At 38.1% G+C, this 64,373-nt stretch overlaps 2 protein-coding genes across 2 annotated transcripts; both read right to left on the reverse strand.

Moving 5' to 3' along the window:
* Nucleotides 1–7,721: 7,721 nt before the first annotated feature.
* On the reverse strand, nucleotides 7,722–17,043 carry plekha3 (pleckstrin homology domain containing, family A (phosphoinositide binding specific) member 3). Its single transcript, XM_061911379.1, is given in 8 exon segments — nucleotides 7,722–8,453; nucleotides 8,529–8,623; nucleotides 10,227–10,302; nucleotides 10,305–10,452; nucleotides 10,515–10,630; nucleotides 10,697–10,846; nucleotides 10,908–11,024; nucleotides 16,722–17,043. Coding segments are annotated over 8 exon segments (852 nt in total). The 5' UTR covers nucleotides 16,762–17,043; the 3' UTR covers nucleotides 7,722–8,343.
* Nucleotides 17,044–28,497: 11,454 nt separating this feature from the next.
* On the reverse strand, nucleotides 28,498–60,654 carry pdxkb (pyridoxal (pyridoxine, vitamin B6) kinase b). Its single transcript, XM_061911380.1, has 11 exons — nucleotides 60,429–60,654; nucleotides 48,672–48,726; nucleotides 43,452–43,556; nucleotides 43,298–43,381; nucleotides 43,178–43,212; nucleotides 42,963–43,048; nucleotides 40,662–40,707; nucleotides 38,752–38,863; nucleotides 38,544–38,680; nucleotides 34,795–34,861; nucleotides 28,498–34,707 (listed from the first exon to the last, which is right to left on the reverse strand). Exons 1-11 carry the CDS (start codon nucleotides 60,507–60,509, stop codon nucleotides 34,592–34,594), a joined length of 924 nt encoding a protein of 307 aa, XP_061767364.1. The 5' UTR covers nucleotides 60,510–60,654; the 3' UTR covers nucleotides 28,498–34,591.
* Between the last annotated feature and the right edge of the window lie 3,719 nt (nucleotides 60,655–64,373).

A 64,373-nucleotide genomic window follows, 5' to 3' on the forward strand; every position in this document is an offset into this window, starting at 1 on the left:
TGCATCCCCTGTCATCCTAGTACCCCCCGCCTCCCCGCCCCCGAGAGGAGTTGTACAGTCTAATGGCGTGTGGGACAAAGGAGTTTTTGAGTCTATTAGTCCTGCACTTGGGATGAAGCAGTCTAGAACTGAACAGGCTCCTCTGGCTACTGATACACACTTACTCTATGAATGTATACATGTGTATAGATACACATCAAATTATATATATATATATATATATATATATATATATATATATATATATATATATATATATATATATATATATATATATATATATATATATATATATATATATGTATGTATGTATGTATGTATGTATGTATGTATGTATGTATGTATATATATATATATATATATATATATATATATATATATATATATATATATATATATATATAAATAAATCAAATATACCCACCTTTTCACCAACACAAAGGTTTATTTTTGCCACGAATTGAAAAGTCTAACATGAACTATGATGAAAGTGATATTGTTGTTGTCTGGCCATGGCGGTCCAATCACGTCCGAGTACAGCAGGAGTGCACGTGGTGACCTTCCACCCCGAGGTTGCCATGGCAACGTACAGTCGGCGGCCAATGCGAAGTTTGCTCTTCGTCAGTCTCCAGCACCCCCTTTTAATCGTATAACCTACAGGAGGTTGGAGGTCAAAGGTGAGAGTCCTGCCTTGATCTGTGATATTTACTGGTCGTCACCTTGTCGGCCCGCCTACACATCCGCCGCCCGGCGTTCGTCTGGAGGCGGGTCCTCTTTTTCGTGCGCCGGGTCCGCTTCTTCCTGCGTGAAGCTGTCGCTGCTGGACGACGAGTCGGAGTCGCAGTTGGAGTCGGCGTGGGAATCCGAGTCGTCTGCCGAGGAGCCGCTGCCGTGTCGAGGCATGGAGTGTTTGTGGCGATTGTAACATCCTGCACAGCGAGACAAGCCCAGGAACTCTGGACCTGACCTGGACTGGACCAGAAGAAACAAACTGAGATGTTAGCACTGCTGATCATTTACTTTTAGTTAGTTAGCTGGCTAGTAAGTTAGCTGGTTAGATGCATTGGCATCAATGAATGTTTCATTGCTAACCGATCGTTTGAAAAGTGCAACATCTAAGGTGCAACATTCTTACTATTGTCAAATGTATTTTAAATGTGGTAAAAAATGTCTAGCCACAAAAAAATTGGAACAAAAACTGATTATTGTAAACCTAAAAATATTTTTAACTATAAAAAAATAATTTCCAACAAACATGTTTTACAAAAACATTTTTTTTTAATTAAAAAAAGAATTATTTGTAACCCCCCAAAAAATATTGCAACAAAAACATTTGGTTAAAAAAACTAATTATTTAAACCAAAAAACCGACTTGCAACAACAACAAAAAAATGCTAACAAAAAAGATTCGGAAAAAAATAAAATAAAAAAAATTAATCTGACCAAATCTAACTGTTTTTGACCCCAAAAAGATGGATGACAAAAAAGTTTTGTAACCAAATAAAATGTTTTTTACCCAACCCCCACCAAAAAAAGGTTTGCAAAATAAAACAATGTACCAAAAAAAAGGTTTCAAGGCAAAAAAAGATTTGTGATCAAAATAAATAAGTTTTGACCCCAAAAAATAATAATTTGACAAAAAAAATTGTTACAAATCTATTTTTTTAACAATAAAACGTTTTGTGACAAAAATATTTTTGTAACTAAATAAATGATTTTCAACAACAAAAAAAGATTTATAAACATAAAATATTTTCATTGAAAAATAGTTTTATGACACCCCAAAAAATTGAAAAAAAAAAAGATTTGCAACAAAAACAAATTGGAACAACAATATATTTATTTTTAATTTAACCAAAATAGTTTTGCGACCAAAACTAATCATTGTTATTCAACCCCCCAAATATGGGGGGGAAATTACATTTCATTACCAAAAACATTTTTTTTTTTTTTTTTTTTACCAAAAAAGGATTTGTAACCACAAAAAATATGGGTGACAAAAAAGTTTGGGAACCAAATACAATTATGTTTTACCCAACCCCCACCAAAAAAAGGTCTGCAAAAAAAAAAAACAATGTACCAAAAAAAGGTTCAAAGCAAAAAAGATTTCTGATCAAAACGACTAATTTTTGACCAAAAAAAAGATTTGACAAAAAAGTTTTGTAACCAAACCTTTTTTTTTTTTTTACAGTAAAACGTTTTGTGACAAAAATATTCTAGTAACTAAATTAAATGATTTTCAACAACAACAAAAAAATTTATGAACATAAAATATTTTCAGCGAAAAATAGTTTTATGACCCCCCAAAAAATTTAAAAAATAAAAAGATTTGCAACAAAAACAAATTGGAACAATAATTTAACCAATATAGATTTGTGACAAAAATTGTAATTTAACCCCTCCAAATATGTGAAAAAAAACTATATTTCTACCAAAAACAAATATTTTTAGTTCTTGTTTTGTTTACCAAAAAGAGGATCTTTAACCACAAAAAAGATTTTTAAAAAAATTAAAAGAAAAACATTTGTGTAAAAAACACTTTGTAACCAAAACATTTATTTTTTGTTACTCAAGATTGATTTATTACCAAAATATTTAAAAAAAAAGATTTGCAATCAAAAGTTTTTCTTTAAAAATAAAATGTATTGCACTTTATTGAATATATTTCTTGGTCGCAAATTCATTATTTTTCTTTGCAAAAATGTTTATGGGTTGCAAATCCATTTTTTGTTAGGTTGCATGAAATAAAACAAATATCTCTCCATACGTTAATGCATATTACCGCTGACCTTGATGCAGTTGTACCTTTTAATGGAATAACACAGTACAACCTGGTTGTAAATAAGATGTTATCCTGTTTGTCTTCGCTAATAAAGAATCGATGCAGTCAAACTATTGTATATTGTGGAATATTCACATAAATGGATAAAAAGTATCGATAATGCTGTTCAATGACGTCACATCCTACGCGTGACTTCTTTTTTGATTGATTGAAACTTTTATCAGTAGATTTCACAGTATAGTACATATTCCATACAATTGACCACTAAATGGTAACACCCGAATAAGTTTTCAACTTGTTTAAGTCGGGGTTCACGTTAATCAATCAATTCTTGTTGTCAAATTCTTGTATTCATCCGGAAATATGCTCTGAATTAACTTTCTACGTTGAATATAAATGGATTAATTTTGCATTGGACATGTTAAAAAACAAACATCATTGATATGAAAAAAACAATAGTTTAAATACAACGTAGACCTGGATTGACTTTGTACAAGACCAGACGGACAGGGTCGCCCTCTGCTGGTAATTTTGTAACATTGCAGCCACATGTTACACGTTGGGTATATTTGCAACAATTTGGTTTGGGAAAATGTGAGTAATTCTAAAAATATGTCCAGGGATAATAGCTACTAGTGATGGGTTGATGAGGCGTCATGAAGCGTTTGGACACATTGCAAAACTGTATTGATACCATGTCCCTAAATACTGACATCTGCTGGACATTAAAAATCCCTACTGGGAACCTATGGAGCGACTCAACTGACACTGATTTTATGACCTAGTATATACAATAATATAAACCAAGTCATTGTATTTCATTTAGGATTATTTCATATCTTTATTTAAATAAAAATATATTTTTATCTTTTTTAGATGCAGTCAATAAATAATGTGAACATGTATCATAACATGGAAATCTAAGAGAACTTATGGACTGGGATTTTTTTTAAAACATTTTCTGCACATTTCTATAGAAAAAAAAAACAGTCTTAAATTTTAGACAATTTCTCTTCTTAGTTATTATTTCTCCGGCTGTAGAAAAGGAAATGAAAGCAAATAATTTTTTTTCCGATACATAATCAAAATATTGTCACAAGGTGGAAATCTTTCTTTTTGCCTGAGGCTGCTCCATGATCTCTGACGACGATAAAGTACAAATGACCGACGACAGAAGTGCAGCGAATCTGTTGGCAGCACCATATCGTTGACAGATTCGCTTCCTTATAAACAGTTTGGCATGCAGGCGTCAGTTCCACACAGTTTGCGTATTGGTCACGTGACCAAAACAGCTCATGATCGGTCACATGACTTTCTGAAAGCGGTACGCGCACCGACACAGGGATTGGCTGTATGACAGGGGTTGGCAACCGGTGGCTCCGGAGCCGCATGCGGCTCTTTGTTCACTCTGGTGTGGCTCAGCTGTAAACTTGTCGACCTTCCCGAATTTACCGGAAGATTTCTGACCCCATTTCCCTAAAATTGTCTGAGGTATGCATACTGCGATTTTAACTCGGAGAGCAACATTGAGGGCGGGCTGTGATGGCAATACCCATTACATTTTCTTATACATGTAGTTGTGGCCGCTGTTACACAACACTAGGTGCATGCCGGCCGGTCACATATTGTGTGAAACCTCTATTACACTGTAACACAACATAAATACAACAAAACAAAATACCCAGAATCCCAAGCAACCCTGACTTTTCCAGGCTACATTATTCACCCCCTCCCCCCAACCCTGACCACCTCAACCAACACAGGAGGGGGCGTGGTGGTGGTAGCAGGGTGTATAATGTAGCCTGGAATAGTCAGGGTTGCATGGGATTCTGGGTATTTGTTATGTTGTGTTTAAGTTGTGTTACAGTGCGGATGTTTTCCCGAAAAGTGTTTGTCATTCTTGTTTGGTGTGGGTTCACTGTGTGGCGCATACTAGTAAGAGTGTTAAAGTTGTTTAAACTGGCACCCTCAGTGTGACCTGTATGGCTATTGAATGTGTGCGTCTGCAGAAGCCACATACAACACGTGACCTGACTGGTAAGCTGTTTGAACAAATTGTGGAGGGCACTAAAGACGGTGCCATCGTAGTACTCCCTTTATTTTTGTTGATTGAGTTTTACTCAGCAGACGTCCGAGGGAATAGTCACTCTGTAACGCCATGAGACTCCCGGGCAAATCGGGAGGAATTGTATACGTGATGCTAATAAGGGGCATTCATATAAAACTCACCGACCGCACTAACATCAAATCTTCATATTTAATTGCGGCCCGCGTGTCTGAAACCCCTGGTTTATACATAGCACAAGGCAAAAAAAACTGTATACAGTGATATTTCATTATAAATTTCCCATTATTTTCTTTATTTTGTGAAACGGGTCCAAATGGCTCTTTGAGTGGTAAAGGTTGCCGACCCCTGCTCTATGAGCTTGACGCATGCGCCGACGCATCGATGTTGCCGGACCCATCACTAATAGCTACTGTTAATGTGACCCAAAGCAGCAAAAAAATGTAACTTTTAGCATGTTTTTTTGTGACTCCACCACAGTGCAGTGATTGCAAAGCTAACACATGTGATCACGCAAGAAATAAGGGCATTTAAGCACAATATAGCAGCAATAAGTCAACACCAGTCCGTCAAGCTGCTTCACTTCTTCTGCAGTTTTATGACGGCCATGGTGTGACCCTGCACCACGACTTACATACAAATGGAAGGATGGGGTCACTAGGATACATTTTGCACGTTAAAGGTGCTGACAAGGCAACATGTAACAATACGTTTTCTTCTTTAAAAATGGCCCCCCGGGCGGGACTTTGGACTATGAATGTGACCCATCAAAGATGGATAATGGTCAGGGGTCAGTTTCAGGATAGATGTTATGATATGCTGCTGCGACGTCTCACCTTGAGCTGATGCGGACCTTCTGGCCGTGGATCCTCGGCGGCGTCCGGCGGGTCCATCAGTCCTACAGTTGGACGCACACACAGAAGCGGAGATTTGAAGATGTTGAGATGGAGATGGGACGTCCACAGAAGAAGAAAAAAAGTCCAAACTGACCACTGTGTTGTCGGTGTTGTCCGCTCACGGCTGCGTCCATCTCAGAGGCGAGAGGGCCGGCGCCGCCTCGCCAACACGCTCTTTAAACAAGCAGCCGTCATCGTGTTTGCGTAGATCAACACTGCTCAACACTTGGGACTATTTGTACTAGAAGTCTGCTAAACTAACATATATGTGCGTGTGCATGTGCAGGATGCACACGTGAACACATCCTGCACCAAGTGCATTGTGGGTACCTGCTTGGTCAAACAGAAAACAATGCAATTCTATTCACAAATACACACACCTTGTGCAAACACACACACACACACACACACACACATACACACACACACACACACACACACACCTTCATGCTTGACTTGTGCGTGTATTTACTAGGGATGGGAATCTTTGGAAACCGAACGATTCCATCTGATTCCTGGGGTGACGATTCCATTCAAAATCGATTCTCGATTCAAACCAATTCTCACATTGGATTATTTGGTTGCATGTAGGTGAACTAAAAAGTATTTTCTAGAATGGATTCTTTTATAAAAACTTTTTTTTATATACATTTTTGAAAAATTAGGGAATCAATTTAGATTTAGGTTGAATAAGATTTGCCATTCTGATTGCATGAAGATGGCCTAAAAACGTTTTTAAAATGTGATTATTCCAAAAAAAAAAAAAAAAAGAAAGATAAAAAATGCACATTTTTCAATGTTGATTCTTGGAAAAAAATGTAATCAATTTATAATATTATGAATCGATTTAGATTCAGAATGAGTAAGAATCGCTATTCATTTTGCATTGAGACGGCCTAAAAGTGCCTTTAAATAAAAACAATTTTTTTTTCCCTTTATTTAGTTTTTGAATATTATGAATCGATTTAGAATCATGATGAATAAGAATCGCGATTCTAGTTGCATGTACATGGCCTAAAAACCTCTTTAAAATTTCCATCCATCCATTTTCTACCACTTGTCTTTTATTTAAAAAAAAAAAAAAACATTCTAAAAGAGGTCACAGGTTAGAAAAGCTTCTTTTGTTTGCATGGAGGTGGCATAAAAGCGTCTTTTTAAAAATTGATTCTGAAAAAAAAAAACTGTATATATATATATATATATATATATATATATATATATATATATATATATATATATATTTGTTTGTTTATTTACTTTTTTTTTTATTTGTAAATTTGTAATACATTTTTAAATATGAATCAATTTAGAATCGTGATGAATAAGAATCGTGATTCTGTTTACATGGAGATGGCCTTAAAGCATCTTTTTAAAAACTGATACATATTAATAAAACAAAATGACTTGGTCTTCCCTTTTAAATCTATTTTTGAAAAATATGGATGATTTAGATGCGGGATAAATAAGAATGGGAAGTCTGGTTGCATGAAGGTGGCCTTCAAACATCGTTTTGAAAATTGATTCTTATAAATAAAAGAAAAAGTATTAAGGTATGGGATGAATCACAATTCTAGTTGCATTAAAAAAAATCTAAAATAACTTTTGCAGGTTAGAACATTTTCTTCTGGTTGCATAGAGATGGCCTAAAAATAGCATTTAAAAAATGAATTCTTATAAAAAAAAATTAAAAAATCAAATAACTACCTTTTTTTTTTTACATCAATTTATTTACATTTTTAATTGATTTAGAATTGGGATTAATAAGAAACGCAATTCTGGTTGCATGGAGACGGCCTAAAAGCGTATTTTGAAATGGGTTCTTCTAAAAAAAAATAGAAATAGTATAAATCGCAGATTGGATGTAAAAATTTAGTTTTTTTGCACACCTAATATCCATGCATACTAAGTGGTTTAAAGGATTAAAAATTACTGAGAGATTCTTGAATGGTTTGAGTCCAAGAAAGAAGCTATGAAAAGATTAGTAAGATTTTCTTTTAATTTGGTGATGACAAACATTTCGAACTCCCGTTGATTTTCCTTAGAAGTTCAGGAAAAACAAAACAGCCAAAGATCTAATAATAATAATAAACTTTATGTTATTAATTTCATTGTTCCGAACTGATTTTTAAGTGCTTTAAAGTGCTTAACACTGTTAGGGTGAACGAGGGTCGGTAACCATGGCGACAGATGCAGCATCATCACCAAAAAAGTGCTTTTAAAAATTCACCACAAGCAAGCGACTTTTAAAGCTGAGGTTTAAAAATAAAAAAAAGACCTTCTATGAGTCCCACTCCAAGATGCTTTTAGTCACAGTTGCACAAGAAAAAACACAAAAAAAACGTCCATCCGCCAACACTGACTAGAGAGAAGAGGTTACACTTCCCGTGTGGGCGGAGCCAAAAGGTGGACACTTCACATGGTTCCCCCAAACTGCCGTGTTTTCTGCATATTCACAGTCATCACTACAAAATGTTCGGCACTTGTTTACATGGTGAGGGAAGGGCAAGGGGGGGGCTCAGCAGGCGTCTTCAAGGTTAATAATAAAAAAGTCTAAAAGGTGCTCGTTTGACAAACCTCTCACTCCACAAAAGTTACATTTCTCAGAAGAAGAGCTCAGTGTCCGTGTCAGTGGACGTGGTCTTCAGACTCACGCCGTTCCCTCGCTCCTCTGGGATGGCGGACGAGTCGCTGCTGAGCCTCGGAAGCAAACCTGCAAGACAAACCAGGAAGTTAAGCTAATGCTACGCTAACGTCCGACACTATTTTTTTTACCCCCCCCCCCGACCTTTATACGTTGGCTCGGCGTTGTAAATGGAACTATCCGAGCTCGCCCGGTGCCGCCGCTGCTTCGATTTCGAGCCGTCTTTGGTGACCCCCCACCTGAGGGACACAAGAACAGGAAGTGGAACATTTGCTGGCAGGGGGAACATTTAAAGCAAAATACCCAATAGCTGGACAGGACAAAAAAATAAATAAATGAATGAATAAATAAATAAATAAATAAAAAATACCCAGCAAAAAAAGATTAGTTACGAAAAATAAAAATTCTGACGAAAAATATTTGTAACCAAAATAAAATTATTTGAAACTACCGTTAAAAATATTTGGATCCAAAGATTTAAACCCAAAACATTTTTTTAACCAAAAAATATATATATAAAAACAACAAACAAATGTTTTTTTACCAAATAAATAATTGAAAAAAACAATAAAATTATTTTTAACTAAATAGATTTGTAAGAGAAACAGAAAATTATTCCATCCATCCATTTTCTACCACTTATTCGGGAGCACTGGTGCCTATCTCAGCTAAAATTCTAACAAAAACAATTTTAACAAAAAAATATTTGTAACCAAAATAAATTAATGTAACTAACAATATTTAGGGCAGAATAAAAAAGAGATTTGTTAAAAAACTATTTTATCATAAAGATGTGTAACAAAAAAATACATGTGTAACCAAAACCAATTATTTTCATCCCAAAATATTTCTAACAAAAAGATTTATAACAATTTTGACAAAAAAAAAATATTTTAACTAACAGAATTTGAAACAAACAAAAACATTGTAACAAAATAATACATTTGTAACCACAACAAATCATGTATATCCCCCGGAAATATATGTGACAGAAAAGATTTACAACAAAAACTATTTAAACAAAAAAATATTTGTAACCAAAAAAGGTGTAACAAAGCAAGATTTATTACCAAAGTTTAACAAAAAAATTGTGAACCCAAAATAATAAATTTGTAACAAGAAATATCTGTAACCCAAAAAATATTTGTAACAAAAACGATTTAAAACAAAACAATTTTTTCAATAAAAAAAATTGCAACAAAAAAGGTTTGTAAAAATGTATTTTTTCTACAAAAAAATTGCAACTAAAAAAAGATTTGTGACAAAACAATTTTTTTTAATAAAAGAAAAATTGCAACCAAAAAATGATTCATAACAAAACTGTTTTTTCAGAAAAAAAATGGCAACCAAAAAAATATTTGTAACAAAAAAGATTTACAACCCAAACATTTTCAAACAAAATAAAAATATATTTAAACAAAATAAAAATATGTTTAAACAAAATAAAACGATTTATATAAAAAATGAAAATACTTTTAAACAAAAAAATATGTTTTATAAAAGTGATTTGTAACCCCAAAAAGTTTGTAACAAAAAGATTTATTACAAAAACTTAAAAAGTAAAAATTAAAAAAAATGATTTCTTCAAAAAAATATTAACCACATTTTTTTTAACAACGCAAACATTCGTCAGCAAAAAAAAAAGATCTGTAACAAAAACAAATTATTTAACCATAAAACAATTGCAACCAAAAACATAAGATTTGTAAAAATAAAAATAGATTTAAAAGCAAATATTTATTTTAAGGAGAACAAAGACTTACAATGCGAAGATTTTGAAGCAAAAAGCGGGTTACAGGGAAGATGTGATGGAGTGACATGTGCAGGTGTGTTGCCACTCACCTGTCCACAGTGGACATTCCCGGGTGACTGACGGACCTTCTCATCTGGATAGAAGACATTCCAACAGTCAACAGTCACCTTGTACTGAAATGAAGGACCTGTTGCAGCGAGAGAGGCGGACCCTTTCAGGAGGTTGCAGGTCAGGTGGCACGCTGTGTCGCGCCAAGGTGATGCACTCCTCCAGCGTCCTGATGAAGGTGGCACAGGTGGCACTGAGGAGGGACGCCTGAAGACGCAAACTGCAGTCATACTTTGATGCAAGGGGGTGTGGTCAGGGGGCGGGTTTACCTCAGATGTGACCTCAGGGTCTGTGGTGGACTGGGACTGGATGGTTTGGACCTGCTGGACCAGGAGGTCACAGAAGAGACGCAGCTCGGACATCTTGGTCCTCAGACAGTCAGGACCTGGACACACACACTAAGTTAGTGAGCCAGGGGGAGGGGGGTGACCCAGGACCTTGAAGCCGAGACCTCCGTGTCTGTGAGCGTCCGGCGTCCCCGCTTTGGATGAGCCCAGCGCCAGCAGCCACCGCTGCCTCTCCGCCGCGTTCACCGCTCGCAGGTAAAAGTGCTGCTCGCCGGGAATGATCAGCTCCAGACGGGCGGCGTCCGTCGGGTGGACTGGAAGAGAAGCGGTGAGCGCCGGGGAAAAAAAGCATGACTTGGAGCGCGAGGGACCGACCTTTGATTTCGCACACGGCCATCTTGATGGATCCTTTGCTGCCTTTGCCGACGTCGTCCTCGCTGTCGTAGTAGGAGAGCACGCCATCGTCCAGGACGAACCAGCGCGGCTGCCAGCCTGAAGATCCCAACACAAAGGAGGCATATTGACCTGAGGGATGCATCAAAGCCCTCCGAGTACCACAACATACCAAATATACTCTCAGTATCTTTCAACTTTGCAGTCCACATGAAATAGCTTTTTTCAACGTTTACGCGGAAATTTAATTTGAATCATTCTGTTTGTCAGTAGTTATGTTTCTCCAAAAGAGGGGAGTAGTGGGGGGGCCAGCGGCGGGGTTTCTGCGAGGTCAAAAGTTTAAGAGGGCGTGGCTTATAGGTATCTCCAACTCGGGGTGCTATTAACGGGATGACATCACACTCCGTTTCACTAAGTTGTGAGTTTTTCCTTGCCTTTATGTGGGCGCTCAACCTCAGATGTCGTTGTGGCTTGTGCAGCCCTTTGAGACAGTTGTGATTTAGGGCTATATAAATAAACATTGATTGATTGATTGATTGACTCTTAGGGTGTAGCCGAAACCGGAAACCGAAAGTATACGTCAAAACCGCACGCCATTTTAATTTTATAGTTTTTGTTACTAAATCCGCCATCTTGGTTGTAGTCCATACGTCATAATTTATGACCTATAACCGGAAGTATATGTCAAATGCGGGCGCTATTTTTAATTTTTGTCGTTTTTTTAAATCTTATAAGGCACCATCTTGGATGTAGTCCATACGTTATAATTCAAGTTAAATTAAGTTAAAGTACCCATGATTGTCACACACACACTAGGTGTGGCGAAATTATTCCCTGTATTTGACCAATCACCCTTGATCACCCACTTGGAGGTGAGGGGAACAGTGAGCAGAAGCAGTAGCCACCAGAAGCATACGTTATATCCGGCGCCCATAGTAATGCTGTAGATTTTAATAAATAAATCCATTATCTTGGTAGTAGTCCATACATCATAATGATTTGTGACCTAAAACCGGAAGTCCACCATCTCCTCCATTTTAATTTTGTAGTTTTTATTAATAAATCTGCCATCTTGGTTGTAGTCCATACGTCATAATAATTTATGATCTTTAACCGGAACTATACGTCATATGTGGCCGCCATTTTTAATTTTTGTCTATTTTTTAATCTTATAAGGCGCCATCTTGGATGTAGTCCATACATCATAATTAAAGTTAAGTTAAAGTACCCATGATTACTAGGTGAGGCGAAATTATTCCCTGCATTTGAACCATCACCCTTGTTCACCCCCTGGGAGGCAAGGGGAGCAGTGAGCAGCAGCGGTAGCCACGCCCGTGAATCATTTTTGATTTATGGCCTAACACCGGAAGCATACGTTATATCCGGTGCCCATTTTAAAGTTGTAGTTTTTAATTAATAAATCCACCATTTAGGATGTAGTCCATATAATCATAATGATTTATGACCTAAAACCGGAAGTTCGCCATTTTAATTTCTTACATTTTCTTAATAAATCGACCATCTTGTTTGTATTCCATACATCATAATAATTTATGACCTATAACCGGAAGTATATGTCATATACGGACGGCATTTTTAATTTTTTTTTTTTTTTTTTAATTTTGGCCTTTTTTATAATCTTGTAAGGCGCCATCTTGGATGTAGTCCACACATCATAATTGAAGTTATGTTAAACTACCTATGATTGTCACACACACACACTAGGTGTGGCGAAATTATTCCCTGCTTTTGACCCATCACGCTTGATCACCCCCTGGCAGGTGAGGGGAGCAGTGAGCAGCAGCGGTGGCTGCGCCCGTGAATAATTTTTTTGATTTATGACCTATAACCGGAAGCATACGTTATATCTGGTCCCCATTTCAATGTTGTAGTTTTTATTGATAAATCCACCATCTTGGTTGTAGTCCATACGTCATTAAGATGTATGACCTAAAACCGGAACTATACGTCATATCCGGCCACCATTTTTTATTTTGCTGTTTTATTAATCGTGTAAGGCGCCATCTAGGATGTAGTCCATACATCATCATGATTTATGACCTAAAACCGTCAGTACACGCCATTTCCGGCCGCCATTTTTAATTTTGTAGGTTTTTTTTTAATAAATCCGGCATCTTGGTTGTAGTCCATCCGTCATTATAATTCATGACATATAACAAGTGTTGTTGCTTCTGGGGATTCATTTTTAGACAATATAAAATCACTGGACAAAACAAATGATGGCATTATTTTCCACTTAATGTGTTATTTTATTCATATTCTACTTACTATGTGAGAGCAGCCTACAAATAAATGATGGCGATTGCTGTTTTTTGCGTGGTGCAGTTGGGAGAGTGGCTGTGCCAGCAATCTGAGGGTTCCTGGTTCAATCATCATCTTCTACCATCCTAATCACGTCCGTTGTGTCCTTGAGCAAGAGACTTCACCCATGTTCCTTATGGGTCCTGGTTAGCGCCTTGCATGGCATCCCGCCATCAGTGGGGGTGTGAATGGGTGAATGTGGAACTAGTGTCAAAGCGTTTTGAGTTCCTTAAAAAGGTAGAAAAGCACTAAACAAGTATAACCCATTTACTGAGTGACTCATTTTGATTGGCATTTTATTATGAAAAGAAATAACAGTACAAAAAAAAAGTAGTCTCGACGAAACGTGTTTCATTTAGACAAGGTATCAATGATTTAGTTACTTTGCACTGTGCTTCCGGTAACGGTAAACGTTATCTCAAATAAGTCAAGATATAAAAATATCGATACATTGATCCAGGAATCGATATTAGCGCATAAAGACATGTTATTGATATCAGTATCGATCCGCATATTTCTACTTTTTAATAATTTGATGTCAAATACACTTGTTGCATTGCTTTTAAGCTCAATACGCATATTTGTATTACAGGCCTACTGAAATGAGATTTTTTTTATTTAAACGGGGATAGCAGATCCATTCTATGTGTCATACTTGATCATTTTGCGATATTGCCATATTTTTGCGGAAAGGATTTAGTAGAGAACATCGACGAAAAAGTTCGCAACTTTAGGTCACTAATAAAAAAGCCTTGCCTGTACCGGAAGTAGCAGACGATGTGCGCGTGACGTCACGGGTTGTGGAGCTCCTCACATCTGAACATTGTTTACAATCATGGCCACCAGCAGCGAGAGCGATTCGGACCGAGAAAGCAACGATTTCCCCATTAATTTGAGCGAGGATGAAAGATTTGTGGATAAGGAAAGTGAGAGTAAAGGACTAGGAAAAAAAAAACAGACGGCAGATCGATTCAGATGTTATTAGACAAATTTACTTGGATAATTCTGGAAAATCCCTTATCTGCTTATTGTAATACTAGTGTTTTAGTGAGATTATATGGTCGTACCTGTACAACCTGAAAGTCGGAAGGGTGTGGCCACGGGTGTGGTGACCGCCAGTGTCTCCTAGGGAAGCCACGTTTCTCGACGAGGCAAAGGCGGCCGGTGGGGCCGGGCTAAGATTTTTTACCCTCCTTCATGGTGGAAGCATCCGACGGTCGGGGGCGGCCGGTGGGAGGAGGCAAGAGAGTCGCAGCTGCCTTTTTGACAGGCGCAGGGGGAACGACGCAAGCTCTCTGCTCTTGTCTACAGTAAGAGCTGACTTATTACCACCATTTTCTCACCGGAACCTGCCGGTTGACGTGGTAGGGAACCAACGTTCGTTTGACCGCTCTGTTCCTCAGTAGAGCTTCACCGTCATCTTTCGGGAATGTAAACAAGGAAAGATCGGCTGTGTTTGTGTTGCTAAAGGCGACCGCAATACACCGCTTCCTACCTACAGCTTACTTCTTTGACGTCTCCATTATTAATTGAACAAATTGCAAAAGATTCAGCAACACAGATTTCCATAACACTGTGGAATTATGCGATGCTATGAGACGACTTATAGCTGTGAACGGTGCTGGAACAAAATGTCCTCGACAATGCGCACGTGTCATCACACCGCGATGTTTTAGCATGATACTTCCACGCGAAATATAAAATTGCAATTCAGTAAACTAAACCGGCCGTATTTGCATGTGTTGCAATGTTAAGATTTCATCATTGATATATAAACTATCAGACTGCGTGGTTGGTAGTAGTGGGTTTCAGTAGGCCTTTAAAATATTGATACTGTTGGACAGCATATCCTTCTAGAACACTTAGCACGTTATTTTAAGTTTAGTTTACTAAATTGCAATTTAAAATTTCCCGCGAAGTATCCGGTTTTGAAAACGCCGCGGAATGACGACGCGTATGATGACGCGTGACGTCACCGGTGGTAGCGGACATGTTCTTCCAGCACCGATCACAGCTCAAAGTAGTCTATTCTTATAGCGTAATTACCCAGTATTCTGGACATCTGTGTAGCTGAATGTTTTGCAATTTATTCAATTAATAATGGAGAAGTCAAACAAGAAAGATTTAGGTGGGAAGCGGTGTATTGCAGCTGCCCTTAGCAACACAAACACAGCCGGTGTTTCAGTGTTTACATTCCCGAAAGATGACGGTGAAGCTTTACCATGGAACAGAGCGGTCAAGCGAACATGATTCCCGACCACATGTCAACCGGCAGGTTTCGGTGAGAAAATTGTGGTAATTAGTTGGTTCTTACCGTAGACATGAGCGGAGCTTGTGTCCTCCTGCAGCTGCGGACTCTCTTACCTCCTCCCACCGGAGACACTGGCGGTCACCACACCCGTGGCCACACCCCTCCAACTTTCGGGTACCATATAATCTCACTAAAACACTATTAACACAATAAGCAGATAAGGGATTTTTCAGAATTATCCTAGTAAATGTGTCTAATAACGTCTGAATAGCTTCCACTGCCCTCGCCTTTTTTTTCTAGTCCTTCACTCTAACTTTCCTCATCCACAAATCTTTCATCCTCGCTCAAATTAATGGGGAAATCGTCGCTTTCTAGGTCTGAATCGCTCTCGCTGCTGGTGGCCATGATTGTAAACAATGTGAGGATGTGAGGAGCTCCACAACCCGTGACGTCGCGCACACATCGTCTGCTACTTCCGGTACAGGCAAGGCTTTTTTATTAGCGACCAAAAGTTGCAAACTTTATCGTCGATGTTCTCTACTAAATCCTTTCAGCAAAAATATGGCAATATCGCGAAATGATCAAGTATGACACATAGAATGGACCTGCCATCCCCGTTTAAATAAGAAAATCTCATTTCAGTAGGCCTTTAATGGCGTAAACATCACCTGAACCATAAGAATGTATACCGTATTTCCTTGAATTGCCGCAGGGCATATAGTATGCGCCTGCCTTGAATTACTGCCAGGTCAAACTTGCATCGCAAAATAATTAGTGCATGCTTAGTATTACCGCCTGGTCAAACTCGTGACGTCGGAAGTGACACTTTATTTTCATAATGGAGGAGGCTGATTTCAATACCGGTAATTTGAAATCACATAAAGGGAAGAACATTAAGAGCTATTCAGTAGAATTTAAGGTCCAAGCTTACATCACACTGAAAGTTTTACTGCATGCCTTTGGTAAGTGCCTGGAGTGAGAAGAGGTTTTAAAACAATTAGTGCATGCTTACTTTTACCGCATTCCTTTGGTAAGCGCAGGAGTGAGAAGATGTTTTAAATTAATTACCGCCCAGGTGGCAATTCAAGGAAATACGGTATATCACGTTATGGCTGAGTTAGCATGCTAACTTTACCTTTTCAATTTGATTAAGCCACATGGAAACTATTAAGCCGACATAACTACAACTAAAAAGAGACAGAGGAGACAGGCCGGGGACTCACCTGTCATGTAGTTGGTCCACTTGTACAGAACGCCCTCCATGTTTGTTTGTTTTGATCTGCTTCCGGTTAGGCGTCAAAGCAGAAGCTAACAGGCTAAAGCTAACTGGCAAGCCCTATAGAGTCAGTCAAATAAATAACGAGTCAAGAGGTTCTTTTACTTTAAAATTTGACAAAAACAAGGTGATGTCACTGACTACTGGGGAAGTTAATGCTGTCATTGTGGCCGCTGCGTTGCTAGGTCAGCTGGCTGGGGGGAAAAAAGTCAACAAACCTGACGTTTCCTACGGAGGCCCGCGAGGCCCCTTTCTAACGCACGTGTATGTCATTAAAATAAATGCATGTTTAGTGATCAAACAATGCTGTTTTTCAATGCAAATGTAGCATATCGGCTATATAAAAGTACGAGTGAGGTTTATCAAACAACGTCTGTTTTGGTAATTTTTTCTTTCCTTTCATGAATAAAAAGGGAATTAAAAAAAAAAAGAAGAAATAAAAGTGTTTGTTTTTAACTTCAGCGGGAAAAATTCCATCTAAAATAACAGTTTGGCTTTCATTTACCGTATTTCCTTGAATTGCCGCCGGAGCGCTAATTAATTTAAAACCTCTTCTCACTCCTGCGCTTACCAAAGGCATATGGTAAAAGTAAGCATGTGTTAATTATTTCAAAACCTCTTCTCACTCCGGCACTTACCAAAGGAATGCAGTACAAATTTGAGTGTGATGTAAGCTTGGACCTTAAATCCTACTGAATAGCTCTTAATCTTCTTCCCTTTATGCGATTTCAAATTACCGGTATTAAAATCAGCCTCCTCCATTTTGAAAATGATGACAGGGGAATTGTCACTCGTGACGTCACGAGTATGACCAGGCGGTAATACTAAGCATGCGCTAATTATTTTGCAAAGCAAGTTTGACCCGGCAGTAATTCAAGGCAGGCGCATACTATATGCCCTGCGCCAATTCAAGGAAATACGGTATTTTAATTTAATTTAAAACATTTTTTAGCAAAAACTTAAATCCCTAGTAAAAAGAAACGGAAATACTTACCAAACCGGATATTTTTTCCATCCATCCATCCATCCATTCATCTTCTTCCGCTTAGCCGAGGTTGGGTCGCGGGGGCAGCAGCCTAAGCAGGGAAGCCCAGACTTTCCTCTCCCTAGCCACATCGTCCAGCTCTTCCCGGCGGGTCCCGAGGCGTTCCCAGGCCAACCGCATACTTGCCAACCCTCCCGGATTTTCCGGGAGACTCCCGAAATTCAGCGCCTCTCCCGAAAACCTCCCGGGACAAATTTTCTCCCTAAAATCTCCCTAAATTCAGGCGGCGCTGGAGCCCCCTCCAGCTCCATGCGGACCCGAGTGACGTGTCGACAGCCTGTTTTCACGTCCGCTTTCCCACAATATAAACAGAGTGCCTGCCCAATGACGTTATAGCTGTAGAATGATGGAGGGCGAGTTCTTGGTGTCTTCTGTGGGTTTTTTGTTAGGCAGTCTCATTAACGTCCTCCCAGAGCGGCAACAACACACAACAACAGCAGTCACATTTTCGTCTACCGTAAAGCAGTTTGTCTGCCGTAAACAGCAATGTTGTGACACTCTTAAGCGGGACAATACTACCATCTACTGTGCATGCATATGTGACAATAACATATATGGCTTTTAGAGCAGTGGTTCTCAACCTTTTTTCAGAGATGTACCCCCTGTGAACATTTTTTTAAGTCAAGTACCCCCTAATCAGAGCAAAGCATTTTTGGTTGAAAAAAAAAAGATAAAGAAGTAAAATACAGAACTATGTCATCAGTTTCTGATTGATTAAAATGTATAACAATACAAAATATTGCTCATTTGTAGTGGTCTTTCTTGAAGTATTTGGAAAAAAAGATATAAAAATAACTAAAAACTTGTTGAAAAATAAACAAGGGATTCAATTATAACTAAAGATTACTACACATACTGCGATGAGTGGGCGACTTGTCCAGGGTGTACTTCGCCTTCCGCCCGATTGTAGCTGGGCTAGGCACCAGCGCCCCCTGAAGGGAATAAGCCGTAGAAATGGATGGATGGATGGATAGCGGTAAATATACTCCTCCCCTCTTAATCCCGCGGTCACAAAACCGGGACCCCTCATCTTTTTTCATATTTTGACAATCTTTATTTTCAGAGTAAAAGCGGAAATACTACGGTACCTGTGTGCCCATGGCTGACATGTATTTGGAGCCCTACACAGAAAATATTTTGGACATAGCACAATGAGGTTTTGACACATATCACGCCAAAATGGAGGCAATACGTACATGAGGCCAGTCTGCGGTTCTGAATTGAAACGGATACTTCCTGTTTCGGTGTGTGGGGAATATGAAAACATTCGTTAGGGTCCGTTTTTCTGTATCGCTTGATATGTGCGTCGAGACACGTCAGTCATATTTGTGCCATATCCAAAAAAAATCTGTGTAGGACTCCAAAACATTTGAGCCAAAGTCACACTCACAGGCACAAGGGTACCGTAATCAATATCCTTGCTTTTATTTTGAAAATAAACTTCTGGTGTCCTAAAAAACAACATTTGTTTTGGTCTGTTTTTTTCCATTTCCATTTACTGGGGACTTAATTTTTTTTTTAATATGAAATATACAATGAAAATGTAACCCTTTTTAGTTGACATTATGAAATAAAGGTTAGATTTTTTTAATTGTCTTTTAAGCGTTTTTAAATTAAATTCAAATAATCGTTTTTTGTTTTTCAATTTCCATTCCGAAAAAGAAGGTTCGATGATCAATACATACACTTTAGCCTTTAAATAGACCCCCTTTTTAGACCAGTTGATCTGCCGTTTCTTTTCTTTTTCTCCGGTCCCACTCTCTCTTGTGGAGGGGGTCCGGTCCGAAAGCCATGGATGAAGTACTGGCTGTCCAGAGTCGGGACCCAGGATGGACCGCTCGTCCAGAGTTGGGACCCAGGATAGACCGCTCGCCTGTGTGTCGGCTGGGGACATCTCTGCGCTGCTGGTCCGCCTCCGCTTGGGATGGTTTCCTGCTGTCTCAACTGTGGACGGGACTCTCGCTACTGTGTTGGATCCGCTTTGGACGGGACTCCCACGGTTGTGTTGGATCCACTATGGATTGAACTTTCACAGTATCATGTTAGACCCGCTCGACATCCATTGCTTTCGGTCCCCTAGAGGGGGGGGGGGGGGTTGCCCACATATGCGGTCCTCTCCAAGATTTCTCATAGTCATCATTGTCACCGACATCCCACTGGGGTGAGTTTTTCCTTGCCCTTATGTGGGCCCTACCGAGGATGTCATAGTGGTTTGTGCAGCCCTTTGAGACATTAGTGATTTAGAGCTATATAAATAATCATTTATTGATTGATGATTGAACTTTATGGACCAGTATACGAAATTTTCCTCTACTAATATCAATTCATCCATTTCTACCGCTTGTCCCAAATATAAAGGCGGAGGCTGTATGACGTCATCAATGGCTGTCAACATAACACAGACAATTGCTGTTCTTAGAATTTCTCTTTATTGCATTAGAACATACATTTGTCATATATATATTCATCTCTATATATTTATATATACTTTATAAATGTGAATTTGTACACTACAATCTGGTATTGTAACATGTTAGAAAACACTGCAAAAAATAGCACTAAAAACAGTTACCAAACGATATTTATTACATTTCTTTTGTTATTTTTGGCCACCAACAACTTTAAAAAAACAAACAAAAAAAAGTTGGCAGAGATGAAGCTGTCCATGTAGATTTTTTTTTAGGGAAAGAACAGGTACAGGAGCATTTAAATTAGACATTAGACATATAAAATAAATATTTTTTGTGTGTTTCTGTGCTTTATATAGTCTTCTTTTCAGCTTGAAATGTGCAACACCAATCACACACTGCAATAAAAATACACATACTAAAAGTGCTTCTTCTCGCACAATTTTGTTTTGTTTTTTTACCCCCACACCATTTAAAACGAGGCGATATGTTGGTATTCTGTGTTGATAGCGTGGCACCGAACGTTGATAAAAACAATTGCTTTTGTGCTTCTTTAGTAACGTCATGGATTTGACTGATATTCACTGACAGACTCACTCAAAGGCGGCTCCAACACAAGGTCACATGACTGGGGGAGGGGCTAAGGTGACTACAGGTGAACAGGGCAGCGCGGGGGGGGCGGGGCCAGGAGAACGTCAAAACGCACAAAACACGCACACGCACTAAGGCTTGCCGATCAGACTATAAGCAGACACAAGGGGGCGCCGGCGAGGAGGCCTTGAAGAGGTGAGGTGAGAGCATGACGGGAGTGAAATGAAGTCCACAAACACACAAAAAATGTTTTTACTCACGCCCGACGATACTCAAGTGAGAAAAAAACACTTTCAACTTAAAAAGTTACTCGCAAAATTAAAAAATAAAAATTTTTCAACAACAAAAAAATCGATTTGCAAGTATAAAAATAAATGACCCCCAAAAAACGTAATGTACTCGTATTTGCGCATGGTGCCGTCCACCAGAAATAATAAAGAAGAGGAAGCAGGGTGGGGAGTCAATTGATGGACGGAAGAGAGTGGAACTCACAGGTTAATTTACAGGTTGAGCTTGTTTCTCTCCGCTTTCCTCAGCCATTTGACTCCCTCGAGCAGCACCACCTGTCGTTGGGGAGTGTCAATTTTTTAATTTTTTTTTTTCTTCACAGAAGAGAGCAGAAACCTACAGGTTGAGCTTTTGCTCCTTTTTTCTGTCCACCTTTTTACGCTGCTTCTTTTTCTTCGATTATTATTGGGGGACGGCACCATGCGCAAATAACAGTAGCTCTGACGGTCTTACATTAACTCAAGTGTTAATTACAGAACTCTGAATGCGAGTGTGTGTATCGCACAGGATGGAAAATTACTGTCAAAATTTTTAAACTGAATAAAACTTTTTATACTTGCGAATGTGAATCATTTTTTTTAATTGAAGAAAATAGTTTTATACTGTAATTGTTATACTTGCAAATCTTTTTTTAATTGAAGTAAATATTTAGCTTTTATTTGATTGTTTTTTTCCAATGCGAAGTGGTTTTATAAAATCTTTTTTTATTGAACAACATTTTTCTTTTACTTGAGAAATGTGTTTTCAATTAAAAAAAACGTGTTTTACAATGAAAAAAAATTTTTTTTACTTGCAAATCTTTTTTTAATTAAAGTAAAATACTATTTTACTTGAAAAATAGTATTTTTAAAATTAAAAACTATGATTTTATACTTTCAAATCTTTTTTAATTGAAGTAAATGTATTTTTTACTTGAGAATTGCTTTTTTAATGAAAAACATTTTTTTCTTGCAAATCTTTTTTATTAAATGAAGCAAATAGTTGTTTTACTTGAGATTTTTGTTTTCAATGAAAAAAATGTTTTTTACTTGAAAATATTTTTTTAATTTAAGTAAAATATTGTTTTACTTGAAAATAGTATTTTTAAAATCAAAAACAATGTTTTTATGCTTGCAGATATTTTTTAATTGAAGTTAATGTTTTTTTTTTACTTGAGAATTGCTTTTTTCAATGAAAAAAAATGTTTTACTTGCATATCTTTTTATAATTAAATGAAGTAAATAGTTGTTTTACTTGAGAAATTAAAAAAAAAAGTTTTTCTACTTGCAAATCTTTTTTTAATTGAACTAAATATGTTTTTAACTAGATAATTGTTTTGTTTTTTCCAATTAAAAAACGTTTTTATACTTTCAAATCGTTTTTTGGCTTGCACAAAATTACTTTTTACAAGCAAGTGGTTGGGCGTGAGTGAAGACATTTCTGTGTGTATGTGGAGTTTTTGGCAGTAATTTCACTCTATACATCGATGTTGACTTTCCAACGATTAAATAAAACACAAGAGTTGTCCTCTTGAACACACCGCCCTGCCTGTGTTTACACACACTGCTGTCTTTTATTCCTTCAGCACTGGAGACAAAGTGCGAACATGTTCCCACAAAAACAACACATGTATCTTCTATTCTGTTATTTTTTTTCCCTCTCTCACACACGTACACGCAAACACACACACAAACCCTGTGACCATTCATGAATAGAAACACACACACACACACACATCCTCTCAAAGACACTACATTTGTACCGATTAAAACACGGCTGCCTGCTTAATCAGCAAGGAGCTAAGACACTGTAGATAAGACAGAAGCGAACAAAGACGCTAAGATACGCACAGTCGATACGTGAGCTGTTGATATCATGGTTGACAAGTCACCACACAAATACCAGCACTAGATTAAAAGCACTCCGTTTGAAAATGAATAGCAGATTCGGAAAACATAAGCAGCTAAAACTCCGGGTCGTGTGGGCAGATGGAAATGTCAGGTTGTATCGATACAGAGGGTAGTATCAGCATTGGATCGATACAAGCCTGATTAGAGGTGCACAAAAAAATAGATTCACATCCGAATCGCAATTCTTCTAAATGGATTTTAAATTTAAAAATCTATTAAAAAAAAATAATATATACATATATATATACACATATACATTTATATATATATATATATATATATATATATGTGTGTATATGTATACGTATATATATATATATATATATATATATATATATATGTATTCATATACATATATACACATATCCTCAGTGACCCCAAAGGGGAATAAGCGGTAGAAATGGATGGATGTACGTATATATACATATATATATATATATATATATATACATATATATATATATATATGTAATGTATTATATATATAAAATGTATATATATATATATATATATATATATATATATATATATATATATATATATATAATGTATATAAATATATATACACACACACACATATGTATAAAATAATATATATATATATATATAATTTTTTTCAGAAGAATCCATGCAACCAGAATCGTAAATCTTATTTAAACCGATTCTATATTGAATTACAATTTTCCAATTTAATAAATAAATAAATAAATGTATCCATTTCCGACCGTTTGTGGCTGGAACCTATCCCAGCTGCGTTTCGAGTAATTCTTATTTTTTAAATTAGAATCCATTTTTAAAAAGGCTTTTTAGTCCAACCCCACACAGCCAAAGGGAGCTTTTCTAACCTCTGACCTTTAGCCTGTTTTGAAAAAGTTTCATCATAATAAAATAAACGGAAAAAAAACAATACAAAATTGTGTTAAATCCAAAATTGATTCTTAGTCAAATTGTCGCAAATCGGATCGAATCATTAGATGCCTTGTGATTGTTATTATCATTTATTATTATTTGTTGTGTGTTGTTGATTTTGTTACATCAATGTACAGTCGTGCTCATAAGTTTACATACCCTGGGAGAATTTATGATTTCTTGGCCATTCTTCAGAGAATATGAATGATAACACAAAAAATGTTCTTCCACTCATTGGTTGTGTGAAGCTATTTGTTTGCAAACAACTGTGTTGACTCTTTTTTTGGAAAAATGGGCTGCATGGTCGAGTCGCCAGAAGAAAGCCATTTCTGTGCAAATGTCACAAAATATCCCGCTTACATTATGCCAAACAGCACAGACACTAGCCTCAAAACTTCTGGAACAAAGTAATTTGGAGTGATGGCTTTCTTCTGGCGACCTAACCATGCAACCCATTTTTCTTCAAGTGCCTCCTTATTGTGCATCTTGATACAGTCACATCACAATTTTTCAGAGAGTACTGTATTTCAGCTGAAGTTATTTGTGGATTTTTCTTTGCATCTCGAACAATTTTCCTGGCTGTTGTGGCTGAAATCTTTGCTGGTCTACCTGAATCCCTCATTTTCCACCTCTTAATCAGCATTTGAACACTGCTAATTGGCATTCTCAATTCCTTGGATATCTTTCTATACCCCTTTACTGTTTTATGCAGTTCAATTACCTTTTCTCGCAGATCCTTTGACAATTCTTTTGCCTTCCCCATGACTCAGAATCCAGAACCCTCTGTGCAGCACTGGATGAAAGATGGTCCGTCAGAAGCCCAGAAACTCACTCACACACATTAATTACAAACAAATAGGTCACAGGTGAGGATTGGAACCTTGATTAGCCATTCAAACCTATTTGTGTCAATGTTTGAGCATGCTATCAGATCAAAGTCACTGGTTATATAAACTTCTGATCAGGGTCATTTGGGTACTTTCTTTTGTCATTTGGATTCAAAAAGAGTGAACACAGTTGTTTACCAATAAATAGCTTCAAAAGCTTTTTGTGTTATCATTCATATTCTCTGAAGAATGACGAAGAAATCATAAATTCTCCCAGGGGATGTAAACTGATGAGCAAAACTGTATGAATATATTGTTCATAAAGTCAGGAACGAGTATGACACAGGGAAAGATTGGAAGGATTTTTTCAGTATCAGCTCTATTTGACCTGTACAGTTGTCCCTCGGTTTTCCTACCCCATATCATTCTGACGAAGATTTTCGCTCCAAATTAGTCCGTTTTCGTACGGCGTCTTTGTTATTGCTCACTGAAACATAGCGCGTGACTAACTCGTCTTTTTATAATAGCCAATCTTGAATTGATGTAAATTAATTTTTTTACTTGAGAATTGCTTTTTTCAATGAAAAAAAAGTTTTTACTTGCATATATTTTTTTAATTAAATGAAGTAAATAGTTGTTTTACTTGAGAATTTTTCTTTTTCAATAAAAAAAAGTTTTCATACTTCCAAATCTTTTTTTAATTGAAGTAAAATTAAGTAGTAAAATTAAAAACAATGTTTTTGTACTCGCAAATGTTTTTTTAATTGAAGTAAATGTATTTATTTACTTCAGAATTGCTTTTTTTAATGCAAAACATTTTTTTGTAAGTAAATAGTTGTTTTACTTGAGAATTGTTTTGTTTTCCAATAAAAAAAAAATATATTTTTAAACTTCAAATCTTTTTTAATTGATCTGGTACAGGTTTGTGCCAGGAAGTTACAGCTGTAAAAGTAAAAGTTCCAAAGTGTTATTATTATCTTACCGCGGCAAAAAAGGTTTATTTTTTTTATTTTTCTCCATTTACTTTTTGGCTCCTAGATCAGAGATGCACGTTTAATATTCGGTTCTGCACAGCTATTTGTTAAAAAATATATACTGTAATTACCGGACTATAGCAGCTCTGGTATATAAGCCACACCCACAAAATTTTTGAATTATTTTTTTCCACATATTAGCCGCACTGGACTATAAGCCGCAAATATATATGTTGTAAAATGAGTTATTTACACAGGAATACTTTATGAGTGTTTATTTACATACCTTAATTGTTTCCAAACGGTGTCGGTAACACGGCAGTAAAACGGCTGATCAAACAAAACAGAAGTCTCGGTCATGGACCCACTAACTGCGTAAGCAGGCTCTCCAATCAGCTAAACAAACTCAATAATTCCACGGTGACGTTTTGGTGAATTTACAAAAACTGAAACAATACAAAAAAGAATGCCATTGCAAGTTAATAATATTAGCTAATGCTAACGAAGCTAGCTTCATTGCATTACAATAGCAAGTACAAATATGCACGAAAACACTCCCAACACACATCACACATGGGACGGTTTAGTAAGCATGAATTGTTTTAGTTATATTGTAAAACTTACAAACGTTGCCTGATGTGATGAATGAAGAGTCCACATGAGCAAAACCGCTCCGGACGGCCAGGAGACGGAACGGCACTTCTACATCCGGTTGAAAGCACTAAAAAGAAAAGCACTGCAGATGGCGCCATAGCACAATAGCAATAACACACCATTACAGTGACTTTGATTGGTTTCCAAAAAGAATATATATATTTGTCGGTGAAGAAAAAAATCCATGACTTAACCGCACCCTTTTAAAAGCCGCCGGATTCAAAGCGTAGGAAAAAAGTAGCCACTTATAGTCCGGAATTTATAGTATATATACTGTATTTATTTGCTTTTGCATGTAAATGTTTTTAATCCAGCGGATGGCGCCATTATGACACGATAGTGCCGTGTCACTACGGCCAGTGAGTGCGGCACATGCTCTAAATAGTATTTCGGTTAATTAAAAAATAATATATATATTTGTCGGTGAAGAAAAATCCACGATTTAACCACACCCTTTTAAAAGCCGCAGGATTCAAAGCATAGGAAAAAAGTAGCCACTTATAGTCCGTAATTTATAGTATATATACTGTATTTATTTGCTTTGGCATGTAAATGTTTCTAATCCAGCAGATGGCGCCATTATGACACAACAGTGCTGTGTCAATACGGCCAGTGAGTGCACCACACGCTCTCAATAGTATTTCAGTTAATCAAAAAAGAATATATATATATTTGCCGGAGAAGAAAAAAATCCACGACTTAACGGCACCCTTTTAAAAGCCGCAGGATTCAAAGCGTAGGGAAAAAGTAGCCACTTATAGTCCGTAATTTATAGTATATATACTGTATTTATTTGCTTTGGCATGTAAATGTTTTTAATCCAGCAGACGGCGCCATTATGACACAATAGTGCGGTGTCAATACAGCCAGTGAGTGCACCACACGCTCTAAATAGTATTTCAGTTAATTATTAGCCAAATAAACACAGTTTTAACAAGATTAATAAAATATTCTCATTCGGTTGCCGGCGAAAATTTTAGGACACCCCTGACCTAGAGGGTTCCTATTAAAATGCATCATCCTGTTCAGGGAAGACAACTTGGAATGTTTCACGAGGGACATGGAGACATTTGACGAGTACGACTCTTTCTACTTTGATGGCATTATTGCATGATTTTGCACGCTTGCATCGTCTCACATGGCTTTTTATCAACATGAAGTGATGACACTGTACATCCAAAACCACAACACAGGTTTTCAACCGTGGCCGACGTCCATTAAAATGTAAACGTAACGGAAGTGAATGTATGCCGTTGTTCACGTGTACGTGTGTGTGTGTGTGTGTGTGTGTGTGTGTGTGTGTGTGGTGGCACACAATGTTCAGTAGACACTTGTCATCAACCTTTTAGATGCTCCGATACAGTTATAGTACAACATCTACACATCAACTATACATTGTGCGTTTTTTTTCCTTGGTAGTATTTTTAAGGGGAGAGTTGGGTTACGTCACTGCTGAAAGACAGGAGGCGGGGTCAAAGAGGAGAGTGGGCGGAACCGTGGATACACACTTGCTGTGTCTCAGAGGGCGCGCTTGCGCACTTACACTTCCCGCGCGTTTAGTGTGGAGCATGGCAAAGCCCGGCAGGCGCAAGACATTGAAATGTTGGGTTATGATGTTGAATTTTGGTCATTTCCCAAACAATATTCTGCAACACAAATACAACGTTGCAACAACATAGTTTTTGACAAACGTTGGGTCTGATATTGATTTGATCATTGAATTTTGGTCATTTTTCAACCAATATTCTACAACACAGGTACTTTCAAACATGCTTTTTGACGTTTAATCAATGTTGGGTTCTGACGTTGAAGTTTGGTCATTTCCGAACCGATATTCTACAAGACAAATACAACGTTGAAACAACATACTTTTTGATTTGATCATTGAATTTTGGTATTTTTTTCAACCAATATTCTACAACGTTGAAACAACATGCTTTTTGACGTTTAATCAATGTTGGGTTCTGACGTTTATTAGACCATTGAATTCTGGTCATTTCCGAACCAATATTCTACAACACAAATACAACGTTGAAACAACGTACCTTTTGACAAACGTCAGGTCTGATGTTGATTTTATCATTGAATTTTGGACATTTTTCAACAAATATTCTACAACAAAAAATACAATGTTGAAACAACATGCTTTTCGACGTTTAATCAATGTTGGGTTCTGACGTTGAATTTTGGTCATTTCCCAACCAATATTCTACAACATAAATACAACGTTGCAACAACATAGTTTTTGACAAACGTTGGGGCTGATATTAATGTGATCATTGAATTTTGGTCATTTTTCAACCAGTATTCTACAACACAAATACTTTCAAACAACATGCTTTTTGACGTGTATTCCAATGTTGGGTTCTGAGGTTGAATTGACTATGGAATTTTGGTTATTTCCCAACCAATATTCTACAACACAAATACAATGTTGAAACAACATGCTTTTTGACAAAAGTCAGGTCTGATGTTGATTTCATCATTGAATTTTGGTCATTTTCCAACCAATATTCCACAACACAAATAAAATGATGAAACAACATGCTTTTTGACGTTTAATCAATGTTGGGTTCTGACGTTTATTAGACCATTGAATTCTGGTCATTTCCGAACCAATATTCTACAACACAAATACAACGTTGAAACAACGTACCTTTTGACAAACGTCAGGTCTGATGTTGATTTTATCATTGAATTTTGGACATTTTTCAACAAATATTCTACAACAAAAAATACAATGTTGAAACAACATGCTTTTCGACGTTTAATCAATGTTGGGTTCTGACGTTGAATTTTGGTCATTTCCCAACCAATATTCTACAACATAAATACAACGTTGCAACAACATAGTTTTTGACAAACGTTGGGGCTGATATTAATGTGATCATTGAATTTTGGTCATTTTTCAACCAGTATTCTACAACACAAATACTTTCAAACAACATGCTTTTTGACGTGTATTCCAATGTTGGGTTCTGAGGTTGAATTGACTATGGAATTTTGGTTATTTCCCAACCAATATTCTACAACACAAATACAATGTTGAAACAACATGCTTTTTGACAAAAGTCAGGTCTGATGTTGATTTCATCATTGAATTTTGGTCATTTTCCAACCAATATTCCACAACACAAATAAAATGATGAAACAACATGCTTTTTGACGTTTAATCAATGTTGGGTTCTGACGTTGAATTTTGGTAATTTCCCAACCAATATTCTGCAACACAAATACAACATTGCAACAACATAGTTTTTGACAAACGTTGGGTCTGATATTGATTTGATCATTGAATTTTGGTCATTTTTCAACCAATATTCTACAACACAAATACTTTCAAACATGCTTTTTGACGTTTAATCAATGTTGGGTTCTGACGTTGAATTTTGGTCATTTCCGAACCGATATTCTACAAGACAAATACAACGTTGAAACAACATACTTTTTGATTTGATCATTTAATTTTGGTATTTTTTTCAATCAATATTCTACAACGTTGAAACAACATGCTTTTTGACGTTTAATCCATGTTGGGTTCTGACGTTGATTGGACCATTAAATTCTGGTCATTTCCGAACCAATATTCTACAACACAAATACAACGTTGAAACAAGTGAAATGAAGTGAATTATATTTATACAGCGCTTTTTCTCTTAGTGACTCAAAGCGCTATACATAGTGAAACCCATTATGTAAGTTACATTTAAACCAGTGTGGGTGGCACTGGGCGCACGTGGGTAATGTGTCTTGCCCAAGGACACAACGGCAGTGACTAGGATGGCGGAAGCGGGAATCGAACCTGCAACCCTCAAGTTGCTGTCACGGCCACTCTACCAACCGAGCTATACCGCCGAAACAACATACCTTTTGACAAACGTCAGGTCTGATGTTGATTTCATCATTGAATTTTGGACATTTTTCAACAAATATTCTACAACAAAAAATACAATGTTGAAACAACATGCTTTTCGACGTTTAATCAATGTTGGGTTCTGACGTTGAATTTTGGTCATTTCCCAACCAATATTCTACAACATAAATACAACGTTGCCACAACATAGTTTTTGACAAACGTTGGGGCTGATATTAATGTGATCATTGAATTTTGGTCATTTTTCAACCAATATTCTACAACACAAATACTTTCAAACAACATGCTTTTTGACGTGTATTCCAATGTTGGGTTCTGACATTGAATTGACCATGGAATTTTGGTCATTTCCCAACCAATATTCTACAACACAAATACAACGTTGAAACAACATGCTTTTTGACAAAAGTCAGGTCTGATGTTGATTTCATCATTGAATTTTGGTCATTTTTCAACCAATATTCCACAACACAAATACAATGATGAAACAACATGCTTTTTGACGTTTAATCAATGTTGGGTTCTGACGTTGAATTTTGGTAATTTCCCAACCAATATTCTGCAACACAAATACAATGTTGCAACAACAGTTTTTGACAAACGTTGGGTCTGATATTGATTTGATCATTGAGTTCTGGTCATTTTTTCAACCAATATTCTACAACACAAATACTTTCAAACAACATGCTTTTTGACGTGTATTCCAATGTTGGGTTCTGACATTGAATTGACCATGGAATTTTGGTCATTTCCCAACCAATATTCTACAACACAAATACAACGTTGAAACAACATGCTTTTTGACAAAAGTCAGGTCTGATGTTGATTTCATCATTGAATTTTGGTCATTTTTCAACCAATATTCCACAACACAAATACAATGATGAAACAACATGCTTTTTGACGTTTAATCAATGTTGGGTTCTGACGTTGAATTTTGGTAATTTCCCAACCAATATTCTGCAACACAAATACAATGTTGCAACAACAGTTTTTGACAAACGTTGGGTCTGATATTGATTTGATCATTGAGTTCTGGTCATTTTTTCAACCAATATTCTACAACACAAATACTTTCAAACAACATGCTTTTCGACGTTTACTCAATGTTGGGTTCTGACGTTGAATTTTGGTCATTTCCGAACCGATATTGTACAACACAAATACATCTTTGAAACAACATAGTTTTTGACAAACGTTGGGTCTGATGTTGATTTGATCATTGAGTTTTGGTCATTTTTCAACCAATATTCTACAACGTTGAAACAACATGCTTTTTGACGTTCAATCAATGTTGGGTTCTGAGGTTGATTACACCATTGAATTTAATTCATTTCCCACCCAATATTCTACAACAAATATGACGTCGAAAAAACATGCTTTTTGACAAACGTCGGGCCTGATGTTGATTTGATCAATGAATTTTGGTCATTTTTCAACCAATATTCTACAACACAAATACTTACAAACAACCTGCTTTTTGACGTTTAATCAATGTTAGGTTCTGACGTTGATTAAACCATTGCATTTTGGTAATTTCCCAACTAATATTCTACAACACAAATACAAGATTGGAACAACATACATTTTGACAAACATCGGGTCTGATGTTGATTTGATCACTGAGTTTTGGTCATTTTTCAACCAATATTCTACAACACAAATAGTTTCAAACAACATGCTTTTTGACTTTGAATCAATGTTGGGTTCTGAAGTTGATTCGACTATTGAATTTTGGTAATTTCCCAACCAATATTCTACAACACAAATACAAAGTTAAAACAACATACTTTTTGTTGATTTGATCATTGAAATTTTGTCATTTTTCAACCAATATTCTACACCACAAATACTTTCAAACAACATGCTTTACGACGTTTAATCAATATTGGGTTCCGACGTTGATTTGAGCATAAAATTGTGGTCATTTCCCAACCAATATTCTACAAAACAAATACAACGTTGAAACAATATGCTTTTTGACGACGTTTGTTCAACGTCAGGTTGTGATGTTGATTTGACGTTGAAATTTGGTCATTTCCCAACCAACACCATAGATCCAACGTTAGGCATCAACCTTGTTTCAATTTACAAGTACAACTATTTTGCAGAGTTGCTTAGAAGTCAGTTTTAAAGGACAGTTTTAAACGTATAACCAACATTGTATCAATATCTTGTGTGCCTGCAGTACCCTGACGCTTAAGGATGTAACAATATGAACATTTCATATCATTAACAATATCACGGTTGTCATTATTATCAATTTGTGCTGAAAAAGTACTCCTTCACACTTACTACCAAGTTTTATTAAGTAGCCACACACTTTATTTTCTTGGTAGAAGAGATGTCATGTAATAATTACAGCTGTGAATCTTAGGGGGCCACACGATTTGGTTCGATTCTTGGGGGTAACGATTCTCGATTCAAAATCAATACTTTAATAAGATTGGGTGCCGGTTCTATGGCATTCCTCCATAAAATAGATAAACAGCTGTAATAAATGTCTGTCTTACTTAAAAGAAAACTGCTTTTATTTCATTAAAATTCAACATTTAATGAAGGGAATCTCCACAGAAAATATTGGCATCTACATCAAAAATATGACTTGCCTGGCTGGATGGGACTGATTAAAACAAACAAAAACAAAAAAAAAAGATTTTTGAATTTTTTTTTTAATTGATTAAGAATCCTTACAAATAAGAATTGCCATCCATCCATCCATTTTCTACTGCTTGTCCCTTTTTGGGTCGCAGGAGCCTATCTAAGCTGCATTCGGGCGTAAGGCGGTGTACACCCTGGACAAGTCTCCATCTCATCGCAGGGCCAACACAGATTAAAAGAAAAATGTTTTTTTAATACTAAATCTTAAAAATGAATTCAATCATCTATAACACAATATATTATTTTATTATAGCAAATATAAATAAAAAAATGTTAATTTTGGGAGATTAATGAATAGCAATAATAAAAGTAAAAATATCAAGATCGTATTTAATTACATAAAAATGTGAATTTTACTTAGAGATGAATAAAGTATTTAAAATTATATTTAAGTATATAAAAATGTGGATTTTACTGAGTGATTAATAAAGTATCTCAATCAAATGAGTATTATAATACATATATATTTTAAAATTTAAAAAATTGACACCCCGAGTAATAATATTGTTCTGCTTTAGTCTCTGTAAAAATGTTTATCTTATTTTTATCTTTTTTTCTACTTTTTTTAATGGGGAGAGGAGAGAAAAAAGTTGATCTTCTTCCGTTTTTAATATGTGAAGTGTTTTTTAATGACAAAGGAAAGAAAAACGTGTTGTGCGCGTTACGTCCGGTTTTATGTGTCATCGCGCAAATTCACTTCCTGTTGTCATATTGCTTCGAGTATCGATCGATCTCTCTAAGAGAGCACAGCCTACGGGTTTATCATCCATCCATCCATCCATTTTCTACCGCTCGTCCCTTTTGGAGTCGCGGGGGGTGCTGGAACCTATCTCAGCTACAATCGGGTTGAAGGCGGCGTACACCCTGGACAAGTCGCTACCTCATCACAGGGCCCTTTGTTTTTTTTGTATGTTCAGTATTTTATTTAAGGCCAAACTTGCAATAATAAACATGTTTGATGTACCCGAGGATTTTTTTTTTTGTTAAAATAAAGCCAATAATGCCATTTTTTGTGGTCGCCTTTATTTATAAAAGTACCGAAAAATACTGAAATGTCTCAAAATAATTTTGGTACCGGTACCAAAAAACACTAGTCCCATCAACACATGTACTCAATTAAAAATAATTACTCAGACAGTGATGTGTTTATACAATTTTAGATTGGGGAATGACATTTTTTAATAAGGGAAAGAGGTCCTGTGTGTTGTATTCATGTTAGCTATTAAGCCATTTGACTTCATCAAATCCCGATTTTAGCATCATTTCACTTTTAAACCGGTAGGATGAAGCGTGGGGGTGGTCTTACCGTGGTTGATGATTTTAGCGTATATGGTTACATCCCTACTGCCGGTACACGGACGCTGCATTCAGAGCGGCAATGGCGCATGAGGAGAAGCAGGTAAATATTGTGATGGATTTGGACATTCCCACACTCGCAGTGTACTTATGGAAGTGCACTGGAGCAAGCGCTCCATTTGAGACACAGCCAAGCGCTAACGCCGCTACCAGGCGTGGAGGACAAGACGACAACGAGCGCCATAGACAAACGGAACGTGGAGCGCAAAGTGTGGCGTGGCGGTGGCAGGAGCACTACCTTGGCGGGGGGGCGCCGTGGCTCGTGTTGCGTTTGTGACTTCCTGTCCGTCCGAGAAGATGTGTTAGAAAATGAGCTTTACAGGGGCTGAGGCGGGCGATCGTTACGATATGACGGTGGCCTCCGTCACGATGGCGGGGTCCTCGATGTCCGCTTTGCTCTGCACCATCCTCAGCTCCAACTGGGGCGGACTGGGTCTGCGACCGGGACCGGCGAGTTCTGACGGGGGGGATGGAGGGTCACACCGGGGTGGTTTTAGAGGAAGGGCCAGGGCGCCACCTACAGGTATAAGGAGGCTGGTCCTACCGTGAGCGTACGATATGGTCCTCTGGATGACGTGATGCATCACCGAGAATGTCTTCTCGCACGCCGTCTGGTTGGAGGAAGCGGCGAGAAGTACATCATCATTCGGCACTTCCTCGTTACACAAAAATACATCGACATTAGCAATACAACTTTCAACTATCAGCAGAACAATCACAATTAAAGCTGCAAGCAGCGTTGGTCGGGTCCGCCTTTGGCCGCTGCCAAGCCCTGGTCTAAGTCAGACCTACATAGAAGTTTTTGTTTCATGTCTCTACGACATTCCTAACAGAAGTTACAACCAGTTTTGTCAGGGTTTTTTCCTAGGGGGCGCTAGAGCGCAATTTTGACTTTAGGGGGTTTGGTTTTTTATTAGATGGCAATTTTCGCCTGTCCTGATGTGAGTGTAAAATTTGGTGAGTTTTGAAGCATGGTAAGGGGCTCAAATTACAGATCGGCGTTTCTGGATGTTGTTGATAAATGGCTTTCGCTTTGCATAGTAGAGCTTAAACTTGCACTTTGAATCATTTTAAGGGGGTCAAATTACAGCTCAAAGAGGCAAAAATTACATTTTTTAGGCACCTTTGCCCAGGGGTTCTTTGAAGGCGCGTAAAATCAAAACCGGAGCAGTAAACAAAACTCTGTGAGTAACTTTTAATCAGAAGGGTTCAATCTCTCTCCTGTGCGAGTTTGAAGCCGACACGACAAACGTGCTCAGAGGAGATTATGTTTGAAAAAAGGTGACAGGTTTTTACAAAACTTTTATTTTGAAGGGGTAATTTTTAACTTCCTGTTGCTTTTTGCTGAAGGATGTCAATCATTAAAATGTAGGTCTAATTGAGACCTACATAGAGGTTTATGTTTGTTTCATGTCTTTCCGACATTCCTACCGGAAGTTACAAGTAGTTTTGTCTGTGTTTTCTTCCTAGGGACGGCGTGGCGCAGTGGGAGAGTGGCCGTGCAGAACCCGAGGGTCCCTGGTTCAAATCCCACCTACTACCAACCTCGTCACGTCCGTTGTGTCCTGACCAAGACACTTCACCCTTGCTCCTGATGGGTGCTGGTTAGCGCCTTGCATGGCAGCTCCCTCCATCAGTGTGTGAATGTGTGTGTGAATGGGTAAATGCGGAAGTAGTGTCAAAGCGCTTTGAGTACCCTGAAGGTAGAAAAGCGCTATACAAGTACAACCCATTTATCATTTATTTATTATCTAGGAGCAGTTTTTTCTGTGTTTTATTCAAAAATAGCGCTAGAGCGCAATTTTGAGTTTTGGGGTTTGGTTTTTTTATTAGATCACAATTTCTGCCAGTCCTGATGTGTGTGCCAAGTTTGGTGAGTTTTGAAGCATTTTAAGGGGGTCAAATTACAGCTCAAAGAGGCAAAAATTCCAATTATTTGCGAACTCCTTTGGAGTCCTTTTACAATGGGCCTGGCGGACCCTAAAAAAATACATTTGTTTCTCCACACTGAGCAGCAAAAAACATGCAGCGGCCATTTTGATCTGGCACTCATCGAGGGTGGACGCTCCCCTTTCCTCTCCCTTATCTCTCCTGCTTGCTTCTTTGTTTTGTCTTGTCTTAACTTTCTTGTTGCCTCTTTTTGCACTGCTCTCCAAATCTAAACATCGGAACTATTTAACTGGCCTCAACAAAATTGACAAGATCTTGGGTTTGGGGGAACCTGCTGTCGTGATGAAGCGGTTGTTGCCGGACACACGACGGACTCTTGGGAGAAGAAGGAGGGCCGCGTGCCTGGCGACGTTTTTCTGTTGAGGACGTGAAGATATCCACCTATTCGGAATTATAACAACAGGACATCTGTTGATTGGAGTAAGCGTTGCTGTGGTTTGTCGACAAATTGGAAGTTGATGTCAGTCTTCAAAGTACCCCAAAGCTGCCACAAATAATTGGAGGATGCGGGAAGAACTGTGGATCACATCGGACTGCAGTTTTGAGGACCAGTCATAGACAATTTAGAGTGAAAAGCAAATTTTATTTTCACCCGCATAAAAATCATTCGAACTTGGATTGTTTCCCTGGCTTCGAGACTCTCCTGAAGGACAGCGCAGCGAAGACACAACAAGTTTCCCTGGCTTTGAGACTCTCCTGAAGGACAGCGCAGCGAAGACCCAACAAACCCCTTCTTGTCTCTCATGGACACACACAATATACGCCACACATACACACCCCATCCCCCCCCCAACCCAACGCCCTCGACGCAAATCCCATAGGATTTGGTGGTAGGCCGCCTGAGAGCTGCGACCTTGAACTACCTTCCCTCTGTTGCTAGATTTCTCGAGATGTATGTTGTAATATGTATATGTGCTTTGCTATGGAGGTTTTTTTCCCACTCCAGACTAGGCCCCCTTAGGACCCCAGTCTGGATTGTATTTTTTTTACTCATCCTTCCCCAGCGTTTACCTTTTTCCCATCTTTTACGGGGCGCCTTATGGCGACTCATCCGTGTTCTTGTTCTGTAACCCTGTACACCACGGGTGTCAAACTCAAATACAGAGTGGGCCAAAATTTAAACGGAACAAAACCGCAGGCCAAGGTTGAACAAATTAACCTTTTAATAGGAACCCAAACAAGTTTTGCATTAAATATTAAACAAGCAAGGCTTATATAACTTTAGTGACATGCAAAATCCAGTTTCAAATAATAATAATAATAATTAAAAAAATATCAATGGCATATCAAGTAAAATGTAAATAAAAATTGTATGCCCTTTTTTCTATTTGCAATCTTCTGAGGTAAATATCAATTTTTTTCCTCAGGCTAATAATACATTTGAAAATAAAATAATAATGAATAAACCAAACATTCAAGTCTTGAAGTAGCAAGAGAAAATGCATGAATAAAACGTTAATTATTGGTCAGTTTGCTGGAAGTTTCCCGGAAGAGTTAGTGCTGCAAGGGGTTCTGGGTATTTGTTCTGTTGTGTTACGGTGGGGATGTTCACCCGAAATGTGTCCGTCATTCTTGTTTGGTGTGGGTTCACAGTGTGGCGCATATTCGTAACAGTGCTAAAGTTGTTTATACGGCCACCCTCAGTGTGACCTGGATGGCTGTTGACCAAGTATGCCTTGTGCGTGTGTGTCTGTGTGCATAAAAGCCACAAATATTATGTGACATGCTGTTAGTACGGAGAAAAATCGGACGTGACGACAGGTGTAGAGAACACCAATGTAGTTGTCCGGGTGGAAATGGGTATAAATTCGAGAGAATGGTTGCCCCGGGAGATTTTCGGGAGGGGCACTGAACTTCGGGAGTCTACCGGGAAAATTAGGAGGGTTGGCAAGTATGAGTATTAGCGGTGAATGCGGTGTTACAGCGGCACGGGCCAGCTCTAATGCTAAATTGATATTGCCTCAAGGGCCAAATTAAATTACACGGCGGGCCAGATTTGGCCCGCGGGCCAGAGTTTGACACCCATGCTGTACACTGTTTGTTTGTCTAATCTTGAACAGGTTTGTGCCGAAAACAAAGTTTTGTTGTACTTGTGCATTGACAATAAAGACCTATCCTATCCTATCCTATCTTTCAGTTTTGTAAACATAATGAAGCCAATTCAAAGGATATTCACAATATAAACAAAAAAATGTGTTACAGGGGACAAAGTTTATTATTAGTAGAAGTATGAGCCGCACTTTGAACATTCCTGCTATAAATACTCACTTATAATTGTTACTAATTATTATGAATTAGTGATGATTATTAATTGTGCTCAGTATTAAAGAGTTGTGTTCCCACCTTCAGGTCGTTGGGGTAGTGGTGCGTCCACGCCAGCAGCATGGCAGCAAACAAGTCCCCGGTCCCCACAAAGACGGCGTCCACTTTGGGAACTTCTATCCGAACCCTCTGAGTGGTCCTGCTGCCGTCTGGGCGAACTGCAGCGCAACAGCCGCTTTTATTGGCACGTCAAGGTGGCGGCACGACGCGCAGGTCACATGACACTCACCGTGGCGCTGGCTGCCCAGCGACACCAGGAAGCGGTCTCCCAGCCTGGAGGGCAGGTCGGAGGACGTGATGACCACCGTGTCTGGACCCATGGCGTGCAGCAGGTCCATCACCTGCAACAAAAACCTTTCGTCAGGAGGAACACATGATGGCAGAAATCAAGCATGTCTCAAATGGAAAGCTAGCGTCAGTGCACTTCAGTGAGTACACTGTGTACACTTCAGTGAGTACACTATGGACACTTCAGTGAGTACAAAGTGTACACTTAACTGTGTACACTTAAGTGAGTATAGTGTGTACACTTCAGTGAGTATACTGTGTACACTTCAGTGAGCATACTGTGTACACTTCAGTGGTTATGCTGAGGACACTTCAGTGAGTACACTGTGTACACTTTATTAAGTATACTGTGTACACTTCCATAACTAAACTGTGTACACTTATGTGAGTATAATGTGTACACTTCAGTGAGTATACTGTGTACACTTCAGTGAGTATACTGTGTACACTTCAATGGGTATACTGTGTACACTTCAGTGAGTACACGGTGTACACTTCAGTGAGTACACAGTGTACACTTCAGTGAGTACACGGTGTACACTTCAGTGAGTACACTGTGTACACTTCCATAACTAAACTGTGTACACTTCATTGAGTACACTGTGTACACTTCCATAACTAAACTGTGTACACTTCAGTGAGTACAAGGTTTACACTTCATTGAGTACACTGTGTACACTTCCATAACTAAACTGTGTACACTTCAGTGAGTACCCTGTGTACGCTTCAGTGAGTAAAATCTATACGCTTCAGTAAGTACACTGTCTACACTTCAGTGAGTATACTGTGTACACCCGTGAGTATACTGTGTACACCATTGAGTAGACTGTGTACATTTCAGCGAGTAGACTGTGTACACTTCAGTGAGTATACTGTGTACAATTCAGTGAGTACACTGTGTACACTTCAGTGAGTACTGTGTGTACACCTCAGTGAGTATACTGTGTACACTTCATTAAATAAACTGTGTACACTTGGGTATACTGTGTACACTTCAATGAGCATATTGTGTACACTTCAGTGAGTACACTGTGTACACTCCAGTGAGTACACTGTGTACACTCCAGTGAGTACACTGTGTACACTCCAGTGGATGTAATGTGTACACTTCAGGGATTATACTGGGTACATTCCAATGAGTATACCGTGTAGACTTCAGTGAGTATACTGTCTAAACTTAAATGAATGTACTGCGTACACTTCAATAACTATAATGTGCACACTTCAATAACTAGAATGTGTACACTTCAATAAAGTATACCGCGTACACTTCAACGACTATACTGAGTACACTTAAATAACTATACTGTGTACACTTCAATACATATAATGTGTACACTTTAATAACTATAATTTGTACACTTCAATGTGTAAACTGTGTAACCTCCAATGAGTACATTTCAATAAGTACACTGTGTACCCTTCAATGACTACATTGTGTACACTTCAATGAGTACACTGTGTACACATTAATGAGTATAGTTTGTACACTTTAATGACTATCTTGTATAAACTTTATTGAGTATACTTTGTACACTTTAATGAGAGCACTGTGTTCACTTCAATGAGTATAGTGTGTAAACGTCAATGAGTATACTGTGTACACTTCAATGAGTACACTGTGCACACTGTGTACTAAGTTCCTGAGTATGTGGATGTTGACAGTGTAGTACTTGTCTTGCACTACTCTTATTTCTCATACAGCAGACATTAATGTTTACTTGACATGTTGCTCCTCATGTTAGTCACCATTTTGAGTGCAACATCCTGGTACAAACAGAGTACTGCGTTGTAGTGTACTTCTCAGTATGCACTCCAAAGACTAAGTGCACCCATTGGGAGCCAGCTCACCTCGACCGCGTCTTTCTCTGTGCTGATGTTTTTACCCGTCAGCAGCCTGAAAGAAGTCAACAAGAAAAGCTCTTAAAGGGACATCCCAAACTTCTTGCTGTGTTCTTCAAAACGTCCGCGTTCCACAGGCGCTCCTCGGGCTACCACCTTTTATGGTTACCTACGCACTGCCATGACAACGCTTTAATGAACCCTTTTCCCTTCGAGACGTCTCCTAAGTATGAGGCAGACTCTTCTGACGGCAGTGTGGCAAAGAAAAAGAAAAGTGCGGTCACATGCAGAGGTGATAAAACTCGCAGCTTTTTTCTGCCCCCATGTGGTGGCTCTCTTTTGGGCTTTATTTTAACTATAGGCTATAAGGGTGCACAAAAATATCACATCCGAATTGTGATTCTTATTCATCCCGATTCTAAATTGACTCATTAAAATAATTTTTTTAAAACAAATGTATATTGTGTTTTTGGCGTATACATTTGCCTGAAACACAATCCAATACATTCTTTTTAAACAATTCATTTTAATTCAATTCAAACAATTGATTTTTTTTCTTGTTTAAACAATTTTTTATTATATCTAAAAATAACGATCAATTTGTAAAATTTCGTTTTCAGGCCATCTCCTTGCCAGAAATGTATCATGGATGGATGGATAAGGTCTAAAAAAAGAAATGTTTTATTATTATTTGATTTTTGAAAATTACAAATTTATTTAGAATTGGGATGAGTAATAATCAGGATTCTAGTTGCATGAAAAAAACAATTGTTTATTTAAAAAAAAAAAATATATATATATATATGTATTTTTTTAAATTATACATTTTTATTAATCAAAATTACTTAATTAGTTAGTTAATAATAACTAAATATGTACTTGATTTATTTATTAATTGAACATATATATATATATATATATATATATATATATATATATATATATATATATATATAAATAACCCTGTGATGAGGTGGCGACTTGTCCAGGGTGTACCCGCCTTCCGCCCGAATGCAGCTGAGATAGGCTCCAGCGACCCCCCCACGAACCCAAAACGGAAAAGCGGTAGAAAATGGATGGATATATAAATATATATAGGACTGTATACATATATGAAATATATATATATATATATATACATTTATGTATATTATAAATATACAGTATATGTATAGTATACATCCATATATAGTTACCGTATTTTTCGGACTATAAGTCGAGGTTTTTTTTCTTAGTCTGGCCGTGGGTGCGACTTATACTCCGGAGCAAATTATAGTCAGAAAAATTTTGTGTATAAATATATATATATATATATATATATATATATATATATATATATATATATATATATATATATATATATATATATATATATATATATATATATATATATATATATATACATATGTGTGTGTGTGTGTGTGTGGCGGCATAGTTCGGTTAGTAGAGTGGCCCTGCCAGCAACTTGAGGGTTCCAGGTTCGATTCCCGCTTTCGCCATTGCCGTTGTGTCCTTGGGCAAGACACTTTACCTACCTGTTCCCACTGGTTTAAAATGTAACATAGATATTGGGTTTCACTATGTAAGACGCTTTGAATCGCTCAAGAAAAGCGCTATATGAATATAATTCACATTATTTCACATATATACATATATACACACATCTAAAAAAAAATTTACCATTTTTTAAAATGATTAATTGATTTAAAGTCTGGATGAACAAGAATTGCTATTCGGGTGTGAATCGATTTTTTGTGTGCCCCCTTGAGGACTATGTTTTACAGACCATCTTCAAGCCGCTTTCTGACCGTCTCTTCAGGATGCGCCATTTTGTGGGCGGGTCTTATCTACGAGCCTCCACTTTAACTGTGTCTTCTCCCCCGTCGGTCATGTTGTCGTTTTTTTTGCGCTTCCATAGCGAGTCTACTGACAGATATAAGTTCAAACTGTACACTACTTTGTATTACAAACGGCGACAGCGGAGGATGCATGTGCACGTACGAGCCAGTCTGCCCCGCAACAAGAGGATAGAGAAAAATAAGGATACATATATATAAACCTATCTTTATATATACGTAATAATGTATTTAACGTGTGTAGTTTTTTTTGTTGAGGCTGGAACCAATTATTCATGTCTACATTGATTCTTACAGGGAAACTCTGCCTCACTACGCTAACTTTTCGGTAGATCGAGGTTCCACTGTATTGTGTAGGTTTCATGGGCTCTAAAGCTATGGTTGACGATCAGACAGGAAGTTGAAGACAAAATAAAAGCACACAGCAATGACAAGTTAGAAAGGGTTGACTCACTCGGCCTCAAACTGGTTGGGAGTGATGATGTCAGCCACAGGAACCACCTTGTTCTTATAAACGGGATAAAGGTTCTGAGGGACGTACTGGAAGGACAAACGCACATGTAATGGGTGCGAGCGCGCACACACACACACACACACACACACACACACACACACTCACACACACACACACACACACACACACACACACACACACAAGGCATGACTCACCATAGATCCATGGTCACCCAGCACCGGGTCACACACTGAAAAGACAAAGTCTGGGTGAAGTGACATGTGACATGTGACATGTGACATGCGTTACATCATGTTACAGGTGACATCCCTCACCGTACACCAGGTTGGGGTTGGCTCTCTTCAGCTCCTGGACAATGTCCACCACCATCTCCAGGAAAGACGTGTCCCTGGTGTAGCCTGAACACGACACACACACACAGACATGTACACGCCTGTAACACACACGTTGCACGGTACACAATCTCACCTGTGAGGACATAATCGTACTGGTGCACGTTGTTCAGCTTGATGCCCTCGTAGAGGACGTGCAGCTCGTCGGCGGTCAATACCTGACCCTTCCAGTGCGAATATCCTGTGGGAGGAGCACACCTGTCACATGGCAATACACCTGTCACATGGCAACACAATTGTCACATGGCAATACTCCCGTCACATGGCAACACACCTGTCACATGGCAACACACCCGTCACATGGCAACACACCCGTCACATGGCAACACAATTGTGACATGGCAACACTAATGTCACATGGCAACACACCTGTCACATGACAACACACGTCACATGGCAACACACCTGTCACATGGTAATATACCTGTCACATGGCAACACATCCTTCACATGGCAACACATCAGTCACATGGCAACACATCCTTCACATGGCAACACATCTGTCACATGGCAACACATCCTTCACATAGCAACACATCCTTCACATGGCAACACATCTGTCACATGGCAACACATCCTTCACATGGCAACACATCCTTCACATGGCAACACAATTGTGACATGGCAACACACCTGTTACATGGCAACACACCCGTCACATAGCAACACACCTGTTACATGGCAACACAATTGTGACATGGCAACACAAATGTCACATGGCAACACACCTGTCACAGGGCAACACACGTCACATGGCAACACACCTGTCACATGGTAATATACCTGTCACATGGCAACACATCTTTCACATGGCAACATATCTGTCACTTGGCAACACAATTGTGACATGGCAACACACCTGTCACATGGCAACATACCCGTCACATGGCAACACACCTGTTACAAGGCAACACAATTGTGACATGGCAACACAAATGTCACATGGTAACACGCGTCACATGACAACACAACTGTCACATGGCAACACACCTGTCACATGGTAATATACCTGTCACATGGCAACACGCCAATCACACGGCAACACACCCGTCGCATAGCAACACACCTGTCACATGGAAACATACCCGTCACATGGCAACACACCCGTCACATAGCAACACACCTGTCACATGGCAACACACCTGTGACATGGCAACACATCTGTGACATAGCAACGCACCCGTCACATGGCAACACATCTATGACATGGCAACACACCTGTCACATAGCAACACACCCTTCACATGGCAACACATCTATGACATGGCAACACACCTGTCACATGGCAACACACCTGTCACATAGCAGCACACCTGTCACATGGCAACACACCTGTCACATGGCAACACACCTGTCACATAGCAACACACCTGTCACATAGCAACACACCATTCACATGGCAACACATCTGTCACACAGCAACACACCCGTCACATGGCAACACACCTGTCACATGGCAACAAACCTGTCACATGGTAATATACCTGTCATATGGCAACACGCCAATCACACGGCAACACACCCGTCGCATAGCAACACACCTGTCACATGGAAACATACCCGTCACATGGCAACATATCTGTGACATGGCAACACACCCGTCACATAGCAACAGACCTGTCACATGACAACACACCCGTCACATAGCAACACACCCGTCACATAGCAACACACCTGTCACATGGCAACACACCTGTGACATGGCAACACATCTGTGACATAGCAACACACCCGTCACATGGCAACACATCTATGACATGGCAACACATCTGTCACATAGCAACACACCCTTCACATGGCGACACATCTATGACATGGCAACACATCTGTCACATAGCAACACACCCTTCACATGGCGACACATCTATTACATGGCAACACACCCTTCACATGGCGACACATCTATGACATGGCAACACACCTGTCACATAGCAACACACCTGTCACATAGCAACACACCCGTCACATGGCAACACACCTGTCACATAGCAACACACCAGTCACATAGCAACACACCTGACACATGGCAACACATCCGTGATAGGGTAACACACCTGTGACAGGGTAACACACCTGTCACATGGCAACACATCTGTCACATTGCAACACACCCGTCACATGGCAACACACCCGTCACATGGCAACACATTTGTCACATGGCAACACATTTGTCACATGGCAACACACCTGTCACATAGCAACATACCGGTCACATGGCAACACACCTGTGACATGGCAACACACCTGTCACATAGCAACACACCCGTCACATGGCAACACATCCGTGACAGGGTAACACACCTGTGACAGGGTAACACACCTGTCACATGGCAACACATCTGTCACATAGCAACACACCCGTCACATGGCAACACATCCGTGACAGGGTAACACACCTGTCACATGGCAACACATCTGTCACATGGCAACACACCCGTCACATGGCAACACATTTGTCACATGGCAACACACCCGTCACATAGCAACATACCGGTCCATGGCAACACACCTGTGACATGGCAACACACCTGTCACTCATTGGTGGGGTGAAATGACGCTAATCATCAACTTGACTAACAAGCTACTCCAGCAACAACAACAAAGGAGACACTAAGGACAATAAAGTGTGACTTTGAACGTGTCCGTTGACTTCTGTGAGTGTGTGAGTGTGTGAGTGTGTGAGCGTGTGTGTGTGTGTGTGTGTGTGTGTGTCGGCGTGCGCTTGTGTGCGTCAGTCTGCTGCAGGCTGATGTCGCAGCTCCAGGTGAGTCACAGGCGGGTCACGTGGTGAGGGTTGGGGCGGGGGGGATTGTGGTTGCCAAGCAACATGCCAGGAACAAGCCAGATGGGGCTGAAAAAAGGATGTGAGCAACTGTGTGTGTGTGTGTGTGTGTGTGTGTGTGTGTGTGTGTGTGTGTGTGTGTGTGTGTGTGTGTGTGTGTGTGTCAGAGAGATGAAGGCTGCTTGTGACATCATCATTCCCTGCTGTCGCAATTCGCAGCGTCGTCGGCTAGCTACCGCCCTGTTTTCATTTCATCACTGACTTTTTTGTCCTCCTTCTCGCTTCTAGTCAGCGCTCTGTCCTCTTCACTTGCACACACCTACTGTATATACATGCACACACACATGTACTGTATGTATGTGCGCGCACACATGTACATGCCCACATGTACTGTATGAACGCACACACACACACACATGTACTGTATGTACGTGCACACATACGTACTGTGCGCAAACACACACGTACCGTATATACGTGCACACACATATACTGTATGTACGTCCACACACATGTACTGTATGTACGTGCACACACGTACTGTATGTACGTGCACACACATGTACGTGCACACACACATACTGCAGGTACGTGCACACACACAAACTTATGTACGTGCATGCACGCACACACACACACACACACACCTACGCGTGCACACACATACTTTCTGTACGTGCACACATGTGAATTGTGAATTATATTTATATAGCGCTTTTCTCAAGTGACTCAAAGCGCTTTACATAGTGACACCCAATATCTAAGTTACATTTATACCAGTGTGGGTGGCACTGGGAGCAGGTGGGTGAAGTGTCTTGCCAAAGGACACAACGGCAGTAACTAGGATGGCACAAGCGGGAATCGAACCTGCAACTCTGAAGTTGCTGGCACGGCCACTCTACCAACCGAGCTATGCCGCCCCCACATGTACTGAATGTACATGCACACACACACACATACTGTATGGACGTGCACACATGTACTGTATGTACGTGCGCACACACACGCATGTACTGTATGTACGTGCACACACACATGTACTGTATGTACATGCACACACACACGTGTACTGTATGTACGTGCACACACACACACATGTACTGTATATATGTGCACACACACACGTTGTATATGTACGTGCACACACACACACACAAACACACGTACAGTATGTACATGCACACACACACATGTACTGTACGTACGTGCACACACACACACACGTACTGTATATATGTGCACACACACATACTATACGTACGTGCACACACACACACACACCCACAAACACAATTACAGTATGTACATGCACACACACACACACACACACGCGTAATGTATGCACGTGCACACACACACGCAAACATATACTGTATGTACGTGCACACACACACACATGTACTGTATGTACGTGCACACACACACACATGTACTGTATATATGTGCACACACACATGTACTATATGTACGGGCACACACACACACACACACACACACAAACAAACGTACAGTATGTAGATGCACACACACGCATGTACTGTATGTACGTGCACACACACACGTACTGTATATATGTGCACACACACACACACTATACACACACTATACGTACGTGCACACACACACACACACAAACACACATTCAGTATGTACATGCACACACACACGCACACACTCGTACTGTATGTACGTGCGCACACACACGCGTAATGTATGTACGTGCACACACACATATACTGTGCGCACACACGTAATGTATGTACGTGCACACACACACACATGTACTATATGTACGTGCACACACACATATACTATATGTACGTGCACACGCACAAACACACCCACACACAAACACACGTACAGTATGTACATGCACACACACGTACAGTATGTACATGCACACACACGTACAGTATGTACATGCACACACACGTACGGTATATATGTGTACACACACATACTGTATGTACGTGCACACACATACACACACACACATACTGTATGTACGTGCACACACACATGTACTGTATATATGTGCACACACACACACACACACACACACACACACACACACACACACACTCTTATAGCACATTCCAGAATGGGGCATAAATAACAATAAACCTCGTCATTTTGCTCACAATAACCGTGAGAGGAAATGTTCATATGATCACATCACTGTTACGAAACACAAGGTGCGCTGTGCAGCTTCCGCGTGACACTGACGATGGAACAAGGCTGTGGAATATTTTTGGGGTCACTTCGGGTGAACTCGGACGACCCCGCAGTGACCATGTGACCTCCGGGAATGACCAGGACATTCCCTGCAGGGAATGAGGAACACTGTGTCTGCAATGCCCCACTGATGGCTGGTGATAATCCAGCTTTCATCCAAAGGTTGCATACAACAACTTGCCCTGAACACACACACACACACACACACACACACACACACACACACACACACACACACACACACACACACGCACACACACAATTATGTGTCAGCGTTACCTGTGTGGTTGGAGAACTGCACAGAGTTGATGGAGTCCACTTCAAAGCCTAAAACCTGCAGAAGAGACACAAATGAGACGCAGTAATTGTCTTCTTATCTGAGGGAAGATTTGTTGTATCCACACACACACACACACACACACACACACACACACACACACACACACACACGCACACACACAAGCGCACACACACGCGCACACACACACACGCACACACAAACACACGCACACGCCACTCTCCCTTTGAACAAAGAGTGCATTCAACCACTGCAGCCCGCACACAACGACAAACTATCTTTCCATGTTTTTAGGTCATTCCGCACGATTGGGAGCCTTAAAACAGGAAGTTATGAGCGTTACTGTAACGCTGTTATTTTCAGCGATAACGAGTAGTTGAACGCCTTATTTTTCATAATCCGTAACTCAGTTACCGTTTCTACATGATGCGTCACTGCGTTATTTTACGTTATATTTTATGTAGCATCGGCGAAATAGACGAAGCAGAGACAAGGCGAAATCACAAGGCCGCTAACAACCAAGGACTTCAAGGACCTCAACGAAGATAAGACGACAGCACGCAGACGTAGCAGAGACAAGGCGAAATCACAAGGCCCCCAGCACCATTCAAAGCTCTCACTGATGGAAGGAGGTTTTGGCTCAAAATCTCACGATACATGGCCCCATTCATTCTTTCCTTAACACGGATCAATCGTCCTGTCCCCTTAGCAGAAAAACAGCCCCAAAGCATGATGTTTCCACCCCCATGCTTCACAGTAGGTATGGTGTTCTTGGGATGCAACTCAGTATTCTTCTTCCTCCAAACACGACGAGCTGAGTTTATACCAAAAAGTTCTACTTTGGTTTCATCTGACCACATGACATTCTCCCAATCTTCTGCTGTATCATCAATGTATCCATTTTGGTACAAACTCAACTCGTCATGTTTGGAGGAAGAAGAATACTGAGTTGCATCCCAAGAACACCATACCTACTGTGAAGCATGGGGGTGGAAACATCATGCTTTGGGGCTGTTTTTCTGCTAAGGGGACAGGACGATTGATCCGTGTTAAGGAAAGAATGAATGGGGCCATGTATCGTGAGATTTTGAGCCAAAACCTCCTTCCATCAGTGAGAGCTTTGAATGGTTGACCAAATACTTATTTTGCACCATCATTTACAAATAATTTTTTTTAAATTCCTACAATGCGAATTCCTGGATTTTTTTTTTCCACATTCTGTCTCTCACAGTTGAAGTGTACCTATGATGAAAATTACAGACCTCTGTCATCATTTTAACTGGGAGAACTTGCACAATCGGTGGCTGACGAAATACTTTTTTGCCCCACTGTAAGTCGTAGTGTGTAAAATGAGCAAAACATTTCTTGTTTGATGATTTGTTGACTCGAATTTGATGCTACCATTTTTTGGATAATTATGACTAATTAGAAGCGACACCGAGGCTGATTAATGAGATTTTTTTTCTTAAAGTGAAGTGATGCCAACACCTGCAGGAAACATTCAGGCGTGAACCACTTCATTAATGCAGCATGTTATGTCAATAATTACCGACGCATACGCGGCAGATAAGCACCAACACGACATGCTGATCATCTTCAATCAACGCTGTCATTTGCTCATGTCATGTAGTAATAATAATCGACTGGCATGGAAATGCACACATTTTTAACACAGCGGAAACTTTCAAAGTACAAAACGATACGTTCAAAAGATGGTTTGACAACAACAGGCCATCATTCAACTTATGCAAAAGTAAATTATTTTTTGGGGTAATTGTTGAATAACAAACAATGACAGATAATCATAAAATATTATTTGTTAATTGTAAAATAATTTGTAATAATTGGTGACTGTAAAATAATTCGTAATAATTGGTAATTGTACAATATTGTTATTTGGTGATTGTAAAATCATTGGTAAATGTATAACAATGGTATTTTGACATTGTAAAATACAGGTTAGCAATTGTAAAATAATCTGTAATTATTAAATACTTAAATATGGTTATGGTAAAATTATTCAGACTAATTGCTAACTGTAAAACAACGTTATTTGTTGATGGTAAAATTATGTAAAATACTGTGGAATAAATGGTAGTTAAATAGTAGTTGTGAATTGTAAACTATTTGGTAATAGTAATATTTTATTTTCATCCATCCATCCATTTCTACCGCTTATTCCCTTCGGGGTCGCGGGGGGCGCTGGAGCCTATCTTATTTTTTATTGTAAAATAATTATAACACATTTTTTAATAGTAAAATAATGGTATTAGGCTATTGCAAAATAATGTTAATAGACAATTGCAAAATAATGTTTTTTGGTGGTGGTAAAATAATATTAAAATAATTGGTAATTGTAAAATATTGTTTTTTGGTGATTGTAAAATAATTGGTAAATGTATAACAATGGTATTTGGAAATAGCAAAATACAGTTTGGCAATTGTAAAATAACATGTAATTATTAAATACTGAAATATGGTTATGGTAAAATTATTCAAACTAATTGCTAGCTGTACAACAATGTTATTTGTTGATGGTAAAATTATGTAAAATACTGTGGAATAAATGGCAGTCAAATAGTAGTTGTCAATTGTAAACTATTTGGTAATAGTAATATTTTATTTGTTATTGTAAAATCTTTATAACCCATTTTTTTAATAGTATAGTAATGTATTAGGCAATTGCAAATAATGTTATTTGGTGGTGGTAAAATAATATAAAAATAATTGGTAATTGTGAAATGTAGTTTTTTTGGTGATGGTAAAATTATAAAAATTTTGGGGTGAATCTAAAATAATGTAGAATAATTGGTAGTTGTAAAATAGTATTTGCCAATTGAAAAATATTCAATAGTAGTAAAATATGGTTATTTGGTGATTGTAAATCACGTAAAAATAATGTTTTTATGTAAAACAAAGTTCTTTGGAAACTGTAAAATAATGTTGAGCCCTTTTAAATAACCTGTAATTATTAAATACTGTAATTTGGTTATGGTAAAATAATGCAAATTAATTGTTAACTGTAAAACAGCGTTATTTGTTGATAGTAAAATAATGTTAATAGTTGGAAATGGTAAAATGATGTAGAATAATTGATAGTTGTAAAACAATAGTATTTGGCAATTGTAAAACATTTGATTATAGTAATGTATTTGTTAATTGTAAATTCATTAAAATAACTGTTAATGGTAAAATTCTGTTAATAGATATTAAATAGATATTAAAATGATGTTACTTAATGATGGTAAAGTAATAATATATTATATATTGATAATAATAATATATGTAGTAATAACTGGTTATTGTAAACTATTATTTGGTGTTTGAAAAATTATGTACATTTTGGGATAATTGTAAAGTATTTGGTAATAGTAATATTTTATTTGTTATTTTAAAATATTTATAACACATTTTTTATAGTAAATTATTGGTATTAGGCAATTGCAAAATAATGTTATTTGGTGGTGGTAAAATAATATAAAAATAATTGGCAATTGTAAAATATTGTTTTGGTGATAGTAAAATTAAGAAAATTTTGGGGTGAGTGTAAAATAGTATTTGACAATTGTAAAATATTCAATAATAGTAAAATATGGTTATTTGGTGATTGCAAATTATGCAAAAAATAATGTTTTAATGTAAAACTAAGTTCTTTGGAAACTGTAAAATAATTTTTCGCCCTTGTAAAATAACCTGTAATTTGGTTATGGTAAAATAATGCAAATTAATTGTTAACTGCAAAACAGTGTTATTTGTTGATAGTAAAATAATGTTAATAGTTGGTAATTGTAAAATAATATAGAATAATTGATAGTTGTAAAACAATAGTATTTGGCAATTGTAAAACATTTTATAATAGTAATGCATTTGTTAATTGTAAATTCATTAAAATAACTGTTAATGGTAAAATTATGTTATTAGACGATATCAAAATAATGTTATTTGATGATAGGAAATCAATAATATATTATATAATATTATTAATATACCGGCATGTGTAGTGATAATTAGTGATTGTAAACTATTGTACATTTTGGGATAATTGTAAACTATTTGGTAATAGTAATATTTTATTTGTTATTTTAAAATAATTATAACAATTTGTTTTAACTTGAGGGTTCCAGGTTCGATCCCCGCTTCCGCCATCCTAGTCACTGCCGTTGTGTCCTTGGGCAAGACACTTTACCCACCTGCTCCCAGTGCCACCCACACTGCTTTAAATGTAACTTAGATATTGGGTTTCACTCTGGAAAGCGCTTTGAGTCACTAGAGAAAAAGCGCTATATAAATATAACTCATTTCACTAACTGCTACTTGGAAATTGTAAAATCATATAAAATCTTCACTACACAAGCAGTAGTTTGAAGATGACAAATGAGAGACTTTATAGAGGGATCAGCTGGAAAGGATTGTGCAGGTAGCGCCTGATGAAGACCATGTTTGGCACTTTAGCAAGCAACTCAATCACAGCTAACAAGTTCAGCGTTGTCAGTGCGTGACGGCAGCCATTAAAGAGCAACCTGAGGCGCCGCGGGAGCCAAAAATAGATTCAGCGCTTCTCACCACGAGTGACGGTCTCTCAGCACAGAGGTCCATCCTGCACCATCACCATCATCATTATTATTGTCATCATCACTGTTACCATCATCATCACTATCATCATCATCAATGTCACCACCACCATCATCATCATCACTGTCACCATCACTATCATCACCATCATCATCAACATCACTGATATCCCCATCATCATCACTATCATTATCATCATCATCACTGTCACCATCACTATCATCACCATCATCATCAACATCACTGATATCCTCATCATCATCACTATCATTATCTTCATCATCAATGTCACCACCATCATTATCATCATCACTGCCACCATCACTATCATCGCCATCATCATCACTATCACTATCATCATCATCAATCTCTCCACCATTATCACTATCATCACCATCACCCTCATAATCATCGTCATCATCATCAACATCACCATCATCATCACTATCATTAGCATCATCATCAATGTCACCACCACCATAATCATCATCATCACTGTCACCATCACTATCATCACCATCATCATCAACATCACTGATATCACCATCATCATCACTATCATTATCTTCGTCATCAATGTCACCACCATCATTATCATCATCAGTGCCACCATCACTATCATCGCCATCATCATCAACATCACTCATATCCCCATCATCATCACTATCACTATCATCATCATCAAACTCTCCACCATCATCACTATCATCACCATCACCCTCATAATCATCGTCACATCACTATCATCGCCATCATCATCAACATCACCATCATCATCACTATCATTAGCATCATCATCAATGTCACCACCACCATCATCATCATCATCACTGTCACCATCACTATCATCACCATCATCATCAACATCACTGATATCACCATCATCATCACTATCATTATCTTCGTCATCAATGTCACCACCATCATTATCATCATCAGTGCCACCATCACTATCATCGCCATCATCATCAACATCACTCATATCCCCATCATCATCACTATCACTATCATCATCATCAATCTCTCCACCATCATCACTATCATCACCATCACCCTCATAATCATCGTCACATCACTATCATCGCCATCATCATCAACATTACCATCATCATCACTATCATTAGCATCATCATCAATGTCACCACCACCATCATCATCATCATCACTGTCACCATCACTATCATCACCATCATCATCACTATCATTATCTTCGTCATCAATGTCACCACCATCATTATCATCATCAGTGCAACCATCACTATCATCGCCATCATCATCAACATCACTCATATCCCCATCATCATCACTATCACTATAATCATCATCAATCTCTCCACCATCATCACTATCATCACCATCACCCTCATAATCATCGTCACATCACTATCATCGCCATCATCATCAACATCACCATCAATGTCACCACCACCATCATCATCATCATCACTGTCACCATCACTATCATCGCCATCATCATCACTATCATCACCATCACCATCATCACTATCATCATCATCACCCTCATATTCATCATTATCATCACTATCACCATCAACATCATAATCATCACCACCATCATTATCACCCTCATTAAAATAACCATCATTATCATCACATCATAATCATCATCACCATCATTATCATAACCATCATTGCCATCACTATCCTCATCACATCACCATCATCATATCATCGCCATCATCATCAATGCCAGCACCACCACCATCATCACTGTCACCATCACTATCATCGCCATCATCATCAACATCATCATCACTATCATTAGAATCATCATCAATGTCACCACCATCATAATCACCATTATCACTATCATCATCATCCTCATAATCATCATCACAATCGCTATCATCACCATCATAATAATAACAATAATAATAATAATGATAATAATAATAAAAATAATAACTTAGATTTATATTGTGCTTTTCTAAACACTCAAAGCGCTCACAGAGAAGTGGGACTCAACATTCATTCACACCTGGTGGTGGTAAGCTACATCAGTAGCCACAGCTGCCCTGGGGTAGACTGAAGGAAGCGTGGCTGCCAGTTTGCACCTCCGACCACCACCAATCATTCATTCATCATTCATTCACCAGTGTGAGCAGCACCGGGGGCAAAGGGTGAAGTGTCCTGCCCAAGAACACATTGGCAGCGATTTTTTGGATGTCAATAGGTGGGAAGTGAACCTGCAACCCTCAGGTTTCTGGCCGGTCGCTCTACCCACTACGCCATGCCGCCCATCATCACTATCATTGGCATCATCATTAATGTCACCACCACCATCAACATCACAATCATCATCATCACCCTCATAAACATTGTCACATCAATATCATCACCATCATCATCAACATCGTCATCACTGATATCACCATCATAATTATCATCATTATCATCATCGTAATCACCATCATCATCATCATTATCATCACATCATAATCATCATCATCACCATCATTATTATCATCAGAATCCTCATCATCATCACATCCCCATCAATGCCACCACCATCATCATCATCACTGTCACATCCCTATCATCGCCATCACCATCCCTGATATCACCATCATCATCATCACTATCATTGGCATCATCATTAATGTCACCACCACCATCAACATCATAATCATCATCATCACCCTCATAAACATTGTCACATCAATATCATCACCATCATCATCAACATCACCATCACTGATATCACCATCATAATTATCATCACCATCATCATCGTAATCACCATCGTCATCATCATCATCATCACATCATAATCATCATCATCACCATCATTATCATCACAATCCTCATCATCATCACATCCCCATCAATGCCACCACCATCATCATCATCACTGTCACATCACTATCATCGCCATCACCTTCCCTGATATCACCATCATCACTATCATTAGAATCATCATCAATGTCACCACCATCATCATCACTATCATCATCACCCTCATAATCATCGTCACATCGCTATCATCGCCATCATCATCAACATCACCATCACTATCATTAGCATCACCATCACTGTCATTAGCATCATCATCAATGTCACCACCACCATCATCATCACCATCATAATCATCGTCACATCACTATCATCACTGATATCACCATCATCATCATAATCATCCTCACCATCATCATCGTAAACACCATTTTATATACATATATATATATATATATATATATACATACATATATATATATACATACATACATACATATATATATACATATATATATATATATATATATATATATATATATATATATATATATATATATATATATATATACATATATATATATATACATATATACATACATACATACATACAAATATATATATATATATATATATATATATAGTATGATGATGATGATGAGATACACCCAAATGGAAGTTAATGACAAGTGTTATGTAAACAGTCAGCAGCACTTTCATTAAGCCAGTTAGTCAAGAAAGGTATTAACAGCACAGAAAATAAACTGTTTAAGCAGCACAGAATTGCATAACAAAAAAATAGACAAATATTATTTACATGTACAATAACTAACATAGCTGTGCAACAAATACAACATGTATCAAACTCAGATAAAAAATACATTTGCAGGCAGGCACTTTTGAATTCCCAGTGGACCATGTCAAGGACTGTCACACACGCACACTCCTGGTCAGCGGCAAGGAAGTGACTTGACTTCTTTGTGCGCCTATTATCTTCCTTGGCAGCATTTTCCATGCAACTGGAGAAGTTTTGACTTGGGCGTACATGGTAAACAACTTAAATGAATGTTTTATCCAGACGCAAACATTTGTCCAAATGTGGCCAAGTAGTCGCATTGTGAGTTTGTTTGGCGTGGTCTACGTCGCTAAAAGACAAATCTAAAGAAGAAAATCCCTCTGCCATCTTCCACTAGTTTTTTTATATATATATAAATCGCCCTCCTGAATATTCCCTCTTCTCTTCTACCACTTTTTCCTCGTCATTTGGGATGTCTGTTGTGATTTCACTTCCTGGTTCCATGACCCGCCCTATCTTGCCTCTGATTGGCCTGTCCATAATGTTTTGCCGTGATCTCAACCAATCGTGACTCATTATAGTAAACAAGCAACCAATCATGGATGTTCTTATAGTCTTGGAGGAAGGAAGGGGAGGGGTTTAGTAGTCCATGGAGTGTGAGAGGGAGTGGGAAGCGGGGAAGAAGAAGCAACACAACAAATAAGCAGTTTAGTGTCAAATAAAATATATAAATATTACGATACTTTCTTAATTCATATCTTGTGTAAAAGTATAGCGATATATCTTACAAACGCCATGTATCCCCCAGCCCTACTAACACGTCCTAAAACTTTATAACACTTACTAACACGTCATAACACCATCATAACACGTACAAGCAAGTCATAACAGTTACTAAAACTTCAAAACACGTCATAACACTTACTAACACGTCATAACCTTTCATAACACTTACTAACACGTCATAACACCAACATATCGTAACACTTACTAGCAAGTCATAACAGTTACTAAAACTTCAAAACACGTCATAACACTTACTAACACGTCATAACCATTCTTAACACTTACTAACACGTCATAACACCAACATGTTTTAATACTTTATAACACTAACACATCATAACACTAACATGTCATAACACTAACACTTACTAACACGTCATAACAGTTACTAACACGTCATAACCTTTCATAACACTTACTAACACGTCATAACACATCACTTACTAGCAAGTCATAACAGTTACTAAAACTTCAAAACATGTCATAACACTTACTAACACGTCATAACCATTCATAACACTTACTAACACGTCATAACACCAACATGTTTTAATATTTTATAACACTAACACATCATAACACTAACATGTCATAACACTAACACTTACTAACACGTCATAACACTAACATGTCATAATACTTCATAACACTTACTAACACATCATAACACTAACATGTCATAACACTAACACTTACTAACATGTCACAACATTTACTAACACTTACTAACATGTCATAACACTAACACGTCATAACACTTACTAACACTAACACGTCATAACACTAACACTTACTAACACATCATAATACTTACTAACACTAACTAACATGTCATAACACTAACTCTTACTAACACGTCATAACACCAACATGTTTTAATACTTTATAACACTAACACATCATAACACTAACATGTCATAACACTAACACTTACTAACACGTCATAACACTAACATGTCATAATACTTCATAACACTTACTAACACATCATAACACTAACATGTCATAACACTAACACTTACTAACATGTCACAACACTTACTAACACTTACTAACATGTCATAACACTAACACGTCATAACACTTACTAACACTAACACGTCATAATACTTACTAACACTAACTAACATGTCATAACACTAACTCTTACTAACACGTCATAACACTAACATGTCATTATACTTCATAACACTTACTAACACGTCATAACACTAACTAACACTAACATGTCATTATACTTCATAACACTTACTAACACGTCACAACACTAACATGTCATAAAACTTCATAACACTGACTAACACGTCATAACACTAACTAACACTTACTAACATGTCATATCATGACATTTTTCCTGAAGGAACTCTCCTGAAGGAATCAATAAAGTACTATCTACCTATAACACTAACATGTCATAATACTTCATAACACTTACTAACACATCATAACACTAACATGTCATAACACTAACACTTACTAACATGTCAAAACACTTACTAACACTTACTAACACGTCATAACAATAACATGTCATAAAACTTCGTAACACTTACTAACACGTCATAACACTTACTAACACGTCACAACACTTACTAACACGTCATAACACTAACATGTCATAAAACTTCATAACACTTACTAACACGTCACAACACTTACTAACACGTCATAACACTAACTAACATGTCATAACACTAACTAACACTTACTAACATTTCATAACATGACATTTTTCCTGAAGGAACTCTCCTGAAGGAATCAATAAAGTACTATCTATCTACCTATAACACTAACATGTCATAATACTTCATAACACTTACTAACATTTCATAAACATTCATAACACTTACTAACACGTCATAAAACATAACACTTACTAACACCTCATAACACTGACTAACACGTCATAACACTTACTAACACCTCATTAACATTCAAAACACGTCATAACACTTACTAACACGTCATAACACTTACTAACACATCATAACACTTACAAACACATCATAACACTTACAAACACATCATAACACTGACTAACACGTCACAACACTTACTAACACGTCATAACACTTACAAACATGTCATAACACTTACTAACACGTCATAACACTTACTAACACGTCATAAACATTCATAACACTTACTAACACGTCATAACACTTGCTAACACCTCATAAACATTCAAAACACTTACAAACACGTCATAACACTTACTAACACGTCATATCACTTACTAACACGTCGTAAACATTCATAACACTTACTAACACGTCATAACACTTGCTAACACCTCATAAACATTCAAAACACTGACAAAAACGTCATAACACTTACTAACACGTCATAACACTTACTAACACGTCATAACACTTACTAACACGTCAAAAACATTCATAACACTTACTAACACGTCATAACACTAACACTTGACAAGAGATAATAATCTCGGGGTGAAAAATAAGGACTATGTAAAAAATAAAAAATGCTTTATAAATTATAAGAAAAGACTGCAAAGTGTGAAGAAACAGAAAGATGAGAAGATAATCCCCCGCCATGTGGTCATGATATTTATCTTTGTGGTGACCTTGCTTGATGAGGTCATCAGGGGTCAATGACCTCTGCCAGAGTTAAGGAAGAGGTGAGCAGGAAGGTGACCCCACAGACTGGAGAAACTGGCACGGAGGTAAAAACCCTCGCCTTGAAAACACTTAAGTGACTAATAAACGCGCCAGTGACGTCACGACATGAATTTGTCGTTTCCTCCGTGACGTCACGGCGAGATGACCGTGACGTCTTGTCCGTGACACCATTTGTATTTGTCGCTCACCTGCAGCGGGAAAGAGGCGCTCTTGTTGCCCACGTAGCCCCGGACGACGTGGCTCTGGATGGAGAGGACGCGGCACTCCATGGCGGCGCCGCTCAGCCGACGAGAGGCGCGGCTCAGAAGGATCCTTCTCCTTCTCCTCGGCGCATACCACCGCCGGAGAGTTAGCCTGCTGGCTAGCTGGCGACACCTGTGATGGCGGCCGGCTGCGCGTGCGGGGTGCGCGTGCGCGTTGAGGGGGTGGGGGGCAGGTCGAGCCCAACGGCGAACGCGTGGATACCGAGGGTGGTATCAGTGTCGGAGCGATACCGAGTTGACAAAATCGACATATTTTTTTGTGTTGTATTATTCTGTGCTGAAATTTAATAATCCATCCAGTTTTTGTTTTGTTTTTGCATCTTCATCATTTTATTTTGCTTATAAAGTCAGGGTATGAAGACTTTAAATAAAGACTAATAGTTATGGAGGGTCAACTAGGACTACATTTAATATTTGGATAGTTAAATGTATCATTAACTAACGATAATGGAATTCAATACAAGCATGTGTTATTAGATGTGTCAATAACGTAAAACTAGGATTATTTCAATATTTAATTATTACATTCTTCACTATTAATAATATGACTTATTACATTATTTAATTATTATTTTGCAAAAAAATCAACTAAAATGTTTTTTTTTTCGTCCAATTTGACCCTCCATGACTATTGATCTGTATTCAAAGTCCTCATGTGTCCAAATAGTTTATAAACAATGTAAACACAACACAAACATATTTATTTGTGAACATAATTCCAGTGTCTTTTCCTAGCTTTCTTGCTTTGTTTTAAAACATGTTCACAGATTTGTTCATAAAAAATAATGATAAAAAGGCTTGTTTTTCCCATATCTGTGTATTGTGTTTTATTCTTATACATATGTACACACACACACACACACACACACACACACACACACACACACACACACACACACACACACACAAATATGTGTTTATATATGTATATATATATATGTGTGTGTGTGTATGTATATGTATACATATGTATGTATATATATTTATAAAATATATATAAACATATATATTATGTATATATATATATATATGAAAAATATTATACACACACACACACATATATATATATAATAAAAAATAATAATCCATCCATTTTCAACTGCTTGTCCCTTTCATGGTTGCTGGAGCCTATCTCAGCTGCATTCCAGCAGAAGGCGGCGTACACCCTGGACAAGTTGCAGAAAATCACAGAAAAAATACTAATATATATATATATATATATATATATATGTATACAAAACAATAATTAAAAATAATAATAATTTTTAAAAAAATACATATATATATATACACATATGTATATATATATGTATATATATACATATTCGTAATATATTTTTCATATATTTTTTTATAAATATATATATATATATATATATATATATACATATATATGATTTTTTGGGATTATTATTTTGTATAAATTATTATTCTGTATTATTATATATATAATAATGATAAAAAATAATAATATATACATAAAATAAAAATGTAATATATATATATACATTTATAAAATATATATTAAAAAATAAATATATTTATTATAGTTTTTATGTATATATATATTATAAAAATAAATATACACATCTTTTTTTAGATTATTATTTTCCATCCATCCATTTCCTACCGCTTATTCCCTTTCGGGGTCGCGGGGGGCGCTGGCGCCTATCTCAGCTACAATCGGGCGGAAGGCGGGGTACACCCTGGACAAGTCGCCACCTCATCGCAGGGCCAGATTATTATTTTATGTACATGTATTTATGTAATTTTTGTATTATAATTTTTTTGTTATATCAAATATTTTATATATATATATATATATATATATATATATATATATGTATAAAATAAGAATTTAAAAAATGATATAAATGTATTTAAAAAAATGTATCTAAAATCAATTATACATATGTATATATATATGTATACGTATATATATGTGTGTGTGTATGTATATGTGTGTGTGTGTGTATATATATATACATATATATATGCACACATATATTACCGATCAAGATTTCAGTAGAACGTTATCGGTATCCGTATTGGCAAATGTGCAGTATCGCCCATCCCTGGCGTGGAGGGGGCGGGGCTAAATTGAAGACGGTGCACACGCATTAACACGCGCTTGCTGTTAGTGTTATTAATTATTAGAAACATGTGTGTTTGCGAATAAGTCGCTATTTAAGCAAAAACACATATTTTTGAACAGGCCAAATTACTGGTCGCCTCAGTTCAATGACGTCACAGCCAGGTCCGGTTGTGGGCATCCGGGTCAACACAGCTGCAGGTCACTATTTCATCTAACTGCTCACAATTGATGCCTAATAATTGTGTGTTGGATGATTTTATTATTAGAAGTACTGAAAGTTGCAAGGGAGCCCGAATAAAGGTAATAAACCAGGGAGTAAAATGACTATATATTTTGTAAAGTGCGCGCTCACGACTGACGCAGCTCCTGCATCAGAGATCAGAGTCGTGACTGAGGGAGAGTTTGGCGGGAAGCCGCGTCCTCCGACATGAGAAGAAGACGACAGCCTGCAGAGACAAATATAGAATACAGATGCAGCAGAGTCGTGACGAGAAGCGGAATGGGCGAAGACTGTCACTAAAGGGCGTCCCCCGCTGGTCATGTGCGGTAACACAACACGAGTCCTGCTGGTTCCTTCACGCTCTGGTTGGTGCAGCAGGAAAAACACCCACATTAAAAACAACGACTAAATTATATTTAATAATCTTGGTATTTGCCACCGGTCATATCTAAAAAAAAATTAAATACAATACATTTTTACCATACCTAGTGTGTGTGTGTGTGTGTGTGACAAACATTTCTACTTTAACTTTTAACTATTGCTGTGTTGGTCCTAACATGATCCAGCAGAGGGCGCTGTCTCAGAAGTCATGACGACATTTCCTAGCGTCACGTTGACGAACTGCACCTTGTGTTACAGTCTAATATGTTTTGAGTGGAACGAATCATTTTAACACAGATTCAATACGATAGTTTGTCCCTGAATTGTATCGGCAACCCCAAACTTATAACATATATGATTCACGTGTGAATAATGCTGTAGAATAGACTGTATTTATGTTAATCACATGTGACTAATGCTGTATAACATACTGTATTTATGTTAGTCCATGGTTCTCGCCCGGAAAAGGGTGGAATGCCATCTCCGGGTTGGGGAGGAGACCCTGCCCCAAGTGGAGGAGTTCAAGTACCTAGGAGTCTTGTTCACGAGTGGGGGAAGAGTGGATCGTGAGATCGACAGGCGGATCGGTGCGGCGTCTTCAGTAATGCGGATGTTGTACCGATCCGTTGTGGTGAAGAAGGAGCTGAGCCGGAAGGCAAAGCTCTCAATTTACCGGTTGATCTACGTTCCCATCCTCACCTATGGTCATGAGCTTTGGGTCATGACCGGAAGGATAAGATCACGGGTACAAGCGGCCGAAATGAGTTTCCTCCGCCGTGTGACGGGGCTCTCCCTTGGAGATAAGGTGAGAAGCTCTGCCATCCGGGAGGAACTCAAAGTAAAGCCGTTGCTCCTTCACTTCGAGAGGAGCCAGATGAGGTGGTTCGGGCATCTGGTCAGGATGCCACCCGAACGCCTCCCTAGAGAGGTGTTTAGGGCACGTCCAACCGGTAGGAGGCCACGGGGAAGACCCAGGACACGTTGGGAAGACTATGTCTCCCGGCTGGCCTGGGAACGCCTGGGGATCCCCCGGGAAGAGCTAGACGAAGTGGCTGGGGAGAGGGAAGTCTGGGTTTCCCTTCTTAGGCTGTTGCCCCCGCGACCCGACCTCGGATAAGCGGAAGAAGATGGATGGATGGATTTATGTTATTCACATGTGAATAATGCGGTATAA

Source organism: Nerophis ophidion, linkage group LG09, assembly GCF_033978795.1.
Source record: "Nerophis ophidion isolate RoL-2023_Sa linkage group LG09, RoL_Noph_v1.0, whole genome shotgun sequence".
Lineage (NCBI taxonomy): Eukaryota > Metazoa > Chordata > Actinopteri > Syngnathiformes > Syngnathidae > Nerophis > Nerophis ophidion.

Bases quoted from the DNA above. Each gene is read 5' to 3' on its own strand.
- pdxkb (XM_061911380.1), bottom strand. From the start codon at position 60,509: ATGGAGTGCCGCGTCCTCTCCATCCAGAGCCACGTCGTCCGGGGCTAC. The intron at 38,864-40,661 runs GTGAGCTGGCTC...TTTTTGTTGCAG, and splicing joins CAGAGAAAGACGCGGTCGAG to GTGATGGACCTGCTGCACGC. The intron at 34,708-34,794 runs GTAGGACCAGCC...CCCCCCCGTCAG, and splicing joins GACCATATCGTACGCTCACG to AACTCGCCGGTCCCGGTCGC.